Here is a 72,089-nt window from a genome sequence, read left to right as displayed (position 1 = left end):
AAGAGCACACACCGCCTGGAGACAATGCCGTGGTTCATACAGTGTTTCCCCTTACACGCCACGCATGTCCCTGTGAGTTTCACTGTTTATGCCCTTTGGCCCACAAATATCTGACTACACTTCGCTACTCTTCTCACGTTGATGACAGTGACATGCGTGCCATGTTTGTTTGGCAGTTCAGGCTTCTCTCGCTAGAACTGCGCATGAAAACAGACCATCCGCAGGGCGTACTTCGAACTGTATCGTGAAATTTCAACATTTCAGCTGCGGTACCAGGGGGAAATAGTTGTGCGTTGCTTTACGATTCTTCCTCGCATAGCAGAATTAGTTACGAGAACTAGGTATTTCTTGCGTGTTGCTAACAAATTCACAGCGAGCTGCATTGACTTACGTATCTGTACAATAGAAGACCATATGCCAAATCTTACATAAGGATGTACTGACGTTTGGCAGGTGAAACGGTAATTCGTTACATAAAATTATTGTGAAGTACATGTATGCAACATGGCAAGAAATACTGAATGTGTGCACACACGGTGACGGAAAGCAATGAATAGAAAGAATTACAAAAATCACGTCGTTGAACATATATAACGCTAAAGTAACAACTATATAATCCTGCCGTTTGTTTGTTTGTGTTTCTTACTTTGGTAGACTTACTACTAGTACGTACGATGAACCTCAAGTCCCACAGATATTTAATATTTGCCTTTGAACAATCACTAAGTGGGTGAATAGGACGTAAACCGATGCAACGGTTACGTCTGCATTGTTGGAAATACAAGAATGTAAAATCTATACAATTAAACACTGAATGCCAATATACATGAAATTACGTTTGAAAGAACGTTGCACAATTAACGTTGTATGAATAAGTGTATACAAATTTATCACAGAAGGGCGACAATGCATACTGAACACCTGATAAGCTAGGTGCAGCGTCCCTGCGCTCAAGTGAATGTCAATACACTGTTCATAACAGTCAAGTCTACCTTAGACTACAAGACATGTTTATGACAGTGCTACCCGATTCAAAACGGTGCATATTTAACCTATGTATGTTACAGTTATGGGAATGATCGAAGATGATAAATAATATCAACAATCATCACCAATAATCATCTACATAATTGAAATAAAACCAGAAAATGAAAAACTACTTTTACAATTAACAGTTAATTTTTGTTTTACATGTTCAGCACGAAATTTTACATTGTTATTTACATGCAGAATAACGTAGCGGTAAAAGCAGCAAACAGTAATCAGTTTTAAGTATGTAAGAAGACAAAGGGGGGGGGGGGAGGAGCAATCTCGTCGACTTGGGAACAGCTGGTCTTTAAACAGTGTCCCTGAAGGTTCAGCTTTACCAGTCTTGCTGACTGGCTCGTAAACCATCAGGAAGGGACTTAGACGTCTGATGCGCCAGCCTGCTGCCCGCACTTCCTCGTGAGCTGGCTGCTTAAGATCACGCAGGAGTTAACAGTCGGCTGACACCTAAGACTGTTCAGGCGAAAACTCGTCGGGATACCATGATGTGTCACTAGTACCTGTGTGGCAGTGTGTCAGAATCTACAGTGTGCAGTAGGAGGCACCAGAGTACTGCAGTTCGTACTTTGATACCCTGGCTCTTATATAATGGTGATGGAGAGGCGACACTGGTGCTTGGTAGGTACAGCTCCTGATGTGCCACAGTTCCATAAGACAGTTACGGTAATATGTTGGCCTACAGGTAGTTTATGACCCTCTTCCAAATGAAAATTAGGAAATGGCACCTTGTTGTTAGAAACCGTCGATGCCCTCCATGCACATAAATTGCTGCGTACTTCACTGCTACACACCTTCACTGTCTGGGTGGAAGCGCACCGCATTTTAAATTCATCACGTGGGGTCGTTTATACACGCTCCCTCGACGGATTATCCGACGAGGAAATTCAAAACTACCTGTGGCGTCACGACTGTTCATCGAGTCGTCAAAAGGGTTGACAAGAACATCGTTCCAACCTGTACTGTCTTCTTGACATTTGACAAAGTTCAACTTCCATCGAACATAAAAGCGGGCTATGAGATAATTTCCGTTCGCCCTTACGTCCCAAACCCTACGCGTTGCTATCGGTGTCAGCGGTTCAATCACACAAGCCAGTCCTGTTCCAATCCGGCCAAATGTGTTACGTGTGGCAAGGATGCCCATGAGGGTGCTTGTCCACCTCCATCCCCTCGCTGCATCAACTGTATGGGTGACCACGCTGCTTCCTCTCGAGATTGCCCCGTTTTTAAGGACGAAAAGCTCATCCAGGAAATCGGAGTGAAGGAAAAGGTGTCGACCTTTGCTGCTCGAAAATTATTCGCCAGTCGAAAGCCCACTGCGCCTCACACAGGCAAATACAGCACTGTCCTTGCCTCTCCTCGACCAACAAAGGAGGCGGCCACACATACTTGTGATCTCACCTTTAGTGCCACGGTCGCCAGATCGGCCAGCGCAAAGATCGCCCGTTCAACCTCCCCACTCTCACCTGCTCACTCTATGGCTCACCCTTCATCGGGTTCTGCTATATCACGAGCCCAAAAATCAGACCCGGACTTCCAAAAAAAAGAGACTACTCGTGAAGATTTATTACGTACCGCAATTTCACAACCATCGGTTCCTCCATCTCGACGTTGTTTCCAAAAAGGCTAATAAGAAACCAAGTTCCTCTCCTCCTCCGCCACGGCGTGTCTCTTCTACAGCACCGCCTGGCGGTAACCGGCCCATGCCGACCTCTGTGTCGCCGAGGCGCACTGCTGGTGGCCGATCACCCGGCCGATCGCTGGTGGCAGGAGCTGCTCCTATGGATCAGGATCTTCTGCCTTCGGCTGAATGCCGTTCCACGCTGTCGGTCGCAAGCTCTGAGCAGTCGTTGAGTTGACGGCAGCCTTTGTCACGTTCTTCCAATTTCTGTCCACCTTATGTCCATTATCCATTGGAATATCCGCGGCATTCGAGCCAATCGGAATGAATTGTCGATCCTCTTACGATCCTACTCGCCGGTTATCTTCTGTCTTCAGGATAGAAAGCTGCGTCCCCGCGACCGCTTTGTTTACCCCCATTGTTGCCCTCTGTTGAAGGCACTCCAGCACATGGACTCATGATTCTTCTCCTTGATTCCATTATCACCCAATCCCCTTAAACACTTCCTTCCAAGCTGTCGCTGTCCCTTTCTGTATATACGTTTTCTCTTTGCACTGTCTACATTCCATCGTCCACACCAATGGCACGAGCTGATCTCTCATTATCTTGGTCAGCTTCCGTCCCCCCCCCCCCCCCCTATTTGCTGGTTGGGGACTTCAATCCCCACCACCCGCTTTGGGGATCTCCGCATCCTTGTCCGCGCGGCTCACTATTGATAGACGTCTTCCACTAAGCCTCAACACTGGGACGCTACATTTTTGTCTGCCTCTACGGCAAATTTCTCATTTGGACCTTTCGGTCGGTACTGTTCCGCTACCTCGGCGCTTCGAATGGTTCGCCCTTGCTGATACACACTCGAGTGACCACTTTCCATGTGTCCTTCGATTGCAGTCACAACTGCCATATATGCGCCCGAGACGCTGGAAGCTTGCCCAAGGCGATTGGACACTTTTTCGTCTCTAGCGACATTCGATGACAGAATAACTTCTGTAATTTGAGTGACCTCATCGTCGACGCTAGGAAAGTGACTAACAGCCGCGGAACGTTCAATACCTCGCACCTCCGAATTGCCCCGGCGCCCCACAGTTCCTTGGTGGAACGAGGCATGCCGTGACGCAATACGTGAGCGGCGACGTGCCCTTCGCGTTTTCAGACACCATCCTACTTTGGCCAACTGTATCCGCTATAAGCAGTTCCGTGCGCATCGCCGTCGCGTCAACCGCGATAGCAAGAAGGCAAGCCTGGGACTTCTTTACTAGCTCATTTAACACCTTCACTCCCTCTTCGAAAGTTTGGAGTCAGATTCGACCGTTATCTGGCGGGCCTCGTTTCTCCCCGGTCTCTGGGATCACTGTCGCGCATGTTAAATTAGTGGACCCCGTCGCAATTTCTAACTCATTGGGTCGACACTTTGCTGAGATTTCGAGCTCTTCAAATTAGCCGCCAGCGTTTCTCCCGAAGAAAAGGGCAGCGGAAGTGCGACCTCTTGCCATCTCCCAAAATCGCGAAAGCTACAATACTGTTTTCTCCATGCTGGAACTCCAACAAGCACTCTCTTCTCGCTCTTCCGCCCCAGGACCGGATGGTATCCACATACAAATGTTGCTGCATTTATCATTCCATAGTCTGCGTTACCTCCCGCGCCTTTATAATTTCATTAGGACAGACAGTACTTTTCCTAGACGATGGCGGGAAGCTATCGTCGTTCCTGTTCCGAAACCTGGAAAGGACAAACATCTCCCCTCTAGCTATCGCCCCATTTCTCTCACGAGTAGTGTCTGTAAGGTTTTGGAGCGTATGGTGAATTGCCGTTTAGCCTGGTGGCTAGAGTCCCGAAGTCTTGACATCTGCCCAATGCGGTTCCCGAATGCATCGTTCTGCAGTTGACCATCTTGTTGCACTCTCCACTTGTATCATGAACAATTTTCTGCGGAAACGCCGAACAGCAATATTTTTTGATCTGGAGAGAGCATACGATACCTGTTGGAGGACAGGCATCCTCCGTACACTGTTCTCTTGGGGCTTTCGAGGTCGACTGCCATTTTTCTTCGCGAATTTATGGTAGAGCGCACATTTAGTGCGGGTGAACACTACTATCTCCCGTACTTTCTCCCAAGAAAACGGGGTACCCCACTGCTCCGTGCTGTTTTACTGTTTGCCATTGCCATAAATCCAATTATGGATTGTCTCCTTCCTGATGTCTCGGGCTCCCTCTTTGTGGACGATTTTGCGATCTACTACAGCTGTCAACGGACCAGCCTTCTTGAACGTCTTCAAGGACGTCTCTATAGCCTCCACTCTTTGAGGATCGAAACAGGTTTCCGCTTTTCTCCAAGTAAGACCGTTTGTGTTAATTTTTGGCGTCGTACGGAGTTTCTTCCGCCTTTACATCTAGGCCCTGTCAACCTTCCGTTCGCGGACGTCGCTAATTTCTTGGGTCTTATGTTTGACAAAGCTCTGCTGGTCCTCCCACGTTTCCTATCTTTCGGCTCGCTGTCTGCGATCCCTCAACACCGTGTCCTGAATGGCACCTCCTGGGGAGCGGACCGAGTGGTCCTCCTTCGCCGCTATCGCGCCTTAGTGCGCTCGAAATTGGACTATGGAAGCATAGTTTACTCCTCTGCTCGGCCATCTATTCTTCGGCGTCTCGACTATCCACCACCGTGGATTACGTTTAGTGTCTGGAGCTTTTTACACAAGCCCTGTGGAAAGCCTTTATGCTGAGACTGCTGAACCTCCGCTGTCCAATCGGCGAGCTGTCTTGAGTCTTTATGCTAGGCATCTGTCTTCCATACCTGCAAATCCAGCTCATGTATTTTTTTCGACGCCTCCTTGGATTTAGGGTAAGCAGGCCACCCTTCGTCCCTACTACCACCGTGAGTCTGCTTCCGTCAACTGCTCCATTCTCTTTCCTTCCACTAAAACTTTCTCGACAACTTGGGGTACAGCACCGCCTTGGCTCCGTCCCCGGATCTGCCTGCTCCGTGACCTTTGTCAGTTTGCCAAGGATGGTACCCCTTCTCTTGTTTATCGTCGGGCATTCGCTGCTCTATGCGCAGAAATGAAGGATGTCAGATTTATTTAAACTGATGGCTCAAAAACATCGTTTGGAGTTGGGAGTGCCTATATTGTTGGCTACACCCCAAATCGATTTCGGCTTCCCGACCTGTGTTCGGTGTATAATGCGGAGCTTTACGCTGTTCTCCAGGCTGTCCACTACATCCGCCGCCATCAGCGTATACAGTATGTTATCTGCTCAGATTCTCTCAGCTCCCTCCTCTGTCTCCAAGCTCTTTACCCTGTCCACCCTCTTGCCCACCGGATTCAGGACTGCCTCCACTTGCTCCACTTGGGGGGGCGTCTCTGTGGCGTTCCTCTGGATCCCAGGACATGTTGGTATCTGTGGAAATGAGGCGGCCGATATAGCGGCCAAGGCTGCATTCTCTCTTCTTCGGCCAGCTATTCGCATGATTCCCTTCGCCGATCTACGGAATGTTTTATGTCGTCGTGTTGCTCTTATGGCACGCACATTGGTCGACACTTCCCAATAATAAAGCTCTTCCCTGTGCTTGGACCTCTTCCTCCCGAACTCGTCGGGAGGAGGTAATTTTAACTGGACTCCCGATAGGGCACCGTCTTTTTAGCCATTGACGTCTTTTAAGCGGCGATCCTCTCTCACTCTGTCCCCACTGCTCTGAACTGTGGACGGTGAGACACCTTTTACTTGAGTGCCCCAATTTTACTCCGTTACGCGCCCGTCTACAGCTGCCACCTGATATATCTTCCATTTTAGCAGATGACACGCGATCAGCCGATCGTGTTCTCGAGTTCATTAGTGCCAGTGAGATGACGTCAGTCATTTGAAGCTCTTTTTGTGGACAATCAATCCCCCTTCTATAGTGGTTTAAGATTTTCTTCTGTTTTTAGTTTCCCCACTTTTTTTAGTTTTGCTCCGATTGCTGCTGGTTTCCAGTTACGTTTTTTTAGCTTTTTCTAAGTCACAGACCGGGTGCTAATGACCGTAGCAGTTTTGCGCCCTAAAACCATAACAAAAAAACAATGCGGTTTTATCTAGGAAGTTGTGTACTGAAGAGATTCTGTTTTTGAAGTGCAGCGATGTATCTAACACTTTGAGCAATGCTTCCTCACAGCGTTCTGTCCTCGTTTTTACTTTGGTGTGTCTTCACATATGGCACGCAGAAACAACTATCAGTGCACTGTGTCGCTTTAATTTTTGAAACAGGCGCCAGGTCTGTGTCATTTTTTCCCACAAGTCATCAACGCCCCTTCCGTAATATGCTTCTCTTGAGGGTTGGTTCTGCAGTAGTGGCAGCAACACCGGGTTACACGCTTTCAATATTCCCCATTACTTCTTTTGGCTCTGATCCCTCCAATGAAAGCAACAGTTACTATTTGACTTTTTTTACATCCTCCAAGGAAGGACGCTTCCTCACGTGGAAGGCTCCTTTTCCATCCCACCAACTTTTGATTCAGAGAATGTTTTCAGTTGTGGTCGAATTTTTTTCCAGAACCAGATTTCCTACGAGCGTACGATCGTACAAACACTGCTGTACACACGTCCATTATAGCCTCTTATGGCCTGTTCTGGTCACTTCTCCTGCTTGGCTTTCTTATCTGAGGATTATTTTCAGGATTGTGAGAATAGTTTTACGTGAGTAGATTACCAGCGTTATTACGTAGCCTCCACCTCTGAGGACCAGGCTTTGTCTATGGGTTTGCTCCTCTAGGAAGGCTGGTTTCACCACCACTGAGGAGACCCCCCCCTCCCCCCATGGCGGTAAGATTAGGAAATGAAAGACACCCTCGGGCCTCGCAACCTAATACCGTCGGGGTCGAAGGAAACAAGAGTTGGCCAAGAGAGGCCGCAGGAAAGGAAACAATGAAGAAGTCAGACATGTAATGGCCTTTGACCATGTTACAAGATCATTTGACTTAATGACACTGTTTTAAGGATTAGATATTGCTTACATCTATTGTCAAAGTTGATAAAGGAATTTATTACTTTAACAGTAACAGCACGTTTAGTTTTTCAACATACGCCATTATTACAGATATCTTTGACGTTATATAAAAATTTCACTGTCAATTAGTTTAGACGTGTAAACAGTAATAGCTACACGCAGGTTACACGTTAGTTAAAAATCAAGAGGTATACTTCAAGCGCATCAGCGCTTCCCACTTTATCAAGTAATTTGAAAAATATAAATTCTAATGTAAGTTATTGAAAGGTAAACGAGTAAGAAAAATTATCTAGTTTTACACCATTACGTATGTAACACGACGAACAGATTGCAGCACAAAAATTCATCTGGAGAAATTGAAGAGATAAATATGACAAATCAAGTGAAATGCAATGAGACTACACGAACTAGAAGTACTCACGAAAAAATTACAATCACATAATGACATGTCGTACATTTCTTCATAGACGAATTACTGTATCAAAAGGTATTAAACAGTGAACGTAAGTTTTCATTACTAGAGCAATACAATTCGATTAATAACAAACGGCACATTGGCTGTCAAGTACGAAGGTACGATCTAAGAAGTAAACAAGGTAACAGGTCAAAGATTATACAATTTAGGAGCATACACGTGCATAGGAATTTAGAACAATTCCTTTCAAATGTTATGACGTTAGTAAGAGTATGACTAATACCTGACATTGGCTGCTGAGCGAGCAATTAATTCAAAGTAAAGAAAGTTTCTGATACTAAGTTTTTATCGCTTCCGACAGGACTAAGGCTACCATCTACAGATCTTCAAGATCAAAAAATTAGGAAAATGTTTACACCGTATTAGCTATAATCGTAAAGTAACGATTTTATGTAATTTCTTTTTGACTTATCCACAGAGTACAGGTTATGAAATAATGCTGTGCCATTTCACACGATAGTAACATGTTAATTTTAAACATAACAAAATTACCTTTATATACTATTGTAATTTACATAACTTTTAATATATACATAAGATAACATTACCTTATAATAGAGTACAGTATTAAAAAGTACAGCTATCTTCCACAGAAAGAGAGCGTCATACGAGTGTTGTAGTCAAGAAGTGCCTCTTGTCAGGGCACTGCCAGATGCCAGCCAGGCTAATAGAGTAATATGAAGGACTACCACAAAATGGCTCTGAGCACTATGGGACTTGATATCTGAGGTTACCAGTCCTCTAGAACTTAGAACTACTTAAACCTAACTAAGGACATCACACACATCCATGCCCGAGGCAGGATTCGAACCTGCGACCGTAGCAGCCTCGTGGTTCCGGACTGAAGTGCCTAGAAGAGCTCGGATACCGCGGCCGGCTCACAAAATGGCAGCAGTGCAGTGTGTAATAAGTGTTTCTTTTAACGTACATTTAGTCCTTCATGAGAGAATACGAAGTGAATAATTTAAAATGGAAAATATGCAATGTCAGTAATTTAAAACGGAAATGTACTAGGTAAAAATATTTCGCCAATTCTTGAGATATAAAAAATTAAGATAAGGCAGTTAACATGAAACTGTTACAGGCTTAAGTGGGAAAATGTAAACAAGAGTATGAGAATCTCATGTAAGATTATTATGGTGGAATGCCTACATTTACAACTTTTAATATTTGTTTACTTTTTGTCTCAAACATACAGAAATTTCCAATTATAGTACCATTTTAAATAATGGTTTACCTGTAATGAATGAATTGATAGACAAAACATGGCATAAAAGAAACAGCAACTAAGCATAGTTCAGTAATGGATATGTAAAGAACCATGTCATAACCAATGAACTAGATTAATAATTTAACGTTGACACACATTTCGTAATGACTGCACAAATCTACATTTCTTACGCAGTGATGACAGTGAGAGATGTAGAGAAAGGAAATAATGCAAGAATTTTTAACTGATATGAATTCTGTTTAAAAATGGCAGCATGTAGCCGGTAGCTTAGTCCTGTCGAATTTAATAATCCAGTGTACATACACGCTCTGAAGGCAGTAGAAACTTAGTATCATTTTAACTCAAAGTATGACAGTAAAACGAACATGTTCAACAGTGAGATTTTTTGAATTAGTAATTTTTAATCCCATGACCGAAATTTATGTACAAGGCTACACACTATTACGTGTGCCACATAAATGCAATACAAAAAAACGATGTACAAATCAAAACTTATATAAAAGGTACAAACCTAAAATGTCGAAAGTTCATTTAAAATTATTCAAGTCCAAAATAATTTTGAGGAATATGATGAGACATCTACGTCCAATATTCCCGAAGTAGGTATCATTATGAAGGAGTTACAGTACATTAGTCAAATACTTATGACAAACCATTCAGCAATAAATGCACAATCACAAACTGCAAGACATCGCTTCACAATGTACTCTTAACACAATCTGCACTGGTCTTAAGCAGACAGTGGGGTTGGAGGTGAACATGAACAGGCAACATGTACTGAAGTAATACTACGAGAATCTTTAATTGTTTCTTATCCACAATGATTAATCGAAATTATTCACAGCTGAACCATAATAATGAGAAAAAAATTTATAGTAAAATATTTTTATTCAAAGCCTATAACTTCGTTAAATAAGCAATCTTACAGATTTAAGAAATATGGGAGGTTGGAAAGAACAAGAGCAACAATATATTGCTGTGTACATACATATGAAGTTTACATTACACTGAAACTATTAGTTATTAACATAACTACCATGTCATGTACTTAAGCTTATTATCTACTTGACAAAAGAACAGGAGTCATAACAGCATGTTATGTATGTGTAAGAAAATAGTTATTACAACATACAGTAAAAGCCATCGATAATGGGAATACTTAAAGAGACAGATACATCACATCACTGCTTTTATGTTAGGGCTTGTTCACTTCTGGAGCATATGATTGAATTTGAAGCCAAATAACGTGATAGCATAGTGTATGTGCCAAAATCGCAAATTGATGATTTAACTTTCATAGGACTGAATGTATCAGAGCCTAAGCAGATGTTGGAAACATTATGAAACTGTCAAACGTAAAGCATGAAGAAACATCAGCGGAATCAATAATAGCAATTAGAAAGCAACCAGCAGACCGGTGATTCCTTAAAGAATCAAACTCCCAGATATAAAACAGCTGACTTCTGATTGCTTTATAAAACTTAACATGTTAAATATTTGAAGTTAATCATGTAAACGAGGAAAATTTAGAAACAGTTTGGAAGTGTTTTTAAAGTTCGTTGGAAGTCGCATAAATATAGTCAACGTAATTTGCACAGTACGAGCTATGCTGTCTCATCGCAAGCACAGTTCGTGACAGTAACACGTTCCTTACTGTGTTAAATCTTTGACGTAAGATTACACACCTTAATGAGTTGATGACAAATTTAATTACAGCCGCCAATAACATTTTACCCAAACTGGTTTGCTGGTAACTCCTTTACTACCAACCGAACAGAGATGAATGTTACACAGATTATATTAAGTCCCAAAAAGCCACAGGACTACTGTGCCACTAAACCAGCAGAGACAAGATTTGATAGCGTTAAGTTGCTGGGCATTCACATCGAATGAAAACTGAACTAGGAACGTCACTTTCATCAATCTGGAGGAAATTTAGCTCTGCAGCAGGAATACACACACTGAACACAACTCAGGAGGTTGCACTTTTGACATTAAACAATCGAATGACTTGAACTAGCAATTACATAAACTGCCCCTGCTGCAGAGAGATGCCAAGTATGAGGGCAGTTCAATAAGTAATGCAACACATTTTTTTCTGAAACAGGGGTTGTTTTATTCAGCATTGAAATACACCAGGTTATTTCCCAATCTTTTAGCTACACAACACTATTTTTCAACGTAATCTCAATTCAATGCTACGGCCTTACGCCACCTTGAAATGAGGGCCTGTATGCCTGCACGGTACCATTCCACTGGTCGATGTCGGAGCCAACGTCGTACTGCATCAATAACTTCTTCATCCGCGTAGTGCGTCCCACGGATTGCGTCCTTCATTGGGCCAAACATATGGAAATCCGACGGTGCGAGATCGGGGCTGTAGGGTGCATGAGGAAGAACAGTCCACTGAAGTTTTATGAGCTCCTCTCGGGTGCGAAGACTTGTGTGAGGTCTTGCGTTGTCATGAAGGAGAAGTTCGTTCAGATTTTTGTGCCTACGAACACGCTGAAGTCGTTTCTTCAATTTCTGAAGAGTAGCACAATACACTCCAGAGTTGATCGTTTGACCATGGGGAAGGACATCGAACAGAATAACCCCTTCAGCGTCCCAGAAGACTGTAACCATGACTTTACCGGCTGAGGGTATGGCTTTAAACTTTTTCTTGGTAGGGGAGTGGGTGTGGCGCCACTCCATTGATTGCCGTTTTGTTTCAGGTTCGAAGTGATGAACCCATGTTTCATCGCCTGTAACAATCTTTGACAAGAAATTGTCACCCTCAGCCACATGACGAGCAAGCAATTCCGCACAGATGGTTCTCCTTTGCTCTTTATGGTGTTCGGTTAGACAACGAGGGACCCAGCGGGAACAAACCTTTGAATATCCCAACTGGTGAACAATTGTGACAGCACTACCAACAGAGATGTCAAGTTGAGCACTGAGTTGTTTGATGGTGATCCGTCGATCATCTCGAACGAGTGTGTTCGCACGCTCCGCCATTGCAGGAGTCACAGCTGTGCACGGCCGGCCCGCACGCGGGAGATCAGACAGTCTTGCTTGACCTTGCGGCGATGACACGCTTTGCCCAACGACTCACCGCGCTTTTGTCCACTGCCAGATCACCGTAGACATTCTGCAAGCGCCTATGAGTATCTGAGATGCCCTGGTTTTCCGCCAAAAGAAACTCGATCACTGCCCGTTGTTTGCAACGCACATCCGTTACAGACGCCATTTTAACAGCTCCGTACAGCGCTGCCACCTGTCTGAAGTCAATGAAACTATACGAGACGAAGCGGGAATGTTTGAAAATATTCCACAAGAAATTTCCGGTTTCTTCAACCAAAATTGGCCGAGAAAAAAATGTGTTGCATTACTTATTGAACTGCCCTCGTATCTTGCTGTAAATATTTTTAACCTTATTTGCTTAAAATGTGAAGGAGTAATGAATCTCCATTCAAAAGTAAACTACTCCAATTTCGCTTTAATCACTCATTCTACTCTGTGAAGCAATGTGAGCTAAAAATTTATCGAAGATTGTCAATTGTGAAACTGTTTTGCTATATCTTAATACAGTTCTTTCAGGGGTCGATTTAGCTTCGCATCTGCAGGTGTTAACCTCAAGGTGGGCACTGCGTGGTGCTAAGAAAACACTGCTGGCTGTCCGTTTTATATCCTGACTGTTGACAAGTACGTACCAGACATAGAAGGAATGACTTAGCGCTGTTTCAAAAGTTCTTTAGCAGTGCCAAACATCTAGAGAAGTTGGAGCAAGTATTAAGTCAGCTGAACGTTCATGGCAGTAGCAGAACCAAATGCCATATTCTTCAAAATATGATATTTAAGCATAGCATCAACGTAATTGTTTTACAGGTAATTCATCTGCTACACTCTGGAGGTCAATCACTGGGAAACATTTTCGGCGCAGTGTACCACCAGGCCTATGCTTTGCACCATGCGAAAGCATCTAAAGGAGCAATTCAGCCAGAGGCAATAATACTCACTAAATAGGAACTAAAAAATTGTAAAAGCAGCAATCGGCTTCGACACTAAGTATTCATGTGACTTAACTCCTGAGGAGATTTCTACATCAATAACACAATACTTGGTAAAGGTCCTGCATCCGATGACATCTTCCCACAGTTTCTCACTTAGTCTGGTAAATACACGAAGCCAATCGTAGCAAAATTCTTCCCCTCACTATTAAAGACTATACAGTATGTAAGAAGTTACTGTGTCAAAGTAATTGCTCTCCTAAAGCTATGTAAAGCTGAAGATTTCACACTTAGCTTTCGTCACACTGCAGAGCTTGATGTTGTACCAACCCCTTGAATGAGTTCTGCTGAACAGGGCGGGCCAAACAATGTAGAACAAGCCGGATTTCGCCCCAAACGAAGCTGTGCAAACCTACAGCGGGCAGTCACAACAAGTAATTAAGTGCACTTTCAGATAAAGGTGAAATCGTCCTTGGCTTTCATCGATTTACTTAGCGGCCTATGATACCATATCTGTAAAATGAACCCCATGCAAATAAGTTACAAAGCTTATTGAAAGCATGATTCCAGCTCAGCAGAAATAACATCAACAGCTCAAAATACCCACTGATCTTTACTGTTTATATTGCGGATGTACCTGAAACAATTAAAAAATTTGGTTTTACTGATGATGCAAGGCATACTTTTTAAAACTATGCAAGAAATCTTGATATCTGATTTGTGTGTACCGACTGAATACTTCTGAAAACGGAGGTTTACACGTAATAATACGAAGGTATCACTTCTGCCAACGTAAGCTCACAAATGATACTCCCTGTCCTTTCGGCGACATTGGGATCGCAGGCAAGGGCCATCAAGCCAAGTACACATTGTTCTCACCGGACTGCACTCGTGTTCCGAGTAGCTGGCACTGGTATTAGCGAAGTGGTCAGTAACCATGAGGATGTAAATGTTCCACTTTGACCTAAAGAACTTCGGTTTCTTGGCCACGCCGTGTGAGAAAGAAGAATCGATCAATTGCAGGAACCTCTTTCTTTCACTTGCTGGTTTGCATCTAGACAGAGGTTCCTTTCACATCGAAGTTAATGTTCTTTGGCGATTCTATGTAGGATGTATTTGGAGAATTATAACATCTCAAAACAGAAACTTTTACAATTCCAAATATTACTCAAATTTTGGGACCTGACTGAGCATAAAAATCCAGAAAGATTGAACATAGTACAGGGTTCAAGTTTTTATATAATTAATCTGTCTGCAGCATTAGGTCTCACTGAAAAATTAGAGGAACGATGGATCTACTTATACTGTAAGTAGAGACCTTACAAACAAGGTTTACACTAACTTTTCCTTGCATGTGATAGGGAGGTTTGCTTCCCAAAAGTGAAAATCATGGTCTACTATTGTCATAACCTTACTTCCTACACTCTATGCGGTGCTCTAAGCCTTCCCATTCTACGAACAACCGAATTTGTCGAGACTCTTCAGTTGCTTCATGAAAACTGATGTTGCACCATAATTTTGTATCAGTTGTGGGAATGTACATCCACTCCCTCACCCCCAAATAATGAAGTCTCACACTAATGGTGAAACATAGACCAAGAACTTTAGGTTTCACGTTTCATATATTGGACTGTCGTGGTAGTATAAGCGTTTATATCCTGTCTCAGCAGTATCGACTTCGGTCACTACTGTGACCAGACTTAGGGAAGTACCTCTATTATTTACCATGTTCGGCCCATCAGCTCCACAGGTGTTTGGACAAAGATGGTTGTGGAGTAACAACGATTGATGTAAAATTAACTTTGTAGTCTCCTGCCACACCTTGGTAGACGTGAAGCCACAGAGCAGTCAACCAGCGTTAAGGTTACCCTGAAGATGGCCCCAGCGATGGGCTGAAACCAGTCGGCACAAAAGATAAAAACGCTATGAAAACGCTATGAAAACTTTTCTTAGACCTTCACAGCTGGCTAGAGAACCAGCATCCTCCACTGGCGTCTACTAGTGAGGGGGCTGCCTTAGCCAACCCACTGCTAAGAAACTACAGACCTTACTAGTATTCAGTCATATACATTATGACGGAATGGAAGATTTAACTGAGCAATGTGTTTCGAGTTATGTGGTTGGAATGACTGTAGTGAGTGGGAGACAGGGAGGTGAGTATGTGGTAGACCAAACTGCATGGCACCTGGATTTCACTGGAGGGAGTGGGGGGAAGGAGGAGGAGGAGGAGGAGGAGGAGGGAGTGGGGGAAGGAGGAGGAGGAGGAGGAGGAGAAGGGAGTGGGGGAAGGAGGAGGAGGAGGAGGAGAAGGGAGTGGGGGAAGGAGGAGGAGGAGGAGGAGGAGGAGAAGGGAGTGGGGGAAGGAGGAGGAGGAGGAGGAGGAGGAGAAGGGAGTGGGGGAAGGAGGAGGAGGAGGAGGAGGAGGAGAAGGGAGTGGGGGAAGGAGGAGGAGGAGGAGGAGGAGGAGAAGGGAGTGGGGGAAGGAGGAGGAGGAGGAGAAGGGAGTGGGGGAAGGAGGAGGAGGAGGAGGAGAAGGGAGTGGGGGAAGGAGGAGGAGGAGGAGGAGAAGGGAGTGGGGGAAGGAGGAGGAGGAGGAGGAGGAGGAGAAGGGAGTGGGGGAAGGAGGAGGAGGAGGAGGAGGAGGAGGAGAAGGGGAAGGAGGAGGAGGAGGAGGAGGAGGAGGAGGAGGAGGAGAAGGGGAAGGAGGAGGAGGAGGAGGAGGAGGGAGTGGGGGAAGGAGGAGGAGGAGGAGGAGGAGGAGGAGGAGAAGGGAGTGGGGGAAGGAGGAGGAGGAGGAGGAGGAGGAGGAGGAGAAGGGAGTGGGGGAAGGAGGAGGAGGAGGAGGAGGAGGAGGAGAAGGGAGTGGGGGAAGGAGGAGGAGGAGGAGGAGGAGGAGGAGGAGGAGGAGGAGAAGGGAGTGGGGGAAGGAGGAGGAGGAGGAGGAGGAGGAGGAGGAGGAGGAGAAGGGAGTGGGGGAAGGAGGAGGAGGAGGAGGAGGAGGAGGAGGAGGAGGAGGAGGAGGAGAAGGGAGTGGGGGAAGGAGGAGGAGGAGGAGGAGGAGAAGGGAGTGGGGGAAGGAGGAGGAGGAGGAGGAGGAGAAGGGAGTGGGGGAAGGAGGAGGAGGAGGAGGAGGAGAAGGGAATGGGGGAAGGAGGAGGAGGAGGAGGAGAAGGGAGTGGGGGAAGGAGGAGGAGGAGGAGGAGAAGGGAGTGGGGGAAGGAGGAGGAGGAGGAGGAGAAGGGAGTGGGGGAAGGAGGAGGAGGAGGAGGAGAAGGGAGTGGGGGAAGGAGGAGGAGGAGGAGAAGGGAGTGGGGGAAGGAGGAGGAGGAGGAGGAGAAGGGAGTGGGGGAAGGAGGAGGAGGAGGAGGAGAAGGGAGTGGGGGAAGGAGGAGGAGGAGGAGGAGAAGGGAGTGGGGGAAGGAGGAGGAGGAGGAGGAGGAGGAGGAGGAGAAGGGAGTGGGGGAAGGAGGAGGAGGAGGAGGAGAAGGGAGTGGGGGAAGGAGGAGGAGGAGGAGGAGAAGGGAGTGGGGGAAGGAGGAGGAGGAGGAGGAGAAGGGAGTGGGGGAAGGAGGAGGAGGAGGAGAATGGAGTGGGGGAAGGAGGAGGAGGAGGAGAAGGGAGTGGGGGAAGGAGGAGGAGGAGGAGGAGGAGGAGAAGGGAGTGGGGGAAGGAGGAGGAGGAGAAGGGAGTGGGGGAAGGAGGAGGAGGAGAAGGGAGTGGGGGAAGGAGGAGGAGGAGAAGGGAGTGGGGGAAGGAGGAGGAGGAGAAGGGAGTGGGGGAAGGAGGAGGAGGAGAAGGGAGTGGGGGAAGGAGGAGGAGGAGAAGGGAGTGGGGGAAGGAGGAGGAGAAGGGAGTGGGGGAAGGAGGAGGAGAAGGGAGTGGGGGAAGGAGGAGGAGAAGGGAGTGGGGAAGGAGATGCAAAACTAGGCCATCCTGCGCTATAAGCATGCCAATGTACCGACCGTACCTAAACAGTATGTTCACCTGAAACATTGTAGTCACTTCCAAACAAGCTACAGAAAATCTGAAGACACTGTCTAACTCGCTTTAAAGACTTGATTCCTATAAATCAGTACCATGTTTCTTCCGTATTTATGAACTAATTTGTTAGCATTTGTGTGAAATTGTTAACTTTTACAAAGGATACAGACGTGTTAAATTCCGACGATATAATACACTAACGGAGGAGGAGGAGTTGTGCAAGATAAACTGAAGTGGGTGAGGTTTTACATCTGAAAAATGATTTATCCATATTTCGCGCCAGTCTCATGAGGGTGGCGAAGGGAACGCCACTATAATTATGCAAATCAGGTTTGCATTAAATACTCTCTGTAACGGACGTTAGCTAGCTCAAATTGAACGCAGCGACTCTACGTTAATCAAGAATACCTTTGAGGCAACAAAGAAGCCATTATCAAAACATCAGTGACTGAATGAGGCAATGTAATAGGGCTGCTAGATGCTTTGTTTTCTTTCTGCTATACTCTAGAAAGACTTGTATAGTTGCTGTATTTCTGCCATCACTGCTGGCAGCAGTGGTGACGAGAATGTAAGGTCACAAGATGACAGGGCTCCAGACGACCACGTGGCACTATGCAGATGGAAGACTGTCGTGTTCAGCGTATAGCTCCGGAACATTGTACTGCGTCTGTAGCAGCATTTCGAGCAGCAGTTGGCACCACTGTGACCCAATGAACTGGTACAAATCAGTTACTTCAAGGACAACTCCTAGCCTGCGCCCTGTAGCGTGCATTCCACTGACCACTAACCACCACCATTTGAGTCTTCTGTGGTAGAAAGACTAAGCTCATTGGATAACAGGGTGGAGGTGTGTTGTATTTTATGATGAAAGCGGATCTCCCTCGGTGCCAGTGATGGCAATGTGTTGGTTAGGAGGAAGCCAGTTTAGGACCTGAAGCCGAACTTGTCAGCATGCTAGACACACTGGACCTACTCCTGAAGTTCACAGTCATCAGTATGACAGCAGGAGCACAGTCGTTATTCCACGCAACCCGACAGCAAATCTATATGTCTGTCTCATGATTCGACCTGTTGTGCTGCCGTTCATGAACAGCATTCCAGGTGATGTTTTCCAAAAAGAAAACTCTCTCACATATCGCTGTTGTAACCCAACATGCTCTACAGAATGTCAACATGGGTCTTCCCTTCTCTATCACCACATCTATCTCTAATCGAGCTCGAATGCTGTATCATCCGACAACTAAAACGTAATCCACAACCAGCATTAACCTTTCCCGTGTTGACTGACCAATTGCAACAGGCACGGAATTCCATCCCACCTATACAAAACAATGTATGCACATTTGCATTCAACAATACGGTAATTACTCCAGTTGTGAGTGTACCAACATTTCAAATTTGCAATGGCTTGTCCCGAACTTACATAAACCTGTGATCATGTAATGTTAATTATGTTATCTAGGCAAATGTAATCCCGAAATTTCATTACGCTCTATTCTTTGTGTTGCTATTTTTCCGTTAGTGTATATTAGCTCTTTATATCAGCTACAAAATGAGAATTGACACATATAAGCCCACTAATATACATGAAAATATAGGAAATTATTGCTATCCGAATAGTTGTCCATAGTTACATGGAAAGCTTAGCGACTGCAGTAATTGCTTGTACTACTGAACAGCAGTTCTCACTATCGAGAAGGCTGAGTGAGGAGCCAAGCGCATTACGACGGTGATGTTTAGCTTTCAGCTGAGAGCTGTTCTCCCAAAATTTTGAGCCTGTTAACGTGAAGGCCAGAAACATTCCCCCTTACGGCATGGGAGGAGTAAATGACCTGAAGATGGTTGACCAGAGGCACTATGAAGGGGCCAGCTAGAGATATGGACAAATAGTGGACAATAATAGGGCAAAGCGGTTTTCAATGCGCATTCCAGGTTGCCCACTTCAGGGGTAAGTGTGCATTCAAGGGGAAACTGATTGTTCTCTTAATTTACTGGTTCTTAACCTATTCCTCTCCTAAGAGAGTTATGACCACCTGGGGATAAACCATCTTTTTGATTGACAGGTGAAACTACTGCTCACTTTAGTGGTTTTCCATGTCACCCCTACTCCTCCCACCCTCAAACCCAGCACCACGTCTGATAAATGAATTAATTTCACTGAAAAAATGGCGAGAAGTAGCCGAATTTTATCACTTTCGACACTGACAAGCTGCTTCATGTAGACCCCTACCACTGTATCGATTGATTAAGTCGGTATCATTCAGTTTTTCTTACCCCTCCTTTTCGCATATAAGAGGGTTGGAACTTTAATAGTGGCAAGTATTTATTTACAGATCGTACAAAATAGATACGTGTTTCAAAGCTCCAACCCTCGTATTTAGACAATTTATGGGATACAAGGTGTTGTATGGAATAGAGTTTCTTGAAGTAAACTGTCAGGAGATCTATTGCAATGTGTGAAATATTTAAACAATTGCGGTGCTTTTTTCATTCCAGTCGTGTAAGGAAACGCGAAATTAGACATTCAAAGATCGTTTAAATGTATCTGAAAGTTAGGTATGCGCCATGCCTCAGACGAAGGCCTTTGTCTCTGGCATTGTGCATAATTAAGCAAATATTTTATCCTGTCACTCCTGTTATAATTTTATGTTGAGAGTCTTTACCAGTGGGCATTTATTCTGAAGTACGCTGAATGTAATCTGCTGTCTAAAGCCATGTTAACAGATGTGATAGTGGTCTTTTTGTCAATTTTATGTATGACAAGGGCCACATGGCTTCAGGTAATGCTCCACCATGTAATTTAACAGGAGTCACTACTCCTGAAGAAGATATTTTTACAAATATCGCAACTTTGGTGAAGGGTTTCGTTTCGCAACTTGTTGGTTGGCTGATTTTCTCAGCCTCTCCAGATTTATACAGTTGCTGATTCGCAGTCATGTTTAAGATTTTTTTAAATACTCCTGCAATTAATAAATAATTTCTGGTCACATGTCATGATGTAGGGGAACGAAGGTGAACACAGTAGCTACTTCACACACACAAATTGATACCACAATACTAGTAGCAGGCCGACTAAATATGCTTTAAAAACACGCACACACGATATATATAGGTTCAATTCGCTTTACAGATGACATAGAAGCATGGATTAAAGGTATATGGATGCAGAACATCAATACAAGCATCCATCGACTATTTTCTTTCATTTGCTGCACACTGAAAAGAATCTGGCAGAAGACAGTCTTTCAGCTTCCATCTCAGGTCTTTCCTCCCCCTCCCTGAGCGAGGTTTGGAGATTGCCATTTGCGCCCCATTCCAGGTACAAGTCAAATTCCTCTTGCAGGCGGCGGTGGGGGGGGGATTGCGGTGGTTCCCGGACTAGGTTTACAAACCACACGTGTACGCTGAGGTGTACTGTAATGTACTCCGCAGCTTCAAGCATTTCAGTTCTAGTGGAGATGTGGCCAAATATGGAAAGACGACAATTTGCAAGTGTAATAGTATTTATTCACAGAAGTACAGCATCATCATGAATACATAGGAATGGAGTTTGATGAACTTTTGTTTCACACACTTTTTTTCAGTCCAGCTGCAGCTCAGTAGGGGATTGTGGGAGAGTGATGATTTTGATTACGACGATGGATACAGTCTCCACCAACGAAACTGTCCATTTTTCATTTATCGAATGTGTGTACGCGATTCAGTACATAGTTCGATATACAAACACACAGGTACGCATACGTGTGTATTTATATATCTGTGTACTGAATCTTACCTTACACCTTATGAAAAATGAAATAAAATAAGGTAGATTGAGCCAAGAGATGTGCAGGACTGAGCAGTGTAGTCCATATGCATAACCCGTTTCTGTGTTTCTCATTCATTAGTTTCCCTAGAAACTAGATTGCCTGTGTGTAGTGGAGTAAAAATGCTATCGCCATTCATGTGAAAGTCTTAGAAAGGAATATACATAATGTACAGATGTGTAAGTGCAGTATTCTAATTGTAAGGGAGCAGTGTGGTTCATATGCACAGCCAGTTATCTGCTACATCAAAACCTTCGATTGTAAACTGCCTCAGTTGTTGGCGACAGCTCGTCTACAGCTAAACGAGCTTAAATATAGCAGACAGCGCAATGTACAGCGAGTCAATGAACGCTTGTATTTATGTTCTGCATCCATATACCTTTGAACTATATTGTGAGCAAATTGACTTGCTCTCTTCCCAGCCGATCTCTCGATCGAAAATACATATGTCAGTATCTTTTTACATAGCTGGTGTACGCACTCCCGACGTATAAAACCTGCGGTTTCCTAAGAGAGAACGTTGATTTTCCACCTTAGAAAGTGACTTCATTTTAGTTGGTTTATAAGCGATAGCGACCACACTTTGTAAATGTGGTTACAAGAAATTATATCTGTGCAAGCCGTTGAACCACCACCTAAGCCAGAAAAGCTTATGAAGTATGTTCTGCCTGCATAGAGTTCTAACCTGTAGACTACGTGGAGATACTTAACACTAGTTCCAAAATACAGTATATGAATACTTGGGTACTTAATGAAAACAAACGCCATAAAGTGTAAATATAAAACGGCTACTGGAAAAAAGAAGCTATTGTGGATGTAAAGGCAGGCTCACATATTGCTTTAAACTTTTAAAATCTACTGTTAATAACTGTACGTTCTTATACAATGGGGTACTTACTGTAAGCGGTTTACTTGATAAACTTCGATGTATACATGGTAAACCAGAATTCCAGAGGCTGTTCCCGTAAGGGACGTCTGGTCTCTCATGGACTGAGTTTGAGACACTTCCTCCTCCAACGCTGAGGGGGAGGCATAATTATTGAAGAACATCGTCTTCCCTCCAGGGATTCGCATTTCAGGTACCTGGCGAGTGTACCCAGACTGCTGGAGAAACTACTCGCCATGTAAAGTGACTCATGATCAATTCAATTAATTAGCCTTTCAATATGACATCAATGACGTGCCACCTGGCGGGTAGAAGCAATGGCTATGGTAGCATGGATGTGATCCGGGAGTGAGAGTAGGCATCTGTCGTTGGGGCCGTATCCTTTAAAAATTTTAATCTTCCACCTACACAGAGAGAGACCACCATCGTAATAAAATCAGACATATTACCGAATTTATAAAGGGATATACGAGGCCTGTCTAAAAAGTATCCTATTTTTCACAAGCTGCGACATCGTCGCAAAAAAAAAACAGTGACCCGTATATGTAATAAATTTAGTTTACGTCTTTGGTCAAACTTTTTGTTAACAGATTACCGGTTTCGGTCTTTAATGACCATCAGATCTGTTAGGACTTTTTATGAAAGATCTGACGATAGTCATTTAAGACCGAAACCAGTAATTTGTGAACAAAAAGTTTGTAACCATAGATGTAAATTAAAGGAAACTTATATCTTTGGCCACACGAAGTAATTTCAGTACCTGACGGGGATGGGACCCCAATCCCCTTCAAAGTAGGCCCTTCGTGCTTGCACAAACTTAGCCCACCGATCTGTCCACTGCTAGAAACTTCTGGAAGTCGTCTTTTGGAATGGTTTTCAGTTCTGTCGTCGTGTTCCGCATTATCTCTTCTCTACTCTCCAAACGGGGTTCTTTCAGTGGCTTCTATTTTGGAAACAACCAGAGATCGCAAGGAGCCCTGTCCTGAGAGTAGGGAGGTTGGCGAACGGCTATAATTACATGTTCGACCAAGAAAGTTTGGATCATGTGGGATGAATGTGCGGGGGCATGACAAAGTTGCCCGTTTTTCGCCGTCAACATGTCTGGTCTTTTGCACCGAACTGCGCCACGGAGTCGCCGGAGAACATCTTTATAGTACTCCTTTGTCACTGTTTGTCCTTCCGGCGCATATTCATGATACACATTTCCACAGACATCAAAGAAAACAGTAATTATCACCTCGATTTTGTTTCTCACCTGCCGCACTTTCTTCCGTCTTTGAGACTTGGGATACTTCCACTGCGACGACTGTGTTTCTGGGTCATGCCAGTACACCCAGTGACTTCTCCAGGAACACTGTGTTCGAAAACGCAGGACCACTTCAACTGTCTTCATCCCCATATCAAATCTACTATGGAGGTTGAAAATGACGGGAAGCTTCCATTTTTAGACGTTATGGTTTATAAAACACCAGAGGGTACTTTGGGACACAGTGCTCACCGAAAGCCGAGGCACACAGATTGGTATCTGCATCCTAAGAGTTGTCATCCACTACACCAACGCAGTGGCGTCCTTAGGACATTGGTACGGAGAGCATATGCCGTTTCCGACGAGGACAACTTAACCCAAGAACTTTAGCATTTGATGGCTGTTTTTAAGGAAAATGGGTAGTCCGAGAAGCAGAGTTCGGACCATCTCAGGAGGTGTATGAAGAGGATTAGAGATCGGTGGCCTTTCTTCCTTATGCTGGAGGCTTATCGTTTAAGATTTGATGAATTTTAAGGAATTTTAACATTAAGAGTGTGCTCAGTTAAGGTTAGGGCTCTGCTCGGCTCTGTGAATGATGATTTGGGGCTTAGGAAACCCGTTTTGTACAAAATTCCGTGTCAATGTGGGAAAGCTTACATAGGTCGTTCGATTCGCACAGTGCATGATAGGTGCGTGGAACATCGCCATCATACGAGGCTACAACAGCCGGAAAAATCGGCAGTTGCAGAACACTGCTTAAATGAGGGACACAGTATGAAATTTAATGAAACTGTGGTAGTTGCCAACGTTTCCGGTTTTTGGAACAGTGTCTATAAAGAGGCGATTGAAATTAGGTTGGCTGATAATTTAATCAACAAAGACAATGGGTTTCCTCTTAGCAAGACGTGGAATCCTGCATTATCTCGCATCAAAACTGAACGTTCTTCGGTGCGGCACTGAGTGCGATATATCGTTGCCAGCGGTGTTCCACTAAGGGTGGCGCCACCTCCTTGTCTTTGAGAGCAGCAACCGTGATGGGCGGCGCATGCGCTGTGTACTGAACTGTGGCCTATACAGGACGTATATTTTTAGCCTGGCGTCAGTTCTCAGCGGGACTCATCATCATCATCAGCAGCAGCATTTCCTGAAGATGGCGACCAGTTGGATCGCCGAAATATCAAGTTGGTTTTAGTATACGGCAGCAAACCCGAAGAGACTTTCAGGATCGGAGTTGGCTGGTTTGTTTTAGGGCGCAAAAACAACTAGGTCATACGCGCCTAATTCAAAACTATGAAGCTCGAAGACTGAGGAGTTAAAAACTACGATACATCGATCCCAACTAACATAGAAGACAAAAAACATGCACGTGGAAAAAGGGCTAAAAACCATTCAGAGACTGAGGTCCAAAACTAAAAATTGAATTGCCTTCGCCATATTGCTTCGACAGATAGAAAGTAAAACGCGGTCGACAGCCCGAGCGTCGTTTGCTAAGACGGCTGATAGATCAGACAGCAAACCAAAGCAGGAACATAAATGGTTAAAAAAGGCATTCCAGCAGGAAGTGGCGGAGAGTTACAATTTGGCCGCAATGTGTGCAAAGTGGTGGGGTAGCGCCACTCTGCAAATGACGATGGCTAAAAAGGCAGTGCACAATACTTAGCCAACTATCTCCTGGCCAGAGGGCCGAGACTCTTCTCCAAGGCACTGGGAGAGGCTTCATAAGCCTACGTTTGTTCCTGTGAAGTGAGGACCATTGTCGATGCCAAAGGGACACCACCACCTGACAGACGCCAATGCAGTGATCATTGGAGGGAACATAGGTACTCGCGGGCTGAGATTCGAGGACTACAGCCTTGGCAGCATAGTCAGCAGCCCAGTTTCTGGGAAGACCGACATGACCAAGGACCTACAGAAACATGACATTGGATTCACCAACAGCAAGTGACCATTTTCCTGGACCTGCTGCACTAAGGGATGAGCAGTGTACAACACAAACACTTTGGTGGGGGCTGAGAGAGCAGAGGACACAATTGGGAAGGCTGTGTCGCCAGATGTACTCCGTGGTCTGATACAAGGCGAAGAGCTCGGCTGTAACTACTGACTACTGAGGAGTGTCCTCAGAAGGCACATCTGGCCCCACAGTCAGTCCGAGAGCCATCAGTGTATACAAAGGTACTGTCGCGAAGTTCCATACGAAGGTCGTGAAACTGGACGCGATACACCGAGGCTGGAGTAGTGTCCTTCGGAAGCAAATAATGGACAAGGTTAACATGGGCCACTTCACTAAGCCAAGGTGGTGAAGTGTGTACACCCACTGGGAAAGTTGCAGTTAGTGTGAAGCTAAGCTGCCATAGTTAGTGCCGAAAACGGACTCCATGAGGTAACAAGAGGAACGATCCCCATACAAAAAGATCAAAGGGACCATCAGAGGAGGACGCCTAGGAGCAGTGGCCACGTACAGCAGACAAACTCCATGCATACCTGATGAGAAAGTCACGGCAGTGGGACAGCCGTAGTTCAGCAGCTTTAGTATACAGACTTAACTGGGCTGGTGTAAAAGGCGCCTGTTGCCGAATGGATGCCATGGTGGTGGACTGTGTTGAGACAGCGTAATAGGGATGGGCGTGCAGACGCATGAACGTAGCACCTATAGACGAGTTTAAAAACCGACAAGGGACTGGTACAAACGGAGGAGGGTGGTTCGATTGGCACCCAGACAGTAACATTGATGAGGAAGTTGAGGGACCACGTACAGCAGGCTGCCAGGTAGTTTCAACGAAAGTAAGGGCAACAGGCCCAAGATGTAGATATGGTGGGAGAAACTAATTGCGCCGCCAGAAATTCATACAGAATTTCGTCAGTGGAAAAGCGAAAGCCACTGTGTTTGCTCCAGGAGTAAAGACGAAGACGGCGCTGAAAGACGCCGCTCAGTGAGACAGGTGCGTGAACTGCAATATATGGAAAAATCGTGAACAAAAAGAAAGCCGAAGATGCCCGGCAGGAGACGGGCCATTGTAGGGTTAATGGCGATTGCAAAGAGGACGACGCTCAGGATGGAAGCCTGAGGTGCACCATTTTCCTGGATGAAGGTGTCTAACAAGGCAAAACTCACACGCACCTTGAAAACACAAAGAATGCCTGAGGGGAACAGGACAGGCGCCAACGTTATAACCGCTAGTAAAGAGTGCAGAGGATACCAGTTCTCCAGCAGGAGTTGTGGGCCTTGTCCAAATCGAAAAAACACGGCCACAGTCTGCGACTTCCGCAGTAATAACATCGGTGGACATAGTAACGAGATGGTCAACTGCAGAACGCCGCGCTCTAAATCCACACTGTGCATTGCGAGACTCTAGCCACTACACCAGTCAGGCATGAATCATACGTTCCATCACCTTGTAAACGCAGTTGGTAAGATGTGGCGGTAGCTAGAAGGAAGGTTTTTGTCCTTGCCGGGTTAAGGTATGGGTATGACGGTGGCTTCAAGCCAGCGCCCGGAAAGGTGCCCTCTGCCCAGATGCGGTTGTACGAGTTAAGCAGAAAGAGCTTGCCCGGAACAGAAAGATGCTGCAACATCTGAATGTGGATGGCATCTGGCCTTGGGGCGGAGGATCGGGATGAACTGAGATCATGACCTAGCTCCCTCATAATAGAGGCGGTATTTTAGCACTCACGATTCAGAGAAAAGAAGGGTATCGCTCGAGGCGGCTCCGCTCGTTTCCTATGGAGGGAAGCAGGGTAATAGTGGGAATGGCGACTCATGGTGTTGGAGATAGCAATAGCGCCCACGATGACATCAGAAGCGACTATATCGTGGTTTCAGAGAACTGACGGTGTTTGGCCCACACGACAGAGGACTGTGTGGAACTGTTTAAAACTAGTGAATGAAATCCAGCTATTTCTTGCTATCCCCAAGAACGCGACGACTCTTTGCACGCATCTGTTCATGATAAATGCAGTTTGCCAGCCTAGGGAGAAGGTTAAAAACACGGAATTACGTCGCGGCACGCCTCAGTCCACCAAGGGACTGGGACACGACGTGGCAGAGGGAAGTGGGGGATGGAACCTTCTGCATCAGTGAAGGTAACGTTTGTGAGATATTCGACCTGGTCATCACAACTGGGGCAAATCTTTCTTCGAAGATAGCCAGGGAGGAGTGAAACTGCCAGCCGGCCTTCATAAGCTGCCATTTCGGCGCACACTCAGGTGGAGGTAGGAGTCAGCAAACGGTTAGCACATGGCAAATGGTCGCTCGAGTAGGCGTAAGAAATAACGGACCACTCGAGACGATGTGCAGTGCAGAACGATAGGTCTAAATGGGAAAAGGTGTGCGAGGAGTCGTAAAGGGAAGTGGGTGCTCCAGTGTTAAGGCAGAAGAGGTAAAGCTGGTTAAGGAGGTCAGTCCAGAGGGCATCCCTCTGACAGATCCTGGGATAACCCCAAAGGTGATCATGAGCGCCCCACAAACCAAACATGAGTTAATGCCCAACAGCTCTGTTGTCAGCACCTGTACAAATTCTCAACTCTTGCTCAGCCCAATCCCGCCACTTTCAGGAATGATGGAATGACGAGGACTACACAAAAACCCAATCTCGAGGCAAGTGAAAATCTCTGACCCTGCCGGGAATTTAACCTGGGACCCTATCCTCAGGAAACAAGAACGCGGCCGCGACACCACGAGCTGCGGAAATTATGTGCATTGGAGTCACCGAGTAGCAGAAACAGGGCATATAGCTGCCCAATAAGCTGCCCTGGTGACAGCTAATGAGGGAGGAACATACATGGTACAGAGGTAGAATGTTAGGTGCGGAAGGAAAAGGCCTGACAACGATAGGACACAGCGATGGAAGAACACGGTTTTTCTGCCCTTCATCAAAAAGTAACGGATCGTATGGACAAGATTTTAAGCAAACATGACGTTCGACGGATTTTCAGACTAACTAAGAAAATAGGCCAAGCTCTTCGTTCCGTTAAGGATAAGCGTCCCCCCTGTCTGCAAGTGGTGTACGTGTGGTGAAGTCTACATTGGAACTACAAGGAGAATTATGAATACACGGTTGAAGGAACATGAAAGTCTCTGCCGACTAGGGAAAACAATCAGCCGTGGTGGAACATGCTGTTCCGTCAGGTGATCACGTAGTGAAATTTTCGGAAACTGAAGTTTTATGTGCTATGACTAACGACTATCCATGACTATATAGAGAAGCCAACGAAATATATAAACACGGGGATGATTTTAACAGGAAAGTAGAAGCCGTGATACTCAGCAATATATGGACAGTGGACCTACAGGATCGGTAAGTTTTTATCTTTGAGGTACTATGATCGGTAGTTGCATTTTAACTTTGACAAGGTTTATCTCTGGTATCATGTGAAATCCGGACTACGCCCACTTTCCATGGTATTTGTGTCGCTCTTCGACGTCCGACTCGTCAGTCGGCAAGACTCGGCAGAACCAGGAGCACCTCTGAAGATGTCCAACGCAGCCTTGAACGAAACGTCAGGGATAGAGTTCCATGGACCACGGCCATACAACCTGGAAGAATTCTCAGCAGCTGAAACATCCGGTCGTGAAAGTTTTCATGGTATAAAAATATGTGGAGTTTTTCGCACCTGTTTTTGCAGCTACATGATTCAAGTGGCAGGAGAAAGTTTGTATTCTTGCGAGTGGTTCAACTTCGTTCAGGAAACCAGCAAATCCTATATGGCCCACCACTATTTGCAGTATATGCAGTATAACGTGAAAATGAAATCCAATTTTTTCCAAGGGGGAATCTCTTCACAGGACCTTTTCCTTCAGGAGCAGCACTTGCTGGCGACAGCTTACACACGAATGTCTAACATTGTATCTCCTCATACAGTTTCATTCCTATCCTTTAAGCTGACACGCACTGGACGAAAAATTGGTCTTCACTGAGCAAAACCTGTCTTAGTAAACCTCGGTGACAATTATTCGTAGACAGCCTTACCGCATACTCCAGAAGGACATCATTACATTTTACAAGCAGTAGCGTATGATTAGAGAAACGAAAGAAGTATCTTCTACCCTTTAACGTTAAATTATAAAGCGTCTGTTTCCATATATTTTAGTAACTCCTCCCAACCCAGTAATTAAGGTGATAGACCTGTAACACAAACTGTTGTTGGCAGATACCCCATTTTTACACAATGTTCTACTTGGGTTAGATAGAGCAGCAATCAGTCGTAGAATTAAGTTGCTTTAATATGACATTTATAGTCGCAACGCAGATCAGATTTCGACTTGTGTCAGGTCATTATCAATGCAATGCGGAATTGTAGCAGTTGTTCGTGCTCAAGTGAATGCTTACACACTTCAACCATTACCATGTAAAAGACTATAGTATGTCATATTAAAGCAACTTTATTCTACGACTGATTGCTGCTCTATCTAACCTAATATAACCACAGTCGTTGCGTGCACCCGCCCCATGGAGGGCTACCTAATGTTTTACTTTTCCACGCAGTCTTTCTGTGAAAAGAGTACCTTGATGGATACTACGTGTGTTAGTACCGTTACTTTCGAGGTTCATCCAAAGCAACAAGGTAGATGAATTTATTGGAGTTTTTTAATCTGTTCCAGATTATAATTTAAATATGACCTTACGTAGTAAGAAGGTAAGTGTGAGTTTGGAATGCTGTTTTTCAGTTTTGGAAAGGCATGTAACTATAGAATGTCCGACAAGAAATGCTTGTTACTTATTCAAAACTAACTCCACGGGTTCAACGAGGAAGGGGGGGGAGGAGGGTACAGTGGTTGGCACCCTTTCAAAGGATGCGGCCGATTTCCTTCCCCATCCTTCCCTAAACCGATGGAACCGATGGCCTCGCCGTTTGATCCAACCGACACCCCTTTGGTTGCAGCTTTATGAATGCCGAAAGTGGCCTCCTAACAGATATGTTCTTTGTAGCTATTATTGCTCTATACGTTTCGTAGTCATACTCTTCTTGGAGAAATCTACTTTAAAAGTTTATTGTTGGAGATAAGTAATACGAAGCAGCTTACCTATTTGGATATTTGGATTTATTTGTGCTCTTAATTTCTAGCAGTAACTGCAGCACTTACAGGCAAGTTCAATCTGAAGAGGCTGGTCAATTTGCTTAAACAAGAAGGTGAGAAAGGCTGAATTACAGTAACGTAGAACAGAGCTTCCTTCGCACCAGAGAACATAGTAAGGAACGAACGGGACATTGCAGACTGCTACACCCATACGAGGTAAGTCCTCTGAAGAGTCCCATTGTAAGTAGTTGAAGGTAAAAACAAGAAAACTCAATAGAATCCTGCTGCAGTGCCCAGTGGGTGCCAGATCCCTTCACGCCGTCGGACACAGAAACGAAGTTCGTTGATGTTCCATCACAAAGCAGGTGGAACGAGAACACTGTGCTTTACGCCGAAGACACGACTTAATAGTGCTTGGAACCAGCAGTAGACGAAGCTAAAACAATATCAAGTAATGCTAATGATTGTCGTGGTCTGAATGACAGCTGCCATGATAAACAAAATGACTCCAGGCACAGTCGAGCCGACCCGTGTATGGTCTTAGAGAAAATATTCGTCGCACAAATTGAACTAGGAGAAACTTGGAGAAACAAGACTGACAGTTTTGACTAGAAACTGTTCTTCCTCGCCTGGAAGTTTCAAGTCTTTCGGGATGTTGATATCGAAATAAGCAGTCACACTTGATACAATATTCGTCGCACAAATTGAACTAGGAGAAACTTGGAGAAACAAGACTGACAGTTTTGACTAGAAACTGTTCTTCCTCGCCTGGAAGTTTCAAGTCTTTCGGGATGTTGATATCGAAATAAGCAGTCACACTTGATACAAGAGTTCCATTACTCTGGATCCTTCATGCCCTATTGGGGGCCATTATAAGGATGACGTTTTGGGTCATCAGTCTCCTGCTTTGATACGGCCCGGCACGAATTCCTCTTCTGTGGCAACCTTTTCATCTCAGAGTAGCACTTGCAACGTACGTCCTCAATTACTTGCTGGATGTATTCCAACCTGTCTTGTCCTGTACGGCTCCCAGCAATACCATGGATGTCTTAACCGATGTTATGTCACCCAGTTCCTCCTCCTTTACAGTGTTTTTCATATATTGCTTTCCTCTCAGATTCTGCGGAGTACATCCTTATTCCTTACCTTACCAGTGCACCTGATTTTCAATATTCGTCTGTAACACCACACATCAAATACTTCGATTCTCTTCTGTTGCGGTTTTACCACACTCCCTGTTTCACTACCATACAGTTTTGCACCCTATACGTACATTCTCTGAAATTTCTTGCTCAAATGAAGGCCAACGATACTACTTTCTCTTGGCCAGGAATGCCCTTTTTGCCTGCACTAGTCTACTTTTCATATCGTCCTCTCTCAATCTGTCACTGGTTATTTTGCCGCCTAGATAGAATTACTTACGTCATCCACTTCGTGACCATCAATCCTGGTAAGTTTCTTGCCGTTATTTCTGCTACTTCACATTACTTTCATCTTGCTTCGATTTACTCTCAGTCCATATTCTGCACTCATTAGATCGTTCATTCCATTCAGCAGATCATGTAATTCTTCACTTCCACTCAGGACAGCAATTTAATCAGCAAATCATATTATTGATATCCATTCACTTATTTTAATTCCACTGCAAAACATTTTATTTCCATTATTGATCTTCGATGTACAGAGAACAGTAGGGAGCGAAGGACTACATCACTGTCTTACATCGTTTTTAATCCGAGCTCTTCTTTCTTGGTCCTCCACTTTTATTGTTCGCTCTTGGATCTTGTGCATACTTAGTATTGTCCGTCTCCTTTAATTATTCCAAATACATCAGTAGGAATTTGAGTTTGCAGTTTCTCAGTTGACAATGTTATGAATGAGGAACCAAAGCTACCACGGGTTTGGCCTCCGCCATTCACATGAAAGAACTGGCAAAGGGTGAATTTCACAACCGAGTAAGAATCGGTGACTACGGCGCATAGAACGCATAAAAATTATGCGAGTAGGTTCAGTAGAAAATCACGAAGAGAATAGGTCTGTGCCACAAAAGGGTAAATATTATTGAGGTTACACCTATGATACCAAGAAATAATCCTAGGGGGAGACAACCCCTCAGAACAAAGGCGTAAGAGCTAGTTGATGCAACAATTAGGTCAGAGGACAGCAGACGTAGCAGCATCCATTCTGTACATCATGAAGAAGGGGAATGGTGAAAGGAGACGACGCACATCAGTCCTCTGTGGTTCAGTCTAAGATCTTTGTTAATACAGTTTTTGTCCTGGATGAAGTCCAGTTCTGGTCATTAGCAACACCACATTTGGTAAGCTTGTAGAGGGAATGTCGCCTGTCCTCTCCGCATAACCAGTGAAAGTTAACGGGATAATTGTGGAGAAAGTAGTTAGCAGGCAAAGCAGGTTGGATTACGTGTGTTGGTGGCGTAAGCTGGTGACAATTTCTCCCCTCCCCCCCCCCCCCCCCCCCCTTGCCACACACGCCATTCTGTGTGTAGATTTTTAGTAAGTGAACACTAAGCAATAATCAATCTCAGAGGCATAAAAACATAGCTGACAGTAAGTAGTACTGTGTTAGAGTTTGAAAATTGTATTTGGAGACAATGTTGGAATTCATTGCCTGAGATTCCTCTCCATCTAGATCGCGAACTGATCTCTGATCCTTTGACGTATGTACAGGTCAGGATGTCACGTTCTGATTGTTGACAATATTTTGACGTCTTGAAAACAACGCGTGCCAAAGTCGTTGAAGGTTCTTCAGGTGCAGACACACAGACATTTCGCGATATCAAGCCGATGGGAGAGGAAAGCAGGGAAATATGTGACAGTGCTATGCGAGCGTTTTAATGAAATTGACCGTAACTTGTTTGAAGTCCGTAAGACAGACTGGAATAAGTGAATTACCACTGTATAATTGAATAGTCTTATGAAGCGGCACTAGTGATTGTGAGCACGTAACTACTTGCAAGGAACCCCTCGAATGCGAAGTCACGAAAGGTCACTTATGCTTACGGTGTTCGACGCCGCACATATTGTCTTCAATGCAGTAATAATATTGGCTGCGAACGGAAACGGGGGGGGGGGGGGGGGGGGGGGTATCGAATGGTGATCAAAGCGTGTTGCTACGGAGCGTAGTTTACCTGCTTAGTCGACGAGTAACAACAAGGCTACAAGCCTTAGTGGCTTTGGTAGAAAGGAGAGCAATGGCAACGATAAAGCCTGGATGCATTGTTCTGTGTGTGGTGTCTTCCTTGTTTCTCCTCTGTGAACCGAGGTATTTAATTTGCTTGCACATTTCTTTTTCCTTGCATTTGTGCCTTGAGAATGGCAGGGTGTGCTCTTGTCGAAATATCGGCGGTGTTCGACGACGTCACCCGGCAGCAAACCCGTAAGTTATTTGAACATTCAATTCGCCGGGAAAAGTTAAGGTCTCACATTGTTTACCTCTACGGGGAGGAAATGTACCGTTACCTGCTGAGGTTGGATAAATTTCGCAGCAGTAGAGTAAGGTTGGAATGTGTATTATCGTTTTTATTGAAGTCTCGAAATCAGAGTGGTTCCAACGTTTGCTAAGGTTGTGCATCATATTAATTCTCCTGCCGCCAATCGCATCAAGCAACGTGCTGGCTTAGCTCTTGTTCGTGAAAGGATCCACTATACTCGCCGTCGATTAGATTTTGCTCCTAAGGAATTACTTCAGCTTCATTTAATGATGGCATCTAATGTTTCTGAATTTTCTTGGGATTGGGTGGACGGTGCCTCTTGGTCGCAGTCTGACTGGCAATCGCAACCTGTAACTGCTCGTCATTCGGCGAAGTTTGAACGTTTCCTTGGCTCAGTGTAATTCTAATTCTCGACGTTCTGTGATCAATCTCACGGAGAAAACGTTTGACGACGCAGCTTTGTCCGTGCTGGGGAAAGGTTTGAACTTCGCACCGACGCCTAAGAGTTTAGTTTGACAGTCGATTTTATTAGTTCTATCGAACAGGCTATTTATAAACTACCTTCAGAGGCTGCGGAAGTAGTTAGGAGGGAAGCTTGTGTGTTGACTGGGGCCCGTCCACCCAAGTGTAACATTACAACAGCTGAGCCGGCTGCTTTACGTTCACTTAGAATGGATCCTGATACTGTTATTTTACCTGCGGACAAGGGAAACGCCACCGTTTTGTTGAAGAGCACGATTACATTCAAAAGATGCAGCCTACTTTCTGATTCGGCGAATCGCAAAATCGGTGCTGACCCTACTGAGAGTGTTGAGAGAAAGACAAATAACCTCCTGAAGGAAAGTTCTTTGTCACAGGAGACTATCAAGAGTTTTAATTCTTACTGTGCTGTACCACTTAGATTATATGGCCTCCCTAAGGTCCATAAGGAGGCTGTCCCGTTGAGGCCTATTGTTTCTAATATTGGTGCTCCGACATATCGTGTAGCTAAACATCTTGCTAGTTTGTTGAGCCCACTAGTAGGCAGGTGTGAACACCACATTAAGAACTCTGCAGATTTCTTACGTCGATTGCAGGGATTGCGTTTGAATGACATATTTTAGTCAGTTTTGATGTGGTTTCTCTTTTCACTCGCGTTCCTCTGATTCGTTGCAGCTAATTGAGGTTAAGTTTGGTGTCGAGTTATCAAATTTGTTTCGACATGTGCTGACTTCCACTTTTTATTCAATGGTCAGTACTACGAACAGACTGAGTCGCAATGGGAAGCCAGTTGTCACCTATTGTGGCCAATTTGTTTATGGAGGACTTTGAGGAACGTGCATTGGAGTCAGCGACCTTGAAACCTGCGGTTTTTTTTTTTCAGATATGTGGACGATACTTTTGCTGTTTGGCCTCATGGTAGTGAGAATTTAAACCGGTTTTTGGAACATCTGAATTCAATCCACCTGAATATTCAGTTCACTATGGCGGTGGAAAAGAATGGATGCCTTCCCTTTCTTGATGTGTTGGTCAAAAGGAAGACTGATGGTACGTTGGGACATTCTGCTTATAGGAAGCCTACCCACACAGACTTTTATCTGCGAGCAGACAGTTGTCACCATCCAGCTCAGCGTGAAGGAGTACTTCGCACCTTGGTTCACAGGGCCCACGTTATCTCAGACCCTGAAAGTTTGGCAGCTATCACATCTCTAAGTCACCTTCTGTCAGAATGGTTATAGTGAGAGGCAGATCAAACGTGCGTTGCGCCATCAGCCTTCTGTGCAACGGTTGAGTGACGATAGCAATGAAGTGGCACCTAAGTCTACGGCCTTTTTGCCTTACGCAGGAAGCATTTCCAACAGGATTGGCCGTATTTTGCGGAAATATGATGTGAAATGTGTTTTTCGACCACCTAAGATTAAGGCCCTGTTGGCGTCCGTAAAAGATTATCTTGGTTTGCGTAAGGCTGGGGTCTATCTTATTCCTTGCAGTTGTGGCATGTCATATATTGGTCAGATAATCAGGACTGTGGAAGACCGGTGTATTGAACATAAGCGTCACACACGCATACAACAGCAGAGCAAATCCGCTATTGCGGAACTTTGCCTTGACACCGGTCATCCTATAGAATAAAACACGGAGATTCTGGCTTGCACGTCCAGCTATTGGGGTAGTGTTATTAAGTAAGCTGTTGAAATCCAACTATCAAGCAACCTTATTAACAGAGATGATTTTTTTTTTGGTTTGGTTTTGGGGCGCAAAACTGCTATGGTCATTAGCGCCCAGCCTGTGACTTAGGAAATAGTAAAAAAACGAAACTGAAAATCAGCAGCAATGGGAACAAAGTCATAAAATTGGAGAAACTAAAAGCAGAATGAAGGCTTAAAAATCCACTACAGAAAGGGGTTGGTTGTCCCCAAAAAAAAGCTTCAAATGACTGACGTCATTTCACTAGCACTAATAAACTGGAGAACGCGGTCGGCTGAGCGCGTGTCATCTGCTAAAATCGACGATAGATCAGGCGATAGCTGTAGACGGGCGCGTAACAGATTAAAATAGGGGCATTCAATTAAAAGGTCTTACCATCCACAGCTGTGGGGACAGAGTGGGGGAGGATCGCCGCTTAAAAGATGTCGATGGCTAAAAAGACAGTGCCCTATCCGGAGTCGAGTTAAAATTACCTCCTCCGGACGACGCGTTCGGGAGGAAGAAGTCCAAGCGCAAGGAAGAGCTTTCACTTCCCGCAATTTATTATTGGGAAGTGTTGACCAATGCGCATGCCATAAATGAGCAACTTTGCGACATAAACCACTCCGTAGATCGGTGAAGGGAAGCGATTGAATAGCTGGCCGAGGAAGAGAGACTGCAGCCTTGGCCGCTATATCGGCCGCCTCATTCCCACAGATACCAGCGTGTCCCGGGAGCCAGAGGAACGCCACCGAGACGCCCCCCAGATGGAGCAAGCGCAGACAGTCCTGAATCCGGTGGACCAGAGGGTGCACAGGGTAAAGAGCTTGGAGACTGAGGAGAGAGCTGAGAGAATCTGAGCAGATAACGTACTGTATCCGCCGATGGCGGCGGATGTAGTGGACAGCCTGGAGAACAGCGTAAAGCTCCGCAGTATACACCGAACACTGGTCGGGAAGCCGAAATTGATTTGGAGTGTCGCCAACAATATAGGCACTCCCTACACCTAACGATGTTTTCGAGCCGTCGGTGTAAATAAATGTGGCGTCCGTCATTTGTGCACATAGAGCAGCAAATGCCCGACGATAAACAAGTGCAGGGGTACCATCCTTGGGAAATCGACAAAGGTCACGGAGCAGGCAGATCTGGGGACGGAGCCAAGGCGGTGCTGTACCCGAAGTTGTCAAAAAGGTTTTAGGAAAGCGGAAGGAAAGAGAATGGAGCAGTTGACGGAAGCGGACTCCCGGGGGTAGTAGGGAGGAGGAGCGGCCAGCATACCCTACATCAAATGAGGCGTCGAAAAAAAGGGCATGGGCTGGATTAGCAGGCATGGAAGACAGATGGCTAGCATAACGACTTAGAAGGACCGCTCACCGATTGGACAACGGAGGTTCAGCAGTCTCAGCATAAAGGCTTTCCACAGGGCTAGTGTAAAAAGCTTCAGACACTAAACGTAATCCACGGTGGTGGATAGAGTCGAGACGCCGAAGAATAGACGGCCGAGCAGAGGAGTAGACTATGCTTCCATAATCCAATTTCGAGGGCACTAAGGCGCGATAGAGGCGGAGAAGGACCACTCTGTCCGCTCCCCAGGAGGTTCCATTCAGGACACGGAGGGTGTTAAGCGATCGCAGACAGCGAGCCGAAAGATAGGAAACTTGGGAGGACCAGCACAGTTTTCTGTCAAACGTAAGACCCAAGAATTTAGCGACGTCTGAAAACGGAAGGTTGACAGGTCCTAGATGTAAGGAGGGCGGAAGAAACTCCTTACGTCGCCAAAAATTAACACAAACTGTCTTACTGGGAGAGAAACGGAAGCCTGTTTCGATGCTCCAAGAATGGAGGCGATCGAGACATCCTTGAAGACGTCGTTCAAGAAGGCTGGTCCGTTGAGAGCTGTAGTAGATCGCAAAATCATCCACAAAGAGGGAGCCCGAGACATCGGGAAGGAGACAATCCATAATTGGATTTATAGCGATGGCAAACAGTACAACACTCAGCACGGAGCCCTGGGGTACACCGTTTTCTTGGGAGAAAGTGCGGGAGAGAGTAGTGTTCACCCGCACCCTAAATGTGCGCTCTGCCATAAATTCGCGAAGAAAAAGGGGCAGCCGGCCTCGAAAGCCCCAAGAGAACAGTGTGCGGAGGATGCCTGTCCTCCAACAGGTATCGTATGCTCGCTCCAGATCAAAAAATATTGCTACCGTTTGGCGTTTCCGGAGAAAATTGTTCATGATATAAGTGGAGAGAGCAACAAGATGGTCAACTGCAGAACGATGCTTTCGGAATCCGCATTGGGCAGGTGTTAAAAGACTGCGGGATTCCAGCCACCACGCTAAACGGTAATTCACCATACGCTCCAAAACCTTACAGACTACTCGTGAGAGAAATGGGGCGATAGCTAGAGGGGAGATGTTTGTCCTTTCCAGGTTTCGGAACAGGAACGACGATAGCTTCCCGCCATCGTCTGGGAAAAGTACTGTCGGTCCAAATTCGATTATAAAGGCGAAGGAGGTAACGCAGACTATGGGTTGATAAATGCAGCAACATTTGGACGTGGATACCATCTGGTCCTGGGGCGGAGGAGCGAGAAGAAGAGAGTGCATGTTGGAGTTCCCGCAAGGAGAAAACAGTATTGCAGCTTTCGCGATTTTGAGAGGAGAAAGCAAGAGGTCGCACTTCCGCTGCACGTTTCTTCGGGAGAAACGCTGGCGGGTAATTTGAAGAGCTCGAAATCTCGGCAAAGTGCTGACCCAACGAGTTAGAAATGGCGACGGGGTCCACTAATGTGTCATGCGCGACAGTGAGCCCAGAGACCGGGGAGAAACCAGGCGCGCCTGAGAACCGTCGAAGCCGACTCCAAACTTCCGAGGCGGGAGTGAAGGTGTTAAATGAGCTAATAAAGAAATTCCAGCTTGCCTTCTTGCTATCGCGGATGACACGACGGCATCGCGCTCGTAGCTGCTTATAGCGGATACAGTTGGCCAAAGTAGGATGGTGGCGGAAAACGCGGAGAGCACGTCGCCGCTCACGTAGTGCATCACGGCATGCCTCGTTCCACCAAGGAACTGGGGGGCGCCGGGGCAATTCGGAGGTGCGTGGTATTGAATGTTCCGCAGCTGTAAGAATAACGTCGGTAATATGTGTGACCTCATCGTCGACGCTGTGAAAGTGACTGTCATCGAATGTCGCTAGAGACGAAAAAAGTGTCCAATCGGCTTGGGCAAACTCCCAGCGTCGCGGGCGCATGTAGGGCAGTTGAGGCTGCAGTCTAAGGACACATGGAAAGTGGTCACTCGAGTGTGTATCATCAAGGGCGAACCATTCGAAGCGCCAAGCTAGCGGAACAGTACCGACCGCAAGGTCCAAACGAGATAAATTTGTCGTGGAGGCAGACAAAAATGTAGGGACCCCAGTGTTGAGGCAAACTAGATCTGCTTGGTGGAAGACGTCTAGCAATAGTGGACCACGTGGAGAAGGATGTGGAGATCCCCAAAGCGGGTGGTGGGCATTAAAGTCCCCAACCAGCAAATATGGGGGTGGAAGCTGACCAAGAAGATGAAGGAGATCAGCTCGTGCCATTGGTGTGGACGATGGAATGTATACAGTACAAAGAGAAAACGTGTATCCGGAAAGGGAAAGACGGACGGCGACAGCTTGGAAGGAAGTGTTTAAATGGATTGGGTGATAATGGACAGTTTCATGGAGAAGAATCATGAGTCCTCCGTGTGCTGGAGTGCCTTCAACAGAGGGGTGATCATATCGGACGGACTGAAAATGAGGGAGAACAAAGCGGTCATGGGGACGCAGCTTTGTTTCCTGAAGACAGAATATGACCGGCGAGTAGGATTGTAAGATGATCGACAATTCATCCCGATTGGCTCGAATACCGCGGATATTCCAGTGGATAATGGACATAGGGTGAACAGAAAATTGAGGAATGCGACCAAGGTCGCTGTCAACTCAACGACTGCTCTGAGCTTGCGACCGACAGCATGGAATGGCATTCAGCCGAAGGCAGAAGATCCTGATCCATAGGTTGGAGCAGCTCCTGCCACCAGCGACCGGCCAGTTGATCGGCCGCCAGCAGTGCGCCTCGGCGACACAGAAGACGGCCGAGGGCGACTTCCGCCAGGTGGTGCTGTAGATGGGACACGCCTTGGCGGAGAAGGAGAGGAACTGGGTTTCTTTGTAGCCTTCTTGGAAGTATGATGTTTAGAGGAAGGAGGAACCGATGGTTGGGAAGTTGCCGTACGTAAAAACTCTTCACGAGTATGCTCTTTTTTCGAAGTCTTGGTGTCTGACTTTTGGGCTCGAGATTTAGCAGAACTCGACGAATGGTGAGCCAGAGAGTGGGCAGGCGAAAGTGGTGAGGTTGAACGGGCGATCTTTGCGCTGGCCGATCTGACGACCGTGGCACTAAAGGTGAGGTCGCAAGTCTGCGTGGCCGCCTCCTTTGTTGGCCGAGGAGAAGCAAGGACTGTGCTGTAGTTTCCTTTCTGAGGCACGGTGGGCTGTCGACTGGCGAATAATTTTCGAGCAGCAAAGGTCGACACCTTTTCCTTCACCCTAATTTCCTGGATGAGTTTTTCGTCCTTAAAAACGGGGCAATCTCGAGAGGAAGCGGCGTGGTCACCCATACAGTTGATGCAGCGAGGGGATGGAGGTGGACAAGCACCCTCATGGGCATCCCTGCCACACGTAACACATTTGACCGGATTGGAACTGGACTGGCTGGTGTGATTGAACCGCTGGCACCGATAGCAACGCGTAGGGTTCGGGACGTAAGGGCGAACGGAAATTATCTCATAGCCTGCTTTGATTTTCGATGGTAGTTGAACTTTGTCAAATGTCAAGAAGACAGTGCGGGTTGGACTGATTTTCGTGTCAACCCTTTTCATAACCCTATGAACAGCCGTTACGCCCTGGTCAGACAGGTAGTGCTGAATTTCTTCGTCAGACAGTCCATCGAGGGAGCGTGTATAAACTACTCCACGCGAGGAATTTAAGGTACGGTGCGGTTCCACCCGGACAGGGAAGGTGTGTAGTAGTGACGTACGCAGCAATTTTTGTGCCTGGAGGGCACTGACTGTTTCTAACAACAGGGTGCCATTCCGTAATCTGGAACAAGACTTTACAGGACCTGCAATTGCGTCGACACCTTTCTGAATAATGAAAGGGTTGACCGTGGAGAAGTCGTGACCTTCGTCAGACCGAGAAACAACAAGGAACTGTGGCACGATGGAAGAACTGACTGTGGTTGAGACTCAGTGAACTTACGTTTGTGAGCAGACATAGTGGAAGGTGAGGAAACCATTGCGGAAGAATCCCCCATGATTACCGGCGTCTCCGATGGCCGCGCTCCTCCATTGTGGGGGCCCTCTCTGAGGGCACTCCCGCCTTAGGTGATTGTTCACACCTCAGGTCACACCTCCCGACAAACTGACGGAGGGACCAATCGGCACTTTCGGAAGGTATCAGCTCGGGTAATCACCCCTCCCTGGGCCTGGCCGTTACCAGGGGGTACGTACGTGTCCTACCTGTCTACCCGGGGCGGGGAATTACGCGTTACCCCGTCACCGGCTACGCATGGAAGTGCGTGGGTTGGCCTTCAGACACGCACAGGGAGGAAGAAAGAGAAAGGGAAAGGAAAGAAGAGAGGTCTCAAACGCCGCAGCGGAGAAGGTAGAGAGAAGAGGTAAGGAAAAGAGAAGGATGAAGACTTACAAGCAAGGAAGGAAGGCGAAGAATGTATATTTACAAGCGTCCGTCTCCAGACGTAGGCACAAACCATAACCCCAGAGAAAGGGAAAGAAAGAGCCAGAATTGAAGGGGGGGGGGCGAAGATGGGGGATGGGGAAGGATGCGGAAAGGGAAGGTATGAAGCCCGGAAAGGAAGGAAGGCCACATCAGCTCGGGGTCCCGTGCTCGCTACGCACGTATCCACAAAAGATTTGTGGATCCCCTGGGGGGGGGGGGACAGAGATGATGGATTTTGTTTAAATGCTGCTTGGAATCCGGCTCTGTCTCATCAAAAAACAGAGGGACAAAATTAGTGCTACCTCACCTGTTGATTAATAGTAACTATCGATATTTCTGATGTTGGTTATCTTTGTTTGTGTTGACACTTGTTCTGTGTGTTGTGTCTCTTGTTTCTCCTCTGTGAACCGAGGTATTAAATTTGCTTGCACATTTCTTTTCCTTGCATTTGTGCCTTGAGAATGGCAGGGTGTGCTCTTGTTGTCGAACACCGCCGATATTTCGACGTCAACCGGCAGCAAACCCGTAAGTTATTTGGATGCATTATATTTACAACCGTTGACGAAGGTAGCATTTCATCAGAAATGAATCCAAGGGATTTTGCAGAGTGAGAAAGAAGCGGCATCGCTTCCTCAAAATGAGTCAGTGGAATGTGTGGTGTTGCACACGCTCGACTATCCGGGCGGTGTACTTGAGAAGTGTAGTGATGACAATACGCGCTTAAAGTGACATTGAAGCTGGTGTCTAGTTATGTATTTCACCTTTGACAAGGAGCCACAAATCCCGTTTACAGTCAAACGTAGTAAAGGACAATCTTTGTTCAAGGAGCGGGTACTGATCATAATTACGTACAAGGAAGATCCTCCGCAGCATACTAAAAAAATCGATTACGATCAGATTTCTGACACTCAGCATCAATATGACTGAAGTGCATAAGAAAACTGTACATATTCAAGAGGGGCAAACCGCACTTGTTACAAAAACTGGTGTTTGCGTGTTTCAAGGATGCTCCATGCAATTTCAGGGCTGTGCATGAGTGACCTACGTTATGCACAATAAACTGCGCGCATCAGTTTACAGTGATTTCTATGGAAGCAGAGGATGGTTGCGTAACTTCGAACAGTGCCACACAACTGGAAGACTTAAGATAACGAAATTTCAAACAAAGCGGCAAGTTAATCATGCACAGCGAACAGCGGAATCGGCCTGATAATTTGTAGATGAGAAACTTATTCCATCGTTCAGTAAGAAATTGATTTCCATCTCCGACCAAACGGGATTTGAAGACTAAATGCGTCTAGAAAGAACATTGGAAATTAGAGGTGCCAAGATACTTTTATTAATATAAACTGACGTCAGTGTCAACACATTTGCATACTGTTATGCCGACTGTTAATCCGGATGGTAAATTGCCTGGAAAATTATTGTGCTGCAGTAAGTTGGAGGTGCGCTGAGTTTTACAATTATTGCACGTGTGCGTGATCATTCATGGGCAGTAGGGAATATTTACGTCACACGAAGCGAGAGTGGGAAAATGGGTCCAAGAGAACTGCGACTATGGCGTGAGTACTGCTTTTGGCCAATAGCTGATCAAAATAACTTTTTTCCCTTTCATTCCTGGAATGTGTGTAGAAATCTTATACTTTCTGAAATGTCTATGACGTTGAATTTTTCCAGTGGTTGCAGGTAGTATTATTCGCAGCCTTTGGATATGTGGTGTCACCGCCAGACACCACACTTGCTAAGTGGTAGCCTTTAAATCGGCCGCGGTCCGTTAGTATACGTCGCACCTGCGTGTCGCCACTATCAGTGATTGCAGACCGAGCGCCGCCACACGGCAGGTCTAGAGACCTCTTAGCACTCGCCCCAGTTGTACAGCCGACTTTGCTAGCGATGATTCACTGCCTACTTACGTTCTCATATGCCGAGACGATAGTTTAGCATAGCCTTCAGCTAAGTCATTTGCTACGACCTAGCAAGGCGCCATTATCAGTTACTATTGATATTGTGAATCATGTACCGTCAAGAGCGACGTTCACCATTAATGGATTGAAGTTAAGTATTCCCCAGCTACGTCCGTTTTTCTAAATTCTAATTTCCTTGTCCTGTTCCAGACCTCACGCCAGCCTTCGTGAGCTAAAACGCGTGTATTTCGGCCTCCTCTAGTAACACGGTGTTGACTCTCCTGCCAACCACAACAGGATATGTCTTCTCCGTGCCCATAGAACATAATCGTACTCTCCGCCGTAAAGGGTAGCCAATTTCACGAGAAGCTCACATGCCATCACATTCAATCAGTACTCTTAACCGCATTACACCAATGTGATTCTACATGCATCAGACCTAGCTGGAAGTACTGCACGGTGTACAACTTCTGAAGAGTCCGCCTTCGATCACCTTTTGATCACTGTGGCGCCCAATTTTTCTTTATTCATGGTGTAACTTATTGGTTTGTTCTTAAGGCTCGCTGTTTAGGCGAGAACTCCAGGAGCGGGGGGCGGGGAGTGTCCCGATCTAACGTTAAACCTGCTAATAACATACTAAATTACTGAAGTGCACTTTCTTGTAGCTAGACGAGAAAGGGGCACCATAATTGGTGGGATCCCATTTAGGCAGTGTGCAGTTCAGCCCTTTAATTACGCTCTACACAGAGACATTAAATGCAGTCTTTCAGAGGCATCAGTAATAACGCCAGTGAAATGAAACTCCAGACTTCCAAAAGGAATTTTCACCTCTACGTAGTGGATTTGAGATGCACCTTACAATTCAGAAGACCACAATAAAGTGATTCTTAGATATATTTAGCTATCTTAGATGGTCATAATGACCGATTTTTGCGTTTCCAAAAAATGCCTCATTAAGTTAGTAAAATATTTGTTAACAGCATGAAACTACAGAATGGTATTTTCACCCTGCAGCGGAGTGTGTATTGTTATGAAGCTTCCTGGTACATTAAAACTGTGTACCGGACCAAGACTAAGTCGGGAACTTTGCCTTTGACGGGTAGCGGCTCTACCGACTCAGCTGCACAAGCGCGCCTAACAACCCGTCCCCACAGCTTTACTTCCGCCAATACCTTCTGTGAAGTTTAAGAGGTAAGAGATGAATGTTTGGGCAGTTCAATCCGTAGAGCAAGAGGCAAAGCTCACGAGTTCCAGTCTCGCTCCAGCACACAGACTTCATGTCCCAGGAAGTTTCACATAAAAATCAATTACCTATTAACTTACGTACTTCACTAAGACTGGTTTTTATTGTGAGATTTAAGGAATGTATCAAATACTCTAATGACACTAACCACTGGAAGCTAGCTGATACATATGATTGTTATACTAGTATCGTGATAGCATTTTGAAGCGATTCCTGTAAAATAATGTATTTAAGCACCGAAGCAAAAATTCAGACACCTTCCCTGGCAACACAGGACGCAGAGGAAATCAGATCAAGCTCAGCAGTTTAGTGTAATCTCAACTTATGGAGACCACTAATATTGCAGAATATATTGCCGCACTACCAAACCAATTTTTACATACAATGTTAGCTGGGTGGTCTACATAGGGATGTAGCTGTTTATGAGCTGCTGAACAGAGTCCCACCCTGGACACTGATGCAGTTAGTGCAGTGCTATCATCCAGGCTGAGTCTGATAAACTTTGGCACCTTTGAACTGTGGACTATTTTGAGGACTCTACTGTGACTGCTGGTGCTTTACATAGAGGGACTACAGTTCGCATCTAGGAACTTGAAAGTACTCTTCCATCATCACGAGTGAAAGCGCTTTCTGCATGCCCAAGATACACCTTGTGAAAGTGGCTGCCCTACTTGCAGTCTAGGTGATCACATGCACCCTAGTGACCCATTTCTGAAGTTGTTAGATGTCTTTGACAGTGACCATGAATGAAAATGTCGAAACAGCTGATGGACAATAGGTTGGATAAAAGGCTAATTTGTCATCCAATACCATCCCTCTGCAGCACCTAAATTTTTAGGGTTTTAGAGGGTGAAAGTAAGCGTGTAGTAGATTACAAGTAGTTACTCCTTGGAGCTGGTGCAGCTCACTGGACTCATTCAGAACAAATGCAGTTCAAATTCCTGTCCACCTATCCAGATTTACGTATTCCATCATTTCCCTAAATCGCTGAAGGTGAATGCTACTATGCGACAAAATTGGCCATCTTTGAACAATGGGCTGTTAGGAGGGCTCTGCAACGAAGAATCAAATATCTGTATCAGATAATGGAGAGTTATGTCAGAGGCTAAACAGGACTTCATAGATTAAAGAAAATTTTAATAAATACTATTAAGGAAACACTCGGTACACAGAAGAGATGAAAGCCAAATCTTTTGATACTATGGAATAATGAACTGAGGCAAGCTGTAATGAAAAGAATTTTATTTAATTTAGGTTAACAGAAAGGAACTGGAAGACATGATACAGTATAAAAAGCGAAAAGCAATAGCTTGAAAACTTGCTAGACAAGCACACAGAGATTGCTGAGAAAGAGCTGTTAACAGACTAGAATGTGATGTAACTAGAAATCGAAAGTTTTGACTGAAAATATTGAAAAATTTACATTATGAAACCAAAGTAAGTGGAGATGGGTGTAACAGAAGGAAAGTATTATTAGCACTTATCAGTCAAGGATGATCCTGCTGTCGCCAGAATAGAAGGAGCATCGGCACAAGCAAGAGGAAGTGTGATATTGTGATGAGCAACAGCAGGCAGGCAGGCAGGCAGGCAGGCAGTTCTTTTTCTCGGCTTTCCAGATTGATAGGAGCAGCTATCGTTGAGCTATTTTTGGAACTCACAAACAAAATGACTTGTTGATTTTTAATAACTGTACTTTGAAGATGAAGTAGAACGTGATTCAGTGGAAGATACCACTACTAGGTAATTGCAAAATGGCCAATAATTTTGGAATGTCCACTTAGCGAGTAGTCTGTGCTCCGTCTGTTCCCGATTAGTATTACCAGCCGGTTACTAAACGCTGGCCAGGAATCATGCAAATGGCAACCTACAAACACTACAAAACAATGGAGCAACAACAATCCTGAATAGGAAGGAGGACCTAAAACTATGGAAAAATGATATCGTTAGAGGAGGAACTAGATATGACAAATTTCAGGCGATAAATAAGTGGGAACGACTTAGTCGAATCTCTTCGTTGTAACGAGAATGCAGCAACGAGAACTCTAGGAATGTGCTGCAGATGCAGCGCCTCAATATATGACCAACAAGGACTTTACCTGTTTGGCAACGAAGTTCAAATCGTGATATAAAATTCGTCAATGGCACGTCACGAAATACATCTCCAACAAGGACGTAGAAAAAAAAAAATTGAAGATTTACCTGAAGTGTCGGCTCTTTTCAGCACAGAAATGCCTTTACTTGTGATCAAATTGCGATTATGTGATCAATACCGATCGAAAAGGAAGCGAGTATAGGGCGAACATTCGACGCACGTTATCACGTAAGGGAGAGAAACGAAACCTTGTGGAAGCTTGTAGTAAAAAAACTAACCTTCGTAAAGGCGCAATATACCATCGCAGCCTCTGGTAAAGTGTTGCCTAAGGTTTCCATGTGTTTATAAGAAACGAATGTTACATTTAGTCCTTGGGTTATTGAAGTCAATCGCTTAACAGACTCGTTGAAAAATATTTACATTACTTGCTCCAGATCCAGGAGAGTGACAAACGCGATTTACAGCACGTTTCTTGAGAAAGTTTAAAAACCATACACTGCTGACAAGTTTTGTCAAATATTGGATTCGTGGGGTGGACTAACTAATACTTCAATGTCTGACACAAAGTTATTTCTGCAGTAGATGAAGGATATGAGGTGCGACAATAAAGTAATGAGACTTATTTTGTTCGCAAGATGTGGCAACCCTGCAGGCTTGCATATGCACAATTTCTTTGACCTTGGTGTATAGGCTGCTTCAAGCAGAACATCGATGCAACTGCTCAGTCGTGAGTTGTGCTGTAATAACTTAGTGCATGTTTGTGTCTCATCACGGAAATGGAACCTCATAATATTGCGCAACGGTATGCCATTTCTTTTTGCCTTAAATTGGGTGAAAACGCCACGACAACTTATGGTAAGTTTCAGAAGGATTTTGGAGAGCTTATGTCAAGTGTTCAAGTTTTTCATGGCATAAAATGTTTAGTGAAGGCAGAACGAATGTTGAAGATGAAGACCGCAGTGGACGAGCATCAACCTCACGGACGGATGTCAACTTGGCTAGGTTGCGTGAACTCGTACAATCAGATCGAAGATTATCCATGAAAATGATTGCAGAAGAACTGAACATCAATCGAGAAACGGTTCTTCTAATAATAACAACTGAATATCTTGGTTTGAGAAAGGTTTGTGCAGAAATGGTCCCCAAAAATCTCACAACAGCGAGAAACACGGACAAATGTGGCAGCCAATCTGCTAGAGCGAACGGAAATCAATTGAGAATTGTTGGTTGGTTGTTTGAGGTTTAAGGGATCAAACAGCAAGGTCATCAGTCCCTTGTTTCAAATATACTCCATTCTGCTAACGGGACATCTCAGAAAAGTCAGAACAATAAAACGGAAAAAGGGAAAAACGTAAAAGGGCAGTCACGTTGTCATAGTAAAAAACAAATGAGGGAAGTCGGCAAGAGAACGAACCCAACACTATGCTGAAGCAGCATAGGCAAGACCAACTGTGACTTAAAAGATACAACTGCTATAATGCAGAAAGTACGTGTGGGAATAGAAAGACTAACCAAGCCTTAAAAAAAGGGGTAAAAACAGAGTAAAAGGGGAAGAAAAGAGGATTCCGGTCAGGGAGGTGAATCGGGAATCTCTGAACACTGCCTACAGCGGGAGACACCCAAACACTCACCGCCCTGCCCCAACACCAGAGAGATTAAAAACCTTAAAACTGAGAATAAAAACCACTCTCCCGCAGGAAACCGAGAACCAGAGAGACCATCCGGGAATCGTCAGCCAACATCAAAGTGTGGGGGAGTCTCTACTTAGCACGCAGAGCCAAAAGAAGGGGGCATTCAACCAAAATGTGGGCTTCTGACTGGAAGGCTCCACAACCACATAGTGGGGGTGGCTCATCACGCAAAAGAAAACCATGGGTCAGCCTGGTATGGCCAATGCGGAGACGACACAGTGTGGTCGAGTCCTTTCGGGAGAGGCGAAAGGAAGAACGCCATGGGACTGGTGTCACCTTAATTGCACGAAGTTTATTAGACAGTGGAGTAGCCTCCCAAGAATTGGCCCATGACTGTGCGAAGTGGGATTTGATGTGAAGTCGTAAATCGGCTGCAGGAGGGGTTACAGAAAACGGGGGATAAGTAACTGCTCCCCCAGCCAAACGATCAGCGAGCTCATTACCCGGAATACCCACATGGCCAGGGACCCATAGGAAGTCAATGGAACAAGCAGCACGGTGAATATTAGCGAGATGGTCATGGATGGCAGAGACCAAGGGATGGCGCGAAAAACACCGGTCAATAGCAAGAAGCGGTTGTGTGGGGATTGTTTAATAAAGGTAAGGGCCCGGGAAATTGCCATCAATTCCGCAGTAAACACCCCACATGTAGGTGGCAGCAGATGATTTTCCGTTCCAACAGAGGACGTGAAGGCATACCCAACATGATCAGCAGATTTAGAGCCATCAGTGTAAAAAACAACAGCATCCCGAAACTCCCATAAAATTTGGCGGAAAAAGGAACGGAACACCACCGGGGGGATGGAATCTTTCGGACCGCGGCGGAGATCCATCCGAATTCGAGGCCGAGGAACTAACCAAGGAGGGGTGGAAGGGAGGGAGCGAGGAAGACCAGACAAAGAAGGAAGCTGAAAATCATGGTAAAGAGACGCAAGGCGCAGCCCAACCGGTAAACCCGCCCGAGGGCGGGAGTCGGGTGGGCGACGTCCATGGTCTGGGAACAGGATAGAATAGGAAGGATGAGTGGGAGAAGAACGGATAGTAAGGGCATAAGACACCAAAAGCTGGGACCGCCGAACAGAAAGGGGGGGGGGGGATCCCAGCTTCAACCAGGAGACTCAATAGGGCTAGTAGGGAAGGCACCGGTGGCCAAACGGATACCACGATGGTGGACTGGATCCAGCACGTGCAGTGTGGAAGGAGCAGCTGAACCATAAACTTGACAACCATAGTCCAAACGAGACAGAACTAGAGCACGATAAAGACGGAGGAGGAGGGAACGGCCCGCTCCCCAAGAGGAGTGGGCAAGGAAGCAAAGGACATTGAGTTTACAGAAACATCCTACCTTCAGGAGTCTGATATGGGGCAGCCAAGTGAGCTTGTTGTCGAAAAGAAGTCCCAGGAAACGAAACTGTGGAACCACAGGCAATCGTTGTGCAGTGAGATAGAGCTCTGGATCAGGGTGGATCGTAGTACGGCGACAGAAGTGGACCACCCGCGATTTTAAAGGAGAGAATTGAAACCCGTGTGAGAGGGTCCATGCAGAGGCACGCCGTATAGCCACCTGGAGCTGCCGTTCTGCAGATGCCATCGAGGAGGAACTAACCCAAATGCAGATATCATCCACATACAGGGCAGGGGCGACCAAGGGACCGACAGAGGCCACAAGTCCATTGATAGCAGTGAGGAAAAGAAGGACGCTCAAGACAGAACCCTGTGGGATGCCCGTCTCCTGGGTCCGTGGAGAACTAAATGCAGTACCAACTCTAACTCTGAATGACCGATGGACCAGGAACTGGCGGATAAAAATCGGGAGTAGGCCCCGAAGACCCCACTGATGAAGGGTTAGTAAGATGTGATGGCGCCAGGCCGTGTCATAGGCCTTGCGAAGGTCAAAAAACACAGCAACCAAATGGCGGCGCTGGGAAAAAGCCTGCCGAACTGCGGATTCCAAGCGAAATAAATGATCGATTGGAGATCGTCCCTCTCGAAAGCCACACTGGTAAGGGGACAATAGATCCCGAGATTCGAGGACCCAAGTGAGCCGACGGGCTACCATCCGTTCAGGTAACTTACAAACAACATTGGTCAAACTAATTGGCCGATAGCTGTCAACAGATAGGGGGTCCTTACCAGGCTTAAGGACAGGAACCACAATGCTATCCCTCCACTGAGAAGGGAAGTCACCCTGGAGCCAGAAACGGTTAAACACCCGAAGAAGATGTTGCCGTTGTGGAGCACTGAGATGTTGAAGCAGTTGGTTATGAATGGAATCTGGGCCAGGGGCCGTATCATGAGAAGAAGATAGAGCAGAAAGAAATTCCCATTCAGTAAAAGGTTCGTTGTAAGATTATGACTCAAGTGGTGAAACATAAGGTGAGAGCTTCAGCCTGCTGTTTTTGATGAAGGAAAGCAGCTGGATAGGAGGCTGACGCTGATGCCACTGCAAAATGAGTCGCAAGATGTTCTGCGGTAACTAATGGGTCCTTACAAATGCCATCTGGGAGGTGAAGGCCTGGGATGGTGGACTGCCGATGGCAACCTTGGAGAGAGCGAAGTGTAGCCCAGTGGAACCAAGGGAAGAAACGAATCGTTCCCAACATATCCGCTTGCTCTGTTTGATTAAATAACGGGCTTTAGCGCGATGGCGTTTAAAGGTAGTAAGGCTGGCTACAGATGGGTGCCTCTTAAAGTGTTGCAAAGCTCGACGGCGATCACGAATGGCAATGGCCGTACTCCACCACAGGATTTGCCGGCGACGAAATGGTCCAGATGAGCGCGGGACAGCAAGGTTAGCAGCGCGAACAATCGCGTCAGACACGTCACGTAGGACGTCATCAATACAACCCGACAAAGAGGGAGAAAACTCGACCTGTGCAGTGTATAGAGGCCAATCGGCGCGGTGGAAAGACCAACGAGGTAACCTGTCCATCGGGGAGCGGGAAGGGAGCGTGATAATCAACGGGAAATGGTCACTATCACAAAGGTCGTCGTGTGGCGACCAGTGTAATGAAGGGAGGAGAGAGGGAGAAGAAAGAGAAAGATCAATGGCAGAAATGGTACCATGACCGGCACTGAAATGAGTAGGGGAGCCATCATTAAGAAGGCACAGGTCGTCGTCTGCAATAAATTGGTCTATAAGAAGACCTCGTCTAGATGGAAAGGCACTGCCCCACAAAGGATGATTAGCATTAAAATCCCCAAGGAGGAGGAAGGGAGGAGGAAGTTGCTGAAGAAGGGTGGTTAAGGCAGCAGGTGTAAGAGTCCTGTCAGGAGGGAGAAAGATTGCAAACTGACTGCAGAGTCTAAGTGGAGCCTAACAGCAACCGCTTCCAATGTAGTTTGGAGAGGAATCCACGTGCTAGCAATGTCTGTACGGACCAACGTACAAACGCCACCAGAAGCCCGCGAGGGTCCGACCCGATTTCGACAGAAAACACTGAACCCACGGAGGGTCGGTGAGTATCAGTAAAATGAGATTCCTGGAGAACCACACAAGCTGCAGAGTAGGACGAAAGAAGGGATTTCAATTCCGGAAGGTGACTATAGTATCCACTACAATTCCATTGGAGAACCACAGAGAGATGGTTTAAATGAGGGCTGAACCCGCTAAATCCAGTCATACCGCCGGGTCCCCACCCGTCACCTACAAGGAGGGGGGCGACATCCATGAACGACAGGTCAGAATCCGGTTGTGAAGTCGGGGAAGGGACCTCCGGTGACACCAGAGGCTCTTTGTCCCGGGACTTATGTTTCTTCTTCTTTTCAGGCTGAGATCGAGGAGGGATGTGTGGCATAAAGGAGCCAGCTGCAGCAAGATCAGGAACAGAAAGAGACCGGGCGACCTGGGGGCCGACAGACCGCGGCTCTCGCGGGCGCCGCGCGGCAGCAGGCCTTTGACCTGGAAGGTGCCGGGAAGGGGCATCCCGGGAGAGGCGCCCTTGACCGGCAGACGCCGAAGGAGTGGGACACTTCTCCGGCTGGGGAGTGGGAGCAGCGCCCATAGGAGAAGGTGTGGGAGCCGCAGGGGAGGGGGGGAGGAGAGGGGTCCGGGATGGGTTGGTTGGTTGGTTGTTTGAGGTTTAAGGGACCAAACAGCGAGGTCATCAGTCCCTTGTTTCAAATATACTCCATTCTGCTAACGGGACATCTCAGAAAAGTCAGAACAATAAAACGGAAAAAGGGAAAAAACGTAAAGGGCAGTCACGTTGTCATTGGTAAAAACAAATGAGGGAAGTCGGCAAGAGAACGAACCCAACACTATGCTGAAGCAGCATAGGCAAGACCACCTGTGACTTAAAAGGTACAACTGCTATAATGCAGAAAATACGTATGGGAATAAAAAGACTAACCAAGCCTTAAAAAAGGGTAAAAAGAGTAAAAGGGGAAGAAAAGAGGATTCCGGTCAGGGAGGTGAATTGGGAATCTCTAAACACTGTCTACAGTGGGAGACACCCAAACACTCACCGCCCTGCCCCAACACCAGAGAGATTAAAAACCTTAAAACTGAGAATAAAAACCACTCTCCCGCAGGAAACCGAGAACCAGAGAGACCATCCGGGAATCGTCAGCCAACATCAAAGGTAAAGTGTGGAGGAGTCTGTACTTAGTACGCAGAGCCAAAAGAAGGGGGCATTCAACCAAAATGTGGGCCACTGACTGGAAGGCTCCACAACCACATAGCGGGGGTGGCTCATCACGCAAAAGAAAACCATGGGTCAGCCTGGTATGACCAATGCGGAGACGACACAGTGTGGTCGAGTCCTTTCGGGAGAGGCGAAAGGAAGAACGCCATGGGCCTGGTGTCACCTTAATTGCACGAAGTTTATTAGACAGTGGAGTAGCCTCCCAAGAATTGGCCCATGACTGCGCGAAGTGGGATTTGATGTGAAGCCGTAAATCCGCTGCAGGAGGGGTTACAGGAAACGGGGGGTAAGTAACTGCTCCCCCAGCCAAACGATCAGCGAGCTCATTTCCCGGGATACCCACATGGCCAGGGACCCATAGGAAGTCAATGGAACAAGCAGCACGGTGAATATCAGCGAGATGGTCATGGATGGCAGAGACCAAGGGATGGCGCGAAAAACACCGGTCAATAGCAAGAAGGCCACTCATCGAGTCCGTACATAACAAAACGCGGTTGTGTTGGGATTGTTTAATAAAAGTAAGGGCCCGGGAAATTGCCATCAATTCCGCAGTAAACACCCCACATGTAGGTGGCAGCAGATGATTTTCCGTTCCAACAGAGGACGTGAAGGCATACCCAACATGATCAGCAGATTTAGAGCCATCAGTGTAAAAAACAACAGCATCCCGAAACTCCCATAAAATTTTGCGGAAAAAGGAACGGAACACCACCGGGGGGATGGAATCTTTCGGACCGCGGCGGAGATCCATCCGAATTCGAGGCCGAGGAACTAACCAAGGAGGGGTGGAGGGGAGGGAGCGAGGAAGACAGGACAAAGAAGGAAGCTGAAAATCATGGTAAAGAGACGCAAGGCGCAGCCCAACCGGTAAACCCGCCCGAGGGCGGGAGTCGGGTGGGCGACGTCCATGGTCTGGGAACAGGATAGAATAGGAAGGATGAGAGGGAGAAGAACGGATAGTGAGGGCATAAGACACCAGAAGCTGGGACCGCCGAACAGAAAGGGGTGGGATCCCAGCTTCAACCAGGAGACTATCAACAGGACTAGTAGGGAAGGCACCGGTGGCCAAACGGATACCACGATGGTGGACTGGATCCAGCACGTGCAGTGTGGAAGGAGCAGCTGAACCATAAACTTGACAACCATAGTCCAAGCGAGACAGAACTAGAGCACGATAAAGACGGAGGAGGAGAGAACGGTCCGCACCCCAAGAGGAGTGGGCAAGGAAGCGAAGGACATTGAGTTTACGTAAACATCCTACCTTCAGGAGTCTGATATGGGGCAACCAAGTGAGCTTGTTGTCGAAAAGAAGACCCAGGAAACGAAACTGTGAAACCACAGGCAATCGTTGTGCAGCGAGATAGAGCTCTGGATCAGGGTGGACCGTAGTACGGCGACAGAAGTGGACCACCCGCGATTTTAAAGGAGAGAATTGAAACCCGTGTGAGAGGGTCCATGCAGAGGCACGCCGTATAGCCACCTGGAGCTGCCGTTCTGCAGATGCCATCGAGGAGGAACTAACCCAAATGCAGAAATCATCCACATACAGGGCAGGGGCGACCAAGGGACCGACAGAGGCCACAAGTCCATTGATAGCAATGAGGAAAAGAAGGACGCTCAAGACAGAACCCTGTGGGATGCCCGTCTCCTGGGTCCGTGGAGAACTAAAAGCAGTACCAACTCTAACTCTGAATGACCGATGGATCAGGAACTGGCGGATAAAATTCGGGAGTGGGCCCCGAAGACCCCACTGATGAAGGGTTAGTAAGATGTGATAGCGCCAGGCCGTGTCATAGGCCTTGCGAAGGTCAAAAAACACTGCAACCAAATGGCGGCGCTGGGAAAAAGCCTGCCGAACTGCGTATTCCAAGCGAAGTAAATGATCGATTGGAGATCGTCCCTCTCGAAAGCCACACTGGTAAGGGGACAATAGATCCCGAGATTCGAGGACCCAAGTGAGCCGACGGGCTACCATCCGTTCAAGTAACTTACAAACAACATTGGTCAAACTAATTGGCCGATAGCTGTCAACAGATAGGGGGTTCTTACCAGGCTTAAGGACAGGAACCACAATGCTATCCCTCCACTGAGAAGGGAAGTCACCCTGGAGCCAGATACGGTTAAACACCCGAAGAAGATGTTGCCGTTGTGGAGCACTGAGATGTTGAAGCAGTTGGTTATGAATGGAATCTGGGCCAGGGGCCGTATCATGAGAAGAAGATAGAGCAGAAAGAAATTCCCATTCAGTAAAAGGTGCGTTATAAGATTCTGACTCACAAGTGGTGAAACATAAGGTGAGAGCTTCAGCCTGCTGTTTGTGATGAAGGAAAGCAGCGGGATAGGAGGCTGACGCCGATGCCACTGCAAAATGGGTCGCAAGATGTTCGGCGATAACTAATGGGTCCGTACAAATGCCATCTGGGAGGTGAAGGCCTGGTAGGGTGGACTGCCGATGGCAACCTTGGAGAGAACGAAGTGTAGCCCATACCCGCGACAGAGGGACAGTGGAACCAAGTGAAGAAACGAATCGTTCCCAACATATCCGCTTGCTCTGTTTGATTAAATAACGGGCTTTAGCGCGAAGGCGTTTAAAAGTAGTAAGGCTGGCTACGGATGGGTGCCTCTTGAAGTGTTGCAAAGCTCGACGGCGATCACGGATGGCAATGGCAATGGCCGGACTCCACCACGGGACTTGCCGGTGACGAAATAGTCCAGATGAGCGCGGGACAGCAACGTTAGCAGCGCGAACAATCGCGTCAGACACGTCACGTAGGACGTCATCAATACAACCCGACAAAGAGGGAGAAAACTCGACCTGTGCAGTGTATAGAGGCCAATCGGCGCGGTGGAAAGACCAACGAGGTAACCTGTCCATCGGGGAGCGCGAAGGGAGCGTGAGAATCAACGGGAAATGGTCACTATCACAAAGGTCGTCGTGTGGCGACCAGTGTAATGAAGGGAGGAGAGAGGGAGAAGAAAGAAAGATCAATGGCAGAAAAGGTACCATGACCAGCACTGAAATGAGTAGGGAAGCCATCATTAAGAAGGCACAGGTCGTGGTCTGCAATAAATTGGTCTATAAGAAGACCTCGTCTAGATGGAAAGGCACTGCCCCACAAAGGATGATGAGCTTTAAAATCCCCAAGGAGGAGGAAGGGAGGAGGAAGTTGCTGAAGAAGGGTGGTTAAGGCAGCAGGTGTAAGAGCCCTGTCAGGAGGGAGATAAAGATTGCAAACGGTGACTGCAGAGTCTAAGTGGACCCTAACAGCAACCGCTTCCAATGTAGTTTGGAGAGGAATCCACGTGCAAGCAATGTCGGTACGGACCAACGTACAAACGCCACCAGAAGCCCGCAAGGGTCCGACCCGATTGCGACAGAAAACACGGAACCCACGGAGGGTCGGTGAGTGATCATCAGTAAAATGTGATTCCTGGAGAACCACACAAGCTGCAGAGTAGGACGAAAGAAGGGATTTCAATTCCGGAAGGTGTCGATAGTAGCCATTACAATTGCATTGGAGAACCACAGAACAATGGTTTAAATGAGGGCTGAACACGCTAAATCCAGTCATACTGCCGGGTCCCCACCCGTCACAGACAAGGAGGGGGCGACATCCATAAACGACAGGTCAGAATCCAGTTGTGAAGTCGGGGAAGGGACCTCCGGTGACACCAGAGGCTCTTTGTCCCGGGACTTATGTTTCTTCTTCTTTTCAGGCTGAGATCGAGGAGGGCTGTGTGGCATAAAGGAGCCAGCTGCAGCAAGATCAGGAACAGAAAGAGACCGGGCGACCTGGGGGCCGACAGACCGCGGCTCTCGCGGTCGCCGCGCGGCAGCAGACCTTTGACCTGGAAGGTGCCGGGAAGGGGCATCCCGGGAGAGGCGCCCTTGACCGGCAGACGCCGAAGGAGTGGGACACTTCTCCGGCTGGGGAGGGGGAGCAGCACCCAGAGAAGGTGTGGGAGCCGCAGGGGAGGGGGGGAGGAGTGGGGTCCGGGATGGGGGTAAGGAAGGGGGGGGAAGGGGGGAAGATGTAACCAAGGCGTAACTTGATGTCATAGACACAGGGTGCAGTCGTGCATATTTCTTACGGGCCTCTGTGTAGCTTAAACGATCGAGGGACTTATACTCTTGGATCTTTTTTTCTTTCTTATAAACTGGGCAATCTGGTGAACGTGGAGTATGACTACCACGACAATTTACACATACAGGAGGCGGAACACAGGGACTCCCCTCATGGAGTGGACGTCCACAGTCACCACAGAGAGGGTCCTGGGAACAGCGAGAAGACATGTGGCCAAAACGCAAGCACCTAAAACACCGCATAGGAGGTGGGATGTACGGCTTCACATCACAGCGATAGACCATAATCTTAACTTTCTCAGGAAGGGTATCCCCTTCAAAGGCCAGGATAAAGGCACCAGTATCAATACGGTTATCTTTAGGACCCTTCTGAACACGCCGAACAAAGTGAACACCCCGCCGTGCGAGATTGTCCCGAAGTTCCTCATCAGTTTGAAGGATGAGGTCCCTGTGGAAAATCACACCTTGGACCATATTTAGAGACTGGTGAGGGGTAATAGACACAGGAATTGTGCCAAGATGGGTACAGGCACGAAGGGCCGCAGATTGGGCAGCTGAAGTAGTTTTAATCAGCAACGAACCCGACCGCATCTTGCTCAGGGAGTCCACTTCGCCAAACTTGTCTTCAATGTGGTCCACAAAGAATAAAGGCTTGACACTGGTGAAAGTATCTCCATCAGTCCTGGTGCAAACTAGATAACGGGGGAAAGGTTTTGCCCCTAGACGACGGGCCTGACCCTCTTCCCAGGGGGTAGCCATGGAAGGGAAGGCCGAAGGGGCAAGAGAAGCAGCACTTGAGGAATCAGTACCACGCAGAGAGACGGCCGCAGAACGGCCAGAGTTTTGGACCCTTATGCGTTTCATCTGCATAGCGTCCGCCCTGATACCACCCACTCCGATCAGGGGCTCTCCTCACGGGCGCCACCCAGCCACAGCAAGGGCCGTCTGGCACGGCAGCCATTGCCGGGATTTCCGATGCTCCAGGATGACGAGCCATGCATGAGGAGGTCACAGATCAGGTATCCGTGTGATCCCTGTGTGTTCAGGGGGCTCAACCAAAAGAGTACATAGCGACCCCACCACACAGGCTGGCTACCGTGCTGGCTATGCATCCTAGCATCAGACAACGACGTGAAAGAAAAGGTGGAATGTACTAGGAGGGCGCACGTTGGAGACACTAGGTAAGGTGTTCTTCCCCAAATGGCTCACACTACGGAGGAGAAATTTTGTAATGGATGTCAAACCCCAGAGGGGGACCAAGGAATGCCAAAAGGAGGAGATGATTACGCAACAAAGCTGGAGTGTAAAACCAACAGAACCAGGAGGATAGCGGGGGCCAACATAAGCAAGGACACTGATAGAGGGAGCATGGAGGGGAAAGGAGGGGATGAGAAAGGAAATACAGCCCGGGAGAGAAAGAAGGCTGCAATGGCTCGGGGCCCCGTGCTCGCCACGCACGTATCCACAGAAGAGTTGTGGACCCCCTGGGGGGAAATTGCGCAATGGGCAGGGGTTAGAAGGATATTCCTTGGAAAAAGGGATGCTTTGTTTTACATGGGTGACGTAATCCGAAAGAAAGAAAGAAAGAAAGAATTTGTTTGCCAAAGTTTAGTACCCACAGTGTTCAGGTATTATCACCAATCAGTGGGTGGAGGGCACTTAGGAGGTAAGAAAACTTTGGCTAAAATCAATGAACATCTTACCTGGAAATCGATGGCCCTGGAAGTTCGGGCATCTGGCGTGAGGCTATCAGTTGCCTTGGGAGAGTAAGCAGCAGTATCAGAGTTTGCGGTGAAACGGGCGCGTGGCGTATTTTGGACGGGAGTTCCATTTCGGCTGCCTGCTGCAAATCTCTATTTGACAACTATACGGTGACTTGCGTGTAGATGACAACGAAATGGAGACGAGGGCGACAGCTACGAAGGCGGTTGTCCGTGTTTTGCGAGCGGAGCGTCCTGGGTCTGTACCTCACTGCTGTTTGCTGTTTGACGGCGCAGTCCTCGGAATAATTGACAATTTGCCACATTGTGCAAAGGGAAGCAAACCAGAAATGTCTTCTGGGGCATCTACATCCTCGTCAGTTTCTTCACAGTTAGAATGTTTTGACTACAGCTATGCTAAAAATTTATGTAAAAGTGTCGTGACAGCACAATCATACGTAATTCTGTTGAATTACGTTATGCTGTAAAGGAGTTTGGTGGGACAGTGGCTGGCATATATAAATACCTTGAAGAAAAGGGCAAATTAAATGATTTATGCAAAAGCACAAGGAATGGAAAGGGATGAGTGCAGCTGCGTCAAGATGCCATGCATATAAGGTTCTTTCCCACGATGACTAATGACACTCACCAGCAGTTTCCTGTAACCGCCCGCCCCCCCCCCTCCCCCAATACACAGGTAAGCAATGAAAGCAACGAGCAGGCTGCAGTGCAGGAACCCGATTTGTCACCTTATACAAATGTCAGTGTCCACTGACCAGGAGATGGACATCATGCAAGACTGAAAAAACTACCAGCAAAGGAAACAGTAAATGAAGTAAAGAAAGTGACAGCCAAACAAGAAAATAATACAACTGTTTCAAGGACTCCAGATGCTGCTGAGGCATCAACAAGCCAACAATAGATGGTCAATGGATATCTCATTCTGGTGTACAGCTCTTACACGAGCCTCCGAGCTCAGCTCCAAACAACTGCTCATCAACGAGGAGGCACCCGAGTAGAAGGAAAAGGAGCTGAACTGGAAAAAGCAAAACCCAAAACAGGTCTGGACGCTGTCTTTTTCACCAGGCCAGTGCTTCACTTTGACGGCAACGATAACTACTCCGCACTTAGTGAGGCCTAGATTTTGCAACACGATGGAAGTCCCAGCTTGTTTGTTGTGATACTTCCAAACTTAATAATTTGCTGGGAAAAAATAATTTTATGTACATTGAAGTCGCTTGTTAACTGCAGGAGGAGAAAAAATACTGAAATTAAGATCACTACAAGCTACGGAAAATGAAACCTAAGAAATTACAGGCGTGTCTGCATCGTTTTTGGGGAATTATCTGACTGCATTGGTGGCTTGTTTACCTGGAGATCATTGCTGTTTAAACCTGTTTGTTGTTTTTTTTGTGGTTTTAGGGCTCACAACTTCAACGGTCATTAGCGCCCAGACTACGTTAGGAATGCACCGCGAGTCACAAGTTTAAAACAGCAACGAAACGGAAAACACGATGAAAGACTGACAGGCATAGGATTAAAAAAGAAAACAGCATAATCAAATGTCCTTTGAGAGGGTTGTCAAATTGATAAAATGAAGAACGCGAGCAGCTGCTCGTGGGTCATCCGCTAAAATGGCTTCTACAGTACATGGCAGGCCGAGATCGAGACGCAGGGTGTTAAAATCCGGACACGACGTTAAAATGTGGCGGACCGTCAGCAATTGCCCACATGGGCAGAACGGCGCCGGCGCAGCCGTCAGCAGATGGCGATGGCTGAACCGGCAGTGGCCAATTCGCAACCGGGCCAAAACTACCTCCTCCCGCCGAGAAGGGCGTGAGGAGGACGTCCAAGCCACGGGAAGAGCTTTCAAGGCCCGAAGCTTGTTGTCTGGAAGTGCAGCCCAATCGGCATGCCACAGCGGTACAATGCGCCGACAAATTACCCTGCTACAATCTGACGAAGGGACACAACAAGAAGCTGTCCGAGGCTGGAGGACCGCAGCCTTGGCCGCGGCATCTGCAGCTTCGTTCCCAGGGATACAGACATGGCCAGGAACCCACATAAAGCTAGCCGGAGAACTGACGTCCACCAGCTGCTGAAGAGAGCGTTGGATCCGGTGCACGAAAGAGTGAACCGGGTACGGATCACCGAGGCTCTGGATAGCGCTCAGGGAATCGGAGCAGATGACATATGCAGAATGTCGGTGGCGGCAGATGTAAAGGACAGCCTGGTAGAGGGCAAAGAGCTCAGCTGTGGAGACCGAACAATGGCCATGGAGCCGATATTGGAAACTTTGTGCCCCAACAATAAAAGAACACCCGACCCCGTCATTGGTCTTTGAGCCATCTGTATAAATGAAGGTCATATTAATGAACTTCGAACGAAGTTCGACAAAACGGGAGTGGTAGACTGAACCGGGGGTAACCTCCTTCGGGAGCGAGCAGAGGTCAAGGTGGACGCGAACCTGAGCCTGGAGCCAAGGTGGCGTGTGGCTCTCGCCCACTCGAAAGGTGGCAGGGAGTGAAAAATGAAGGTGTTGAAGGAGGCGACGAAAGCGAACTCCAGGGGGTAGCAGGGCGGAGACAAACAACCCGTATTGACTGTCGAGAGAGTCATCAAAAAAGGAACGATAAGACGGGTGGTCGGGCATTGCCAGTAGCCGACAGGCATACCGACAAAGCAGTATATCGCGCCGGTAGGTGAGTGGCAACTCACCAGCGTCACAATGAAGACTCTCGACGGGACTAGTATAAAACGCTCCGATCGCAAGTCGTAAACCCCGATGTTGTATGGAGTTGAGGCGGCGTAAGATGGATGGCCGTGCAGAGGAGCATACGAAGCTCCCATAATCCAGCTTGGAGCGGACGATCGACCGATATAGGCGAAGTAGGACGGTTCGATCCGCTCCCCACGACATACCACTGAGAACACGGAGGACATTGAGAGAACGGGTACAACGGGCAGCCAAATAAGACACATGTGGAGACCAACTAAGTTTCCTGTCAAATGTAAGACCTAAAAATTGTTGTTTCCACGAATGGGAGAGCAACGGGACCGAGTCGTAAAGACGGTGGTAGAAACTCTTTGTAGCGCCAGAAGTTAATACAGACCGTCTTCACGGCAGAAAAACGGAAGCCATTGGCGACACTCCAGGAGTAAAGACAGTCAAGAGAACGCTGAAGACAGCGCTCCAGGAAACACGTACGCTGCGCGCTGCAATAGATGGTAAAATCGTCTACGAAAAGGGAGCCTGATACATCAGCTGGGAGGCAATCCATTATTGGATTGATCGCTATGGCGAAGAGAGCGACGCTCAAAACTGAGCCCTGTGGCACCCCATTCTCCTGGCGAAAGGTGTCTGACAGGACAGAACCCACACGTACCCTGAACTGTCGATCCATTAAAAAGGAACGAATAAAAAGAGGGAGGCGACCGCGAAGGCCCCATGTATGCATGGTGCGGAGAATGCCCGCCCTCCAACAGGTGTCGTAAGCCTTCTCCAAATCAAAGAACACAGCCGCGGTCGGGCGCTTCCGCAAGAAGTTATTCATAATGAAGGTCGACAAGGTAACCAGAATGTCAACAGCAGACCGGCGCCTACGAAATCCACATTGTACATTGGTAAGGAGGCGTCGAGACTCGAGCAGCCACACCAATCGAGAGTTAACCATTCGCTCCATCACTTTACAGACACAGCTGGTAAGCGAGATGGGTCGATAACTGGAAGGCAAGTGCTTGTCCTTCCCCGGCTTAGGAATCGGGACAACAATAGACTCGCGTCAGCATGCGGGAACATGTCCCTCAATCCAGATGCGATTGTAAGTACGAAGAAGAAAACCTTTATCCGCAGGAGAAAGGTTCTTCAGCATCTGAATATGAATAGAATCAGGCCCTGGAGCGGAGGACCGTGATCGGCCAAGTGCGTGTTCGAGTTCCCGCATGGTAAATGGGGCATTATAACTTTCACGATTCGAGGAGCGGAAGTTAGGTGGCCTAGCCTCCTCTGCCTGTTTGCGGGGGAGGAAGTCAGGGTGGTAATGAGCGGAGCTCGAAACCTCTGCGAAAAAGCGGCCGAAGGCATTGGAGACAGCCTCAGGGGCCACAAGGACGTCATTCGCGACCGTCAAGCCAGAAACTGGTGAGTGGACCTTAGTGCCAGATAGCCGGCGCAGGCTACCCCAAACAGAAGGAGTAAAACTGTTGAAGGTGCTTGTGAAAGCAGCCCAGCTGGCTTTCTTGCTTTCTTTAATAATACGACGACACTGTGCACGTAATCGTTTATAATTGATACAATTCGCCACTGTAGGGTAGCGTTTAAAGGTGCGTAAAGCACGTCGACGAGCACGTAAAGCGTCTCTACATGCTGCGGTCCACCAGGGGACCGGTACGCGACGTGGAGAAGAAGTAGGGTGAGGGATGGAATATTCAGCAGCAGTGAGAATGACTTCCGTGAGGTGTGCGACCTGACTATCGCAGCTTGGGAATGTTTGATCCTGAAACGTCGCCCTGGAAGAGAAGAGCCCCCAGTCTGCTTTGGAGATGTTCCAACTAGATGAGCACGGAGAGGGGGTATGCTGCAGGAGTTGGATAACACACGGGAAGTGGTCGCTCGAATATATCAGAATGTGCATACCACTCGAACCGGCGTGCAAGTTGGGGAGTACATATAGAGAGATCTAAATGGGAATAGGTGTGAGATGTGTCCGAAAGAAAAGTAGGGGCGCCAGTATTGAGGCAGACAAGATTGAGCTGGTTGAAAAGGTCTGCTAACAGGGAGCCCCTCGGGCAGGATGCTGGAGAGCCCCAAAGGGGATGGTGGGCATTGAAGTCTCCAGTTAACAAAAATGGTGCAGGTAGCTGAGCGATAAGTTGCATCATGTCTGCCCTGGTAACGGCAGACGACGATGGAGTGTAAACGGTACAAATGGAAAATGTAAAAGTGGGGAGAGTAATGTGGATGGCAACTGCCTGCAGGCCGGTGTGCAACGTGATGGGATCGTAGTAAATATCATCCCGGACCAGCAACATAACCCCTCCATGAGCTGGGATACCTACCACAGGGGGTAGGTCAAAACGCACAGAGGTGTAGTGTGCCAAGGCAATTTGATCGCATGGGCGTAGCTTCGTTTCCTGGAGGGCTACGACGAGCGGACGGTGCAAGCGGAGCAGCAACTTCAAGTCCTCTAGGTTGGAGCGAATGCTGCGAATATTCCAGTGAATAAGTGCCATGGTAAGAAAAAAAAAAAAGGGAAGATGAAAGAATGGGTCACCTCTAAGGCCGCTGAGGGCCTGGCGTCGAGCGAGCACTGCCGCCGCTATCAGTAGGCGGACTGTCATCGTCCATTGGGTCTATAGGTTCATCAGCCATCCTGGGAAGATGGCCGGGATGGGGAGCTTCCTCCGCCGGTGAACGGCCAGATGTTCGGCTACCAGCGGTGCGGCCAGGCGAAACGGTTGACGGCCTGGGGCGGCAACCGCTGGGTGGCGCAGAAGAAGAAATGCGCCGTGGCGGAGAAGGAGAACTGTGCTTCCTATTAGCCTTCTTGGAAGGTCGTTTGGTGGAAGTACCGGTCGAAGGCTGGGAGGTCGAGGTACGTAGGAAGTCTGCACAGGACGGTTCCTTCTTGAAGGCCCGTGCATCTGACTTCTGGGTCTTCGTCTTAGCAGAAGCTGATGAAGGGGCTGGTGTCTGTGGGGTGATGGGAGGAAGAGGAGACGTCGACCGGGCGATCTTAGCACTGGCCGAACGGACGACCGTGGTGCTGAAGGTCAGATCGCATGTCTGGGTTGCCACCTCCCTGGTAGTCCGAGGAGAGGCGAGGACAGTTCTGTATTTCCCCGCTGGGAGCAGCGTGGGCTTCTTACTAGCAAATAGCTTGCGAGCAGCCGAGGTGGACACTCTCTCTTTGACCCGAATTTCTTGGATACAGCGTTCTTCCTTATAGACAGGACAGTCGCGGGAGGATGCGGCATGGTCACCCTGACAGTTCACACAACGAGGAGATGGAGGTGGACAGTCACCCTCATGGGCATCCCTGCCACAAGTGACACATTAACCGCATTGGAACAAGACTGGCGAGTGTGATTGAAACGCTGACACTGGTAGCAGCGCGTAGGTGTCGGGAAATAGGGGCGAACAGAAATAGCCTCGTAGCCCGCTTTGATGCGCGATGGCAGCTGAACACTAAGGTCAAGAAAAGTGTCCGGGTCGGTACAAGGTCATTGTTGACCTTTTTCATGACCCTATGGACAGCCGTCACGCCCTGCTCAGCGAGGAAAGATTGAATCTCCCCGTCAGTCAAGCCGTCGAGGGATCTAGTATAGACCACACCACGAGACGAATTCAAAGTTCGGTGAGCCTCCACCCGGACAGGGAATGAGTACACGAGTGTGGCCCGAAGCAGTTTTTGTGCCTGAAAGGCGCTCTCAGTTTCGAGTAATAAGGTACCGTTACGCAACATGGTACAAGATTTGACAGATCCGGCTATGGCATCGACGCCCTTCTGGATAACGAAAGGGTTGACAGAGGAAAAATCCTTTCCGTCCTCAGATCGAGAAACTACGAGGAACTGTGGGGCAGGCGGTAGTACTTTTGTCACTGGTAGCTGGTCAAGTTTCCGTTTTTGAGCAGAAGTCGAGAGAGAGGGAGTGAAATCCATTGCGGAGGAATCCCCCATGATTGCCAGCGTCTCCGATGGCGCGCTTCTTCCTTGTGGGGACCCTCTCAGAGGGCACTCCCGCCTTAGGTGAATGTTTACACCTCAGGTCACACCTCCCGAGAAACAGACGGAGGGACCAATCGGCATGGTCAGAAGGTATCAGCTCAGGCAATCACCCCTCCCCGGGCCTGGCCTTTACCAGGGGGTACGCGCGTGCCTTACATGTCTACCCAGGGCGGGGAATTACGCGTTACCCCGTCACCGGCTACGCGTGCGAACGCGTGGGTCGGCCTTCAGGCGCGCACAGGGAGGAAGGAAGAAGAGGAAAAAGGAGAGAGAGGGAGAGAGAGGACAGACTGTCTCAAACGCCGAGGCGGAGACCAGAGAACGCAAGGAGAAGAAGGCAATGAGAAGGCAAGGAGAAGAAGGCAATGAGAGGGCAAGGAGATTTTGCAGGGGAAAGTGTAAGGAAGACAGTGAGGTGGAGAACAGCAAAGAAAGGAACCAACCAAAGGAAGGAAGAAACGAGAAGGGAAAAAGCAAAATGACCGCAAATAGAGGTCGTGGGACCGTCCGTCTCCGGACGCAGGCGCTAACTACCCCCTTGAGGGGGAGGGACTCCTTTTAGTCGCCTCTTACGACAGGCAGGAATACCTCGGGCCTATTCTTACCCCGGACCCGCAGGGGGGCTGTTTGTTGTTTAGAAGATATATGTCAATTCACCGTATGCTTTATCACTAACATTACTGTCATGGTATTAAAATTTAACAATACCAGTATCAGGAAATACCCCATTGACGTCCAAAAATCAGTTAAAAAAGAGACTGAGTAACATAGGTGTGTATGAGTCTGCTAAACATTCCATTTCAGTGCAAGACCTCACTGGAAATAATTATTAATTCCTACACACCAGTTTTATGAGTAAAAATGACATGTATTTTTTTCACTGACTTGGTAAGAGTTCTTAGACAATGTGGTTTTGACCAGCCCAATAAAGTGACTCCTGTATGTCACTGGGTTACACATCAACATTCACTCCGCAAGTCTCAGGCATAAAATAGTGTACAGGATTGCCGGGGATTAGAAATGTGTTGATTGTTGATTTTTACCCTAGTCAATCGTTCTTACTGAATTATATTACTAAAATTCTTTTTTTTCTTTGTTTGGTTTTTTTAGGGCGCAAAACTGCTATGGTCATTAGCGCCCAGCCCGTAACTTAGGAAACAGTAAAAAAAACCGAAATTGAAAACAAGCAGCAATGGGAACAAAGTCATAAAATTGGAGAAACTAAAAGGAAGGCTTAAAAATCCACTACAGAAAGGGGTTGGTTGTCCCCAAGAAAGGCTTCAAATGACTGACGTCATTTCACTGTCACTAATAAACTGGAGAACGCGGTCGGCTGAGCGCGTGTCATCTGCTAAAATCGACGATAGATCAGGCGACAGCTGTAGACGGGAGCGTAACGGATTAAAATAGGGGCATTCAATTAAAAGGTGTCTTACCGTCCACAGCTGAGAGCAGTGGAGACAGATTGGGGGAGGATCACCGCTTAAAAGATGTCGATGGCTAAAAAGACAGTGCCCTATCCGGAGTCTAGCTAAAATTACCTCCTCCCGACGACGCGTTCGGGAGGAAGAGGTCCAAGCGCAAGGAAGGGCTTTCACTTCCCGCAATTTATTATGGGGAAGTGTGGACCAATGCGCATGCCATAAATGCGCAACTTTGCGACATAAACCGCTCCGTAGATCGGTGAAGGGAAGCGACTGAATAGCTGGTCGAGGAAGAGAGACTGCAGCCTGGGCCGCTATATCGGCCGCCTCATTCCCACAGATACCAGCGTGTCCCGGGAGCCAGAGGAACGCCACCGAGACGCCCCCAGGTGTAGCAAGCGCAGACAGTCCTGAATCCGGTGGACCAGAGGGTGCACAGGGTAAAGAGCTTTGAGACTGAGGAGAGAGCTGAGAGAATCCGAGCAGATAACGTACTGTATCCGCCGATGGCGGTAGATGTAGTGGACAGCCTGGAGAACAGCGTAAAGCTCCGCAGTATACACCGAACACTGGTCGGGAAGCTGAAATTCATTTGGGGTGTCGCCAACAATATAGGCACTCCCTACACCTAACGATGCTTTCGAGCCGTCGGTGTAAATAAATGTGGCGTCCGTCATTTGTGCACGTAGAGCAGCAAATGCCCGACGATAAGCAAGTGTAGGGGTACCATCCTTGGGAAATCGACAAAGGTCACGGAGCAAGCAGATCCGGGGACGGAGCCAAGGCGGTGCTGTACCCCAAGTTGTCAAGAAGGTTTTAGGAAAGCGGAAGGAAAGGGAATGGAGCAGTTGACGGAAGCGGACTCCCGGGGGTAGTATGGAGGAGGAGCGGCCTGCATACCCTACATCAAATGAGGCGTCGAAAAAAAGGGCATGGGCTGGATTAGCAGGCATGGAAGACGGCTAGCAAAACGACTCAGAAGGACTGCTCGCCGATTGGACAACGGAGGTTCAGCAGTCTCGGCATAAAGGCTCTCCACAGGGCTAGTGTAAAAAGCTCCAGACACTAAACGTAATCCACGGTGGTGGATAGAGTCGAGACGCCGAAGAATAGACGGCCGAGCAGAGGAGTAGACTATGCTTCCATAATCCAATTTCGAGCGCACTAAGGCGCGATAGAGGCGGAGAAGGACCACTCGGTCCGCTCCCCAGGAGGTACCATTCAGGACACGGAGGGTGTTAAGCGACCGCAGACAGCGAGCCGAAAGATAGGAAACGTGGGAGGACCAGCACAGTTTTCTGTCAAACATAAGACCCAAGAATTTAGCAACTTCTGAAAACGGAAGGTTGACAGGTCCTAGATGTAAGGAGGGCGGAAGAAACTCCTTACGTCGCCAAAAATTAACACAAACTGTCTTACTGGGAGAGAAACGGAAGCCTGTTTCGATGCTCCAAGAATGGAGGCGATCGAGACCTCCTTGAAGACGTCGTTCAAGAAGGCTGGTCCGTTGAGAGCTGTAGTAGATCGCAAAATCGTCCACAAAGAGGGAGCCCGAGACATCGTGAAGGAGACAATCCATAATTGGATTTATAGCGATGGCAAACAGTACAACACTCAGCACGGAGCCCTGGGGTACCCCGTTTTCTTGGGAGAAAGTGCGGGAGAGAGTAGTGTTCACCCGTACCCTAAATGTGCTCTCTGCCATAAATTCGCGAAGAAAAAGGGGCAGCCGCCCTCGAAAGCCCCATGAGAACAGTGTGCGGAGGATGCCTGTCCTCCAACAGGTATCGTATGCTCTCTCCAGATCAAAAAATATTGCTACCGTTTGGCGTTTCCGGAGAAAATTGTTCATGATATAAGTGGAGAGAGCAACAAGATGGTCAACTGCAGAACGATGCTTTCGGAATCCGCATTGGGCAGGTGTTAAAAGACTGCGGGATTCCAGCCAACACGCTAAACGGTAATTCACCATACGCACCAAAACCTTACGGACACTACTCGTGAGAGAAATGGGGCGATAGATAGAGGGGAGATGTTTGTCCTCTCCAGGTTTCGGAACAGGAACGACGATAGCTTCCCGCCATCGTCTGGGAAAAGTACTGTCGGTCCAAATTCGATTATAAAGGCGAAGGAGGTAACGCAGACTATGGGTTGATAAATGTAGCAACATTTGGACGTGGATACCATCTGGTCCTGGGGCGGAGGAGCGAGAAGAAGAGAGTGCATGTTGGAGTTCCCGCAAGGAGAAAACAGTATTGTAGCTTTCGCGATTTTGAGAGGTGAAAGCAAGAGGTCGCACTTCCGCTGCACGTTTCTTCGGGAGAAACGCTGGCGGGTAATTTGAAGAGCTCGAAATCTCGGCAAAGTGCTGACCCAATGAGTTAGAAATTGCGACGGGGCCCACTAATGTATCATGCGCGACAGTGAGCCCAGAGACCGGGGAGAAACCAGGCGCGCCTGAGAACCGTCGAAGTCGACTCCAAACTTCCAAGGAGGGAGTGAAGGTGTTAAATGAGCTAATAAAGAATTTCCAGCTTGCCTTCTTGCTATCGCGGATGACACGACGGCATCGCGCTCGGAGCTGCTGATAGGTGATACAGTTGGCCAAAGTAGGATGGTGGCGGAAAACGCCGAGAGCACGTCGCCGCTCACGTAGTGCATCACGGCATGCCTCGTTCCACCAAGGAACTGGGGGGCGCCGGGGCAATTCTGAGGTGCGTGGTATTGAATGTTCCGCAGCTGTAAGAATAACGTCGGTAATATGTGTGACCTCATCGTCGACGCTGGGAAAGTGACGGTTATCGAATGTCGCTAGGGACGAAAAAAGTGTCCAATCGGCTTGGGCAAACTTCCAGCGTCGCGGGCGCATATATGGCTGTTGAGGCTGCAGTCTAAGGACACATGGAAAGTGGTCACTCGAGTGTGTATCATCAAGGGCGAACCATTCGAAGCGCCGAGCTAGTGGAACAGTACCGACCGCAAGGCCCAAATGAGATAAATTCGCCGTGGAGGCAGACAAAAACGTAGGGACCCCAGTGTTGAGGCAAACTAGATCTGCTTGGTGGAAGACGTCTAGCAATGGTGAGCCACGTGGACAAGGATGTGGAGATCCCCAAAGCGGGTGGTGGGCATTAAAGTCCCCAACCAGCAAATATGGGGGTGGAAGCTGACCAAGAAGATGAAGGAGATCAGCTCGTGCCATTGGTGTGGACGATGGAATGTATACAGTACAAAGAGAGAACGTGTATCCGGAAAGGGAAAGACGGACGGCGACAGCCTGGAAGGAAGTGTTTAAATGGATTGGGGGATAATGGAGAGTTTCATGGAGAAGAATCATGAGTCCTCCATGTGCTGGAGTGCCTTCAACAGAGGGGAGATCATATCGGACGGACTGAAAATGAGGGAGAACAAAGCGGTCATGGGGACGCAGCTTTGTTTCCTGAAGACAGAAGATGACCGGCGAGTAGGATTGTAAGAGGATCGACAATTCATCCCGATTGGCTCGAATACCGCGGATATTCCAGTGGATAATGGACATAGTGTGAACAGAAAATAGAGGAATGTGACCAAGGTCGCTGTCAACTCTACGACTGCTCTGAGCTTGCGACCGACAGCAGGGAATGGCATTCAGCCGAAGGCAGAAGATCCTGATCCATAGGTTGGTCAGGAGCAACTCCTGCCACCAGCGACCGGCCGGTTGATCGGCCGCCAGTAGTGCGCCTCGGCGACACAGAAGACGGCCGAGGGCGACTTCCGCCAGGTGGTACTGTAGATGGGACACGCCTTGGCGGAGAAGGAGAGGAACTGGGTTTCTTTGTAGCCTTCTTGGAAGTATGATGTTTAGAGGAAGGAGGAACCGATGGTTGGGAAGTTGCTGTACGTAAAAACTCTTCACGAGTATGCTCTTTTTTCGAAGTCTTGGTGTCTGACTTTTGGGCTCGAGATTTAGCAGAACTCGACGAAGGGTGAGCCAGAGAGTGGGCAGGCGAAAGTGGTGAGGTGGAACGGGCGATCTTTGCGCTGGCCGATCTGACGACCGTGGCACTAAAGGTGAGGTCGCAAGTCTGCGTGGCCGCCTCCTTTGTTGGCCGAGGAGAAGCAAGGACAGTGCTGTATTTTCCTTTCTGAGGCACGGTGGGCTGTCGACTGGCGAATAATTTTCGAGCAGCAAAGGTCGACACCTTTTCCTTCACCCTAATTTCCTGGATGAGCTTTTCGTCCTTAAAAACGGGACAATCTCGAGAGGAAGCGGCGTGGTCACCCATACAGTTGATGCAGCGAGGGGATGGAGGTGGACAAGCACCCTCATGGGCATCCCTGCTACACGTAACACACATGGCCGGATTGGAACAGGACTGGCTGGTGTGATTGAACCGCTGGCACCGATAGCAACGCGTAGGGTTCGGGACGTAAGGGCGAACGGAAATTATCTCATAGCCGGCTTTGATTTTCGATGGTAGTTTAACTTTGTCAAATGTCAAGAAGACAGTGCGGGTTGGAATGATTTTCGTGTCAACCCTTTTCATAACCCTATGAACAGCCGTTACGCCCTGGTCAGACAGGTAGTGCTGAATTTCTTCGTCAGACAGTCCATCGAGGGAGCGTGTATAAACTACTCCACGCGAGGAATTTGAGGTACTGTGCAGTTCCACCCGGACAGGGAAGGTGTGTAGTAGTGACGTACGCAGCAATTTTTGTGCCTGGAGGGCACTGTGTGTTTCTAACAACAGGGTGCCATTCCGTAATCTGGAACAAGACTTTACAGGACCTGCAATTGCGTCGACACCTTTCTGAATAATGAAAGGGTTGACCGTGGAGAAGTCGTGACCTTCGTCAGACCGAGAAACAACAAGGAACTGTGGTAACGATGGAAGAACCGTCTGTGGCTGAGACTCAGTGAACTTACGTTTGTGAGCAGACA

This window comes from Schistocerca nitens, unplaced genomic scaffold, assembly GCF_023898315.1.
Source record: "Schistocerca nitens isolate TAMUIC-IGC-003100 unplaced genomic scaffold, iqSchNite1.1 HiC_scaffold_369, whole genome shotgun sequence".
NCBI lineage: Eukaryota > Metazoa > Arthropoda > Insecta > Orthoptera > Acrididae > Schistocerca > Schistocerca nitens.
This window is presented reverse-complemented; position numbering follows the sequence as displayed.